We start from the raw sequence: 72,089 nt of genomic DNA, 5'->3' as shown, positions 1-72,089 counted from the left end.
AACTACGTGCGGGGATGTGACGGTCTGTCTCATGTTAAGTCTGGCATTAACTAAAGGCCAAGCCTCATGCAGTTCCAGATAAAGGCTATAAATGTACACAACTGTGTTGCAGATGAAGGCTGTTTTGATTCTCTCCGTGGCTGCCGTGGCGACGGCAGGGTATTATAGACCCTATGGATATGGCACTGGTGCGTTGGCTGGGAGACTTGGAGGAGGACTTCTCGGAGGAGGACATCTTGGAGGAGGTGGTCTAGTCGGAGGACCAGCTCATGGTGTCGGTGTTGTTCATGGTGGTGTTGGGTACGCAAAGGTGAGTTGCTTTTTTTATCAAATTTGAGTGATTATGCTTGAATCTTGCTAATGTATAAACGATATCTATTTCAAATTTCCGACAAATAAAACTAAGAAGTCAGTAAACATATTTGTCGAATGAAATTAAAACATGTTTCCACCAACGTGTAGACCAAATGTGTTTTCCAGGTGGACCTGAGTGTGGGTGGCAGCGACTATCACTTCTCGTGGCGTCACGATGGTGGCAAGAACTATGACGGGCACAGTGCCAACTATTACTGCTCCAGCCTGGGCAAGGGATGGCAGGGCGTCAGCATCGAGACTCCTGAAGAGGACAAGATTATCTCAGACATCATCTACAAAGGTTGGGTTGCGCAGTGTTAACAGGAATACAACCATTTCACAATAGCACAACAAAATATGCTTATCCAGTAAAGTTTCTATCGCGATAAAGAATCTTTCCAATCATTATGTGAACTTATGTGACTTGTCAATCCAGTGACATTAATATCATAGTTAACTACGTATTTCCGCAGACAATGTGAAGTACATCTGGACGAGCGGTTATCGTAGCGGTTATGGCTTCCTCTGGGGCTCCGGTGCTCCCTTCTACGGCATCAACTGGTCTTACACCGGCAGGTAAGTCTTGCCCTTGCGGGCTTCCTGCCTTCTGGTCCTATGCAATGGTAAATGCAGTTGACAAGTTGGCCAAAGTCCTACTTTAAATTTATATAACAGTAAATGAATCAAAAACTTATAAAGTAAAGTAAAAATCAGCACTGTTAACCGTTATTAATATAAACTGAAAAGATCATCCAATAAATGAAAAAAACGTTGTAAACAATAAAATTTAAAATATTTAAAATAAATAACTAGTTATAATATTATCTTAACTCTTCCTCAGCGAGGGGCTTCCCCAGCCAGACAACGCTGAGGGCGGGAAGGAGTTCTGTCTGGCAGTGCTCAACAACTTCTACAATGACGGCATCAGATGGCACGACGTCGCCTGCCACCACGAGAAGCCCATCATCTGTGAGCGCCGTGGGGTTTACTATGGCTGAGCAGCCCATCACTGACTGCACTCCAAGATGACCTGGGATCATAATGATAAATTCTCTATAATCTGGAGATATTCATTCGGTTAATAAATGTTGCAGAGAAGGAAATTTGTTCTTTTTATTCTGAAATGTGGAGAGGTTTTATAGATTTGCATTGTTTTGTACGCAGGTTTATCTGGAAGGCTACGCAATCCTTTCTGCCTTAAATTAGGTTTTTACTCCTCTAAAATAATTTGGCAGTTTTATGTATAAAATTTTTCAACTTCCTTTTGAAGTTAAAAATATTTGAAATACAGATCAAATTCGTGCTCAAATAATTGATGGAACTTATTCTTTCATAGTAGCATATGTCTACATGAAAGAGGTCAGATTATTGCAATTTTCCTCTAGCAACGTCCCATGGTGAATTGTGATTGTATGGCGAGGGTCAAAGGGGGTGTTGGGGTCAACTCCAATGCCTCGACTTTAAGTAGGATTTGAACTTTTTCCGACAAGCAATAAGTGCTATGAACTCTGAAATATGGGTTTGATTGACAATACAGCGTTTTCCAACTTATTTATCGGCTGTTATCGACATTGAATCAACGTCGATAATGTTGATTGAAGGTTGGTTCAACATTACCCCGAGTATGTTTTGCTCACTGGATGAAAGAAAGGAGGAACAGGGATAGGGAGGGAGGAGAATGAGAAGGAAAATTGGAGAGGGAAGAGAGGGACTTATCAAGGGAAAACGCTAAGCCATTACGACTATGTAGCACTTGGAAGGGGTCAGGATAAGGATTTTGGATGGGACCCGGGGGGGGGGATGAATTGTGCGCAACCACTTGGACGGTCGGGGATTGAACGCCGACCTGCATGAAGCGAGGCCGTGGCTCTATCGTCCAGCACAGGTGGTTAGGCGGAGAAATAGCGGAAAAAAGGGAGGAGAATATGAGAAATAAGGAGAAAGTGAGAATGAATGGGAGAATGGGAATGGGAGAAGGGAGAAGAGAAAGTAAGAAGGTCAGAGGCCCGGGCACCGCCGGGATCAAATCTTCTCATTATCTATGGGAGAGAAAATCTGTTTGTTCAAGGTAGAAGGCCAGACGCTTGGGGCTAGCCTCATCCAGCTTTCTAGGGTGAATGGTCTTGGGTGCGTGATGGACATAGGCTTGTCGGCGTCAGTTCTATTTGCCCTGTTATGAGAGAGTCCGGCAAAACATTGACCCCCCTCATATTCTGTGAAAGATGGATGGCTGAGAGAGAGAGAGAGAGAGAGAGAGAGAGAGAGAGAGAGAGAGAGAGAGAGAGAGAGAGAGAGAGAGAGAGAGAGAGAGAGAGAGAGAGAGAGAGAGAGAGAGAGAGAGAGAGAGAGAGAGAGGATGAATGAGATGTTTGAAGAAAGGAAAGGAGAGAGGGGGGAGACAAGTACAGAGGCGGGAAGAGGGAAGGAAAAGGGAGAGAGTGTGAGAGAGAGAGAGTGGAGAGGCGGAGGGGATAAATTTGATAGGGGAAGGGAAAGTAGAGGTATGTAAAGGGAATGATGAATTTTGGTGGAGAGATTAAGAGAAGAGAGAACTGGAGAGATGGAGGGAAAGAAGAGAGGAGAGGAAGGAGAAAGGAAGAGAAGTGGGATAAGGAAAAAAGATGAAAGCTAGGGAGAACTGTGAGGGAGGGAGGGGTGGAGGAGAAGAGAGACCCGGGAACAGCCAGCTATGCACCAACGCTAGTATATAGAAATCAATTGTTGTAATAGAGAAATGGAATATAATGAAGGCAAAGGGAAATACTGGAAAGGAGAGAGAGAGAGACTGAGGTGTCGGCCAGTTGAACACTTCCTCCAGCTCCGGCTTCCAAGCCGTCCACATTGTTCCATGTGCAGTTTTCTCGCATTGTGTAATACAAAAGAGTACTTCCTCAAATATTAATCAGAATGTTATACATCAATATTTTTATTTAGATCTAATTTAGGTAACTTAGTTCTAGGTCCAATTATTTCAAACAATACTCAGACTGTGCTCGCACAAAAGGTGTAATCGTCATTTTTAACTCAATGTGAAAAACAAATTTCATTTTCATGAATGTAGATAACATAATTGTACATTAAAATTTTGTCTACAGTTAAGTTCTGGACAGATAATGTTAGGTATTTTGGTGTTTTTGGTAATTATTTGAATATGCAGTACGTAGGTGAAACATTTAGTTGGTGAAATTCGAACAAAGAATGCACGCAAAACATAGTTCCAGAAAGTCTCGAACATAATCAGCTGGGAATCCAATGTAAAGTGTGTTTCATTCATTATCAGGGGTTTAGTTTCTGGATTAATGAGCGGCTGGCTGACCAGCACAGGGTCTGGGTGTGCGCAGTGGCTTGCTCCCAGTCTTGCCCCAGCTGTCAGCGTGTCCAGATCAGGGAGGGGGGGGGGGCTCCGGTCGTTTTGTTTGGCGACATTAAGCACCCTTTTCCGCCGTTCTGAGGCAATTGGTCTGGAATTTTCTGACAGGGCGTCGTACCTGGCTATTGAGGTGGTGATGTTGGATATGTTCCGTGTCAACGTTGTGGATGTGTGTGGCGTCCAGCTCCTTACAAACTACTGGGCGCTCGTCAAGTTCAGCTCTCCACTAGGACGTAGTGGGCCATTATGATGGTCGTTCGTTCTCCCTTACTGCGGACGGTGGTACCGTATTTATCTCCGATCGCTGCTGCTCCCTCACTTAAGTGGCGCTGCATGTGGTCCCTTTTGAGTTCTATGAAGCTTTACTTCGAAGTTACTTTGATAAATATAAGACCATGGTGTCCCTCCGGATGAATGCTATCTCTTCCGGTAGGTGGGAGTCTCGAGCGGTACCAGACCATCGCCGTGTCTCTCAAGTCTCCGGTTCCGTCGACTGTGACGTTGATGGGGTACACCACACGCGCCTTCTACGCTGGACAGCCCCGGACAAGTTTTCGGTGTGGCCGGCCTTGAGAGGCACCAGGAGGCAGCCTGCTGTGGTGTGGCGGCAGCTCCTGTAAATCTGTTTAGGGAGGACTTTCCCCCGTTGGTGGCTACGGACGTGTCGCCTTGTGGTGTGGTGGGGAAAGGCTTCCCTGTCGTCTGCTGCCTCAATGGTGTTACCAGGTTCCTTGGCCGTTGTACCTGTGAGTGCGGTTGGTGTTGTGGGTGTCAGGGTGGTGGTGGGTGAGGGACCGCCCCCACAGCCGGCTCCCTCATCTCCGCAGGCTCCTTTACCTCTGCCGACTCTCTCGCCTCTGCCTGCCCTGTCTCTGGTTCCTGTGTCGCCTGTGGGGTGTGGGCTTGTACCCCTGTTGATGAGGATGCTGTGCTTCAGGCTCGTGCTTTGCATTGTGTGGTGCAGCCGGCCGTGGGCTCTCCTCGAGTGCCTCCTGCTTGTGGCGACAGTTCGGATGCTCAGCGACCTAGCTGTGTCAAAGCGTTCTAGGACGGATAGGAGTGTCACCCCCTCGTGAGTGGGCTGCCGAGTGTGACGTTGTGGTTTGTGCTGTGGTGGTGGTGGTGGTTGGGGGGGGGGGGTGTTGTGCGGTCCTCCTGTGTCGATCCCTGTGCCACCTGCTGTTGGCTTCCCACCATGGGAGGTTACCCCCAGTGATCGGGACCTCGTCATGGTACTGAGGAAGGATGTGCACAGGGGGCCTCGCCACCTGTGCCCGATGGTGGGGGCCCTGGCGCGCCTGCCTCCCCTGTGGTCTCCCCCCCCCCCCCAGTGCAGAACTCGGTGTGTGGAACCCAGTAAGAAACCTAGTGGTAAACCTCCTTGTGCAGAACCCGTCTGTGGTCACGGCCTATGGGGTAGTGGTCCGGGAGTCGCAGTCGTTAGAACTCACTTTGGATGAGTTTGCGTCCGATCCCGTGGTGCTCTTCTACTATTTGGGTGCCGCGGCCAAAGGGGTTTATTTATGGGTTGCAAGATCTAATGTCTCAGCCTTGTGTGTCTCCTGGTCGACAGGTCCCCGATGACGCCATGCTGATTTGGGAGGGTTACTGCTTGCGCTTTCCAGCGCAGGAGTTCCCGGATAAATATGCATAATGCTTGTGCTTGACTTGTGTATTCCCTGTAATTATTGCATTGTCTGCTATTTGTATGTTTTGTGTCCATGCTTTTGTCTCGTCCCGTTTTTGCCTTGTGTTTTGTTTATTGTACTGTGCTATGGTTTTGTTTTATATTTGGTTTCTCTGGCGAGGTTGCTATTGGCCATACATGCTTAACTCACGGTCACTTAATGAAGCACAGTCCTGCTCCTAATTGTCCAAATTGCATTGTCCCTTTTACGGTTAAGCATATCTTTGTTGAATGACCTGACTTTCAGGATGAGTGTCTTGCTTTCCGACCGTCCCTCGCGGTTGCTTGTCCCTCGATAAAATTCTTTGTGAATCGGATACTTTTGATATCGTTCGCCTTATGCGTTTGTTCTCGTATTGGCATCCTTGGTGATATTTAGCGCCCTCTCATTATTCCGCACATTTGATGGTGCTACGTAGCCTTCCCGGTGTGGTGCTTTCCTTTGATAATTACTTACTACTTTCATGTGTGTTCGGGGGTGAGGTTGTAGCATTCTTTCCCGGCTCCTGTGCGTTCCCGTGTTCTTGTTTGTTTGTGTGGGTATCATTTCATTAGGTGTTCCCGGTTCCTGTGTGTTTAGGTCATGCGTTACTTGTTTGCATTGTGGTGTGCCGCATGTTCCATATGTTGTGTATTTGCATTTTGATTTTTTACTATAGTTTTCTTGTTTTCTTTTGTGCAATTTTATAGTTTAATGTCCATACTTGGCACGCCCCGTCTGGGTGGCCTAATTTCTTAATGCGAGTTCCTATTTTATTTTTTTTTTCTGTTTTTCACTCTTATGTTCTTTGCTCTATGCACCTTGTCTTTATGTATTCCTTGTTCTGTATTTTTCAGTAAAGTTTATTCTGTATGTTTAATGTTGCGTTTTTTATTTCTGGTGTTTTTGGCGGTGTGGAGCTGATGCGCTGTTGTCTTTTGGTGCCTCGGTACCAAAAGCTTGTACAACCCATCCTCAGAGCACAACTCCATAGTCTCCTGAGACTGATGGATGCCTACTACTACTACCCTTATATTGTATGTATTGTTTTACAAATAAAGAAAAAAAATATCAATGTCCAACAAAACCTGAACACCTAACCTAACCTCTACCTAAATATTCTAGTATATAACCATAAAACTTTGTAACCGAGAAAATTCCTATTTCGAATGAATAGCATGTTTAAATTGATGTATATTAAGATCTTTAATATGCCTTTAAGATCGGCCGCATGATGGCATAAACATAACGTGATGATGGGTTGCTAAATTCTTCACCTATGTGCTGCAAAATAAATTATTACTAGTAGGACCTAACACTTAATCTAATATAATTTAGGCTTAACTATATACGACATTCAAATAAATATAAATGAGAAAATATGGATTTTAAATATTCAATAATTAAAATTTACGAATACGTCGTTTGGTTTGGATCGCTTGGACGAGCAACACAGTAGTTGAATAATACAAGTATAATGCATAAGTAATATTCAAACAAAATATTGTATGCAATAAAATAAACTAATTTGATAAATTAAGATTAATGGATATGGCTATTAAATGTATGATGAGTTATACTAAAGAATTGTATACACAAGATATAGATATTCAGATTTATATTAATAATCATCAATAAGAGGTTCAGTTACTGAAGAAGGTAAATTAACTCATTAATTGGTGAAGTGTTGCCTCGCTGTCTAATGACTCTCAATTTATCTATGGATACATATTAATGTCTTCGCATGTAATTGGGTAATCTACGCTCTAAAACAATAACTTATCCTGCAGCTAAGAACCGGAGCCTAATCTGGCAAGTTGTCATACTGTATGACCTCTCAGGAGATAGGCTCAGTATTTTTTATGAAGATAAGGCAGCATGATGTTGATTAAGTTCCTAGTAGCGGTTGCTGTAGGATGGATCCTGTAGCAGTGTTAAGGATTAAATGATGGTGGAAACGTGGTAAGTCTCTGGGTACATGAGTTCACTCTCACTATTCTTAATGAGTTCTTATGGACGAATTTTAGCTTAGATTATAGATCAGGGACTCCCCGAGTATCTAGGGAATGATTACTGGTAATTTAACAAGTAGCTTGTGCAGTAGTGTCCACTGAAACTGTCCTCAAACACTGCACTGTTTTCCATGTCAACAAAGGTTGATCAGGTACTCGACGCTTTCTGCCCCACCTGCGTCGTCCCCCTCCCCAGTGAAGGTGTGGAGTGCCGACAATGGTTATAAAATGATTATTTTCAATGTCTTGACTGATCATTGTGATAAGGTTTAGTTGCAAGCTAAACACTTAATGGATTTAACGATTATTGACAGTACTTAGTAGTACAATTTGTCCTTCAATAAGGATTTGGAAAATGTCACCGGAACCCATTGTTTCGGTTCCAACAATATTTTTTTGATTATCAGTTCCTCCTGGAAGCTTCTAGATTCTTGTAATCACATGTACAATGTTATATAGGCGACTCCTGGGTCAACCTTGACGACAAGCGGACGTCTGGACACCACCTCTGCCTGGGAGCCGCCTAATCACGTTCTGTTTTCGCGTTTTGGCTTTGCTCCTTCCGTTTGGCATCCCTATTCAACGGTCTGGTTGTACGACGCCTGGCGCACATATCGCCTTGGGTCACGGGATTGTTGATAGATTTTTTTTGACGTGTTCTGGCTGGTTCTCCCGGCGGGGTGACGGTGTCCGGCGCCGGCTTGGCCGAGAGGTGCTGGTGGTTGGTGGGTCTTGGTGGGCTCCTGGTGTGCCCTCAGTCGTGGTGGGCGGCCGGCTTCTGTTCTGCTTGGGACACTGGATGACTATTGCGTTTTAGATGGGGTTCGAGTTTTTGGTTTTGCTACCCAGTGTTCTCTGTGTGGGGCGGAGCCGGTGCTTGTCACACTGAGGGACTCCTGGGGCTCCCCAATCATCTGCCTGTCTGCGTTTCTTTGCCACATGGCATGTTAGTTTCCTGTGATTGGCGTCACTTGTTTCGCGATTTGGCTTGACGTTTCACCTTTCCGGGCTTCGGGATAACCCTTACCGGGTATGCCGGAGCGCATCCGATCCCACGATCGTCGTCGCCCCTAAATCAACAACAACAACAATGTTATATAGGCACGGAGCCTATATAACACGGATGGTGTACTCGACCAAATGGTCATGCATGATGTAGATATTGATGATTTTTAAATCATCGGTAGAGATATGATTATTATGTAAATTATAAATATGGTATGGAAATATTCCATTCCTTATATAATAATATGGATATGGTGAGTGAAATTTTTCACACCTTGTGATGTTGTAACCTTTAAATCAACATTAACAAAGTCTACGATATTCGTCAAATTTAAAGACGCCGTTTACTGCTACTTTGGAAATCTGGTCTCGAGAGGAAGGCCACGCCCCGCTCTCAACATTGGCCAGACAAGGGACTGCGTGAGTAATTGCTAAATGGGAAACTGCTAAATATATGCCGAAACGTGTACTCGCTTCTCAGTATACATATACTGAGAGTTGTCCTATAGTTATACACTTAACAACCCTCCCGCCGTTGATGGGACTTAAGCACAAATCAAAACCACTGTTGATTAAAATTATCAACCAGGAAATGTTACTCACGACAGCCTGAGGCGTTGACGGTGACCATGAAGAAATAGTGGCGTCGTGATATATAAGGGGCGAGACCTGGTGGTGGCTACACTCCCTGGCTGCTCACGGTAGGTGTATAGTTCACCTGGCGGGTGGCACAGTGTTCTTCAGGCGGTGTGTGATAGTGTTTTATGGGCGATGGAACAGTTTTCCCTTGGGGGATGTGGAAGTATTTTTCTGCAGGAATAAAACTTCTCTTTCAGTGGTTTGATGGTATTCTCACCAGTAGGCATGACAGATTTCTTTAGGTGGGGGGAGGGAGGGGGCAAAGTTTTAATTTTAGGGTGATTAGACAAAATGAGAAAATCAGTAGTAGCCATGAGGAAGATTCGAACCCGCACACTTGGTACTCCCCAAGCACACGCCCTAGACCACTATAAAACGACATGGTCTTCAGGACCCCAGGAGGATTCATCTGAATCCCAGGTTGCATTGCTTTTGAGCATTTCGTGGTGTAGTGATCTTGGGTTGGTCTTGAGAGTGTGCGGGTTCAAATCCTCCTCATGGATCTTGCTGATTTTCTCATCGATGCATCACGCTAATATGATTTAATTTGTGCATTCTAAGGAATGCTGTGGTATTATTCTCTTGTTGAGAGTTGATCTGATCAGAAAAGAATTGCCACACTCTTTAGTTTGGAACTTTAGTGTAGACTAAAGCGAATATAACGATGCAGATGAAGCTAAGAAGTACGTGCTGGGATGTGACGGTCTGTCTCATGTTAAGTCTGGCATTAACTAAAAGCCAGGCATCATGCAGTTCCAGATAAAGGCTATAAATGTACACAACTGTGTTGCAGATGAAGGCTGTGTTGATTCTCTCCGTGGCTGCCGTGGCGACGGCAGGGTATTATAGACCCTATGGATATGGCACTGGTGCGTTGGCTGGGAGACTTGGAGGAGGACTTCTCGGAGGAGGACATCTTGGAGGAGGTGGTCTAGTCGGAGGACCAGCTCATGGTGTCGGTGTTGTTCATAGTGGTGTTGGGTACGCAAAGGTGAGTTGCTATTTTTATCAAATTTGAGTGATTGTGCTTGAATCTTGCTAATGTATAAACGATATCTATTTCAAATTTCCGACAAATAAAACTAAGAAGTCCGTAAATATATTTCCCGAATGAAATTAAAACATGTTTCCACCAACGTGTAAACCAAATGTGTTTTCCAGGTGGACCTGAGTGTGGGTGGCAGCGACTATCACTTCTCGTGGCGTCACGACGGTGGCAAGAACTATGACGGGCACAGTGCCAACTATTACTGCTCCAGCCTGGGCAAGGGATGGCAGGGCGTCAGCATCGAGACTCCTGAAGAGGACAAGATTATCTCAGACATCATCTACAAAGGTTGGGTTGCGCAGTGTTAACAGGAATACAACCATTTCACAATAGCACAACAAAATATGCTTATCCAGTAAAGTTTCTATCGCGATAAAGAATCTTTCCAATCATTATGTGAACTTATGTGACTTGTCAATCCAGTGACATTAATATCATAGTTAACTACGTATTTCCGCAGACAATGTGAAGTACATCTGGACGAGCGGTTATCGTAGCGGTTATGGCTTCCTCTGGGGCTCCGGTGCTCCCTTCTACGGCATCAACTGGTCTTACACCGGCAGGTAAGTCTTGCCCTTGCGGGCTTCCTGCCTTCTGGTCCTATGCAATGGTAAATGCAGTTGACAAGTTGGCCAAAGTCCTACTTTAAATTTATATAACAGTAAATGAATCAAAAACTTAAAAGTAAAGTGAAAATCAGCACTGTTAACCGTTATTAATATAAACTGAAGAGATCATTCAATAAATGAAAAAAACGTTGTAAACAATAAAATTTAAAATATTTAAAATAAATAACTAGTTATAATATTATGTTAACTCTTCCTCAGCGAGGGGCTTCCCCAGCCAGACAACGCTGAGGGCGGGAAGGAGTTATGTCTGGCAGTGCTCAACAACTTCTACAATGACGGCATCAGATGGCACGACGTCGCCTGCCACCACGAGAAGCCCATCATCTGTGAGCGCCGTGGGGTTTACTATGGCTGAGCAGCCCATCACTGCCTGCACTCCAAGATGACCTGGGATCATAATGATAAATTCTCTATAATCTGGAGATATTCATTCGCTTAATAAATGTTGCAGAGAAGGAAATTTGTTCTTTTTATCCTAAAACGAGGATAGGTTTTATAGATTTGCATTCTTTTGAACGAAGCTTATCTGGAGGCTACGAAACCCTTCCTGCCTGGAATGAGGTTTTTACTGCTCTAAAGTATTTGCATTTTGACAAGTAATAAGAATAATATTATTTATTGTATACACTGTTGCCAAACATAAATTGTTTCTAATTCATGTATAATCCCAAAGAGGTTTCTGCAAATGAGAAGTTAAATCCTAATACAGAATAATAATAATAATAATAATAATTATTATAATAATAATAATAATAATAATAATAATAATAATAATAATAATAATAAATGCACTGGCTAGTATTTATTACAATTAGTAACCTGAAAATATGATATTTAGAACTGTGATCCACGTTTGCAATTATTCTGTGTTTTCTTTTTTCAAAATGGACACACGAGCAATTGGAGTCTCAAATGCTTAGAAAAAAACAGACTTGATATCGCTGTATTGTTTCAAGCATAAGTTTTACACACACATGATTTATAAGAAAACTCACACATATGAGTTTTTTATAAATTCTATAAATCGGAGCGTTCCTTGTGCTATATTTGTGTTCTCTTATTCTCTCATCTAGAATACAGTAACGCACACAATACTTTTCCCATTTCATTAAAACTTAAATTGAATTCGTAAATTAATAAAACAATATAATATTAATATAGCATATTGATATATTTATATATATGACATATTTGTATTTTTTACATAAAAAACTGACTAGAAACTCGCCTATAAATAGAAATGTTTTTTTTTTCAAATTCCTAGTAAAATTTGAGTCTAGGCCGACCCAACTTCGCACGATGTTTACTGAGGTGAAGGTGACCAATATCGATGTAGTTGTGTTGGCATCTAAGCGCATGTTTTTATATTCCTACTGTACAGATGCCACACTTGTTACAGGTAAAAACATTTCTTTTTTAAGAAACAGCGCCATTTGTTGTATGTAAGAGAAACACACGCTATATTAAATATGTTTCGATTCCATTTCAATGTTTCCGATTGCAGTGACAAATGGAATTTTTATAGATTTCGATTGATTTTCATTTTGATTTAATTATTTAGTGAGACATTGCGTTGGGCTGTGAGCTGTGTTGTTTACAATACAGTTCATTTCGTGAGTACAGTTTATTTTTTATTTTTTTGTTTTATTTTGTTTTTAATTTTTTTTTATATATTTCCGTGATGGGAACATCATATCATATAAGTTCCTAATTTTCTGATGGGATCATCAGACCATTTGGGAATGCATTGGACGAGGGAGTGGGGAATGGTGGGGCGGACGAGGGGATGTGAGTGGAAAAGGGTGGGAAGGGCGATGGGGACTGGAGAGGGGGGTAATAATGGGGAGGACGAGGGGACGGGGGAATTGGGGATGGCGAGGACGAGGGGACAGGGAATGGAGAATGGAGGGGAAAGAAAGGGAACAGGGGAGTCAGGGATGGTGAGGAGGACGAGGGGGCGGGGGAGGTGGGAATGGAAGAGAGGACGAGGGGACGGTGGAGTGGGGAATGGGTAGGTCGACGAGGGGCGCTGGAGTGGGGAATGGTGGGGAGGACAAAGGGACGTGGGAGGGGAGGAATGGTGGGGAAGATGAGGGGACAGGGGAGTGGGGACAGGTTAGGAGGACGACGGGAAGGGAGAGTAAGGAATGGATTGGAGGATGAAGGGACGGGGAAGGGGGGGGGGGGGGAATGGTGAGGAGGATTGAGAGACAAGGGAAGGTTGCTTTGGCTTAGCAACGGACATGCCTGGCTGAGCCACAGCAACGCGTGGCCGGGTACAGCTAGATATGAATAAACAATTAATTAAAATTGTCTAAAATTTTCTGGTAACCCCATTTGGGGTTACCATATAACCCCATTTGGGGTTACCATATAACCCCACTTGGGGTTACCATACAATCCTCCAAGCGGCGGTAACCCTGGGGTTACCGCCGCTTGGAGGAGCATAGCCTGGGGCAGGGTGGTTAGGACGGGCCTCGGAAAACACGATACTTGGGAGCATATAACGGGGAAGAAAAATTACGTCATTATCGCATTCAGATCCTACAACATGAGGCTGCAGGAGACGGTCCAAGGTTGATTTTTGAAGATACGTGATGGGCTCCTGTGGCCTTGTACTTAACAGCTCTTAAAACAACAAATAACAACGTCTGTAATGCCGATGAAGTTCAATGGGGTCGTTACTTGCTAGATCTGAAACATTAGTCGCAAGATCAGTTTATTTTGGTAGCTCTTTTCATTGGCCAGAAAAGTGATTGAACGTGTCGCTGGCATCTGAGGTGAGCTCCATTTCTCATGGTATATACTCTGAGAGTTAGTTTAGTAATAGATTATGTTCAAGGGTATCGCATGCGGCCTGGTTAGTCAGTGAGCTATTGTGTGGCGCTAATAACTTCAATAATGTCCTTCTAACCAAACTATCACCTGACCTCTGGGTAAGAAGAGCATGCGCCAACAGCCTTGGAGGCACGACCAAACACACAGTAAGACGGAAAGGACTACAATAATGATCATTACGCGCTTGCACGACGACTAAGACCTTGACCAGATGACAGTCACTGGGCGGGGTCCCTTCTGACGCCTCATTACGCAAGATGATGGCCACGTGTTCTCATCATCAAGACAACTTGCTCTCATTCCTGGCACTCATGAGCATTTTTTGAAGGGGGCTTTTATTCAAACACAATATGTTGCTTAATCATGTAAGGTACTGATGCTAACTGCCGAGAAATAAAAATTTAAATTATTGAACGCCATATATATAACCTACATATAAAAATTCCTTTACGATAAACAAACTTATTTTCCACAGTGGTAAGGAATATTGTACGAGATACGCATTTATTGTACAGATGTCTAGATGACAAAAATTGATAATGAAGACTAAAGTTATTTTATATTAAAAATTTTTCTCTCAAAGCAATCTTTATGGACAATAATGTGTCCAGCAGTTGAGGGTTCCCGGTGTTTGGCTTTAAAGACGGCTCATCGACGGCCACATTTATGTCTCCTCGCTTAGATGGTGCTTTCGAAAATATTGATGCAAGTCTGCCACGCATTGTCTTGCCTCCTAATTCAAGTAACATGAGCAGACAACTCTGGGCGATCCTGCAGGATTCAGTTATTTCCGTTTTCAGGCCTTCATTGTTTTTTCTTTCTGCAGCAAAGTTGTATATTACACTTTGTTTTATAACTTGTTAAGTCTTCACTTCCTGAAACACCAGCAACATGAATATACGTTCCAGCCCCCACCCTAGCTGTTGTAGTTACGTATTGAATTGTCCATTTTTTTTAACATGGTTTATTATTAAAACACCACGATGAAGAATCTCAGAATTGAGTTTTAATTCAAGGGTTAAACCACAAATCGGAGTAGTCAAGGAATTTTTAACGCTACATGAGATGGTTGAAAGCTCTCATTTTTGGTGTTAAATTATCCAGCTAGTCAGATAGGGGACTTACAACAGACGTCGTGTACATGGACTTCACTAAATCCCTTAAAAAGCTACAACCATACAAACGGAAGATAATAACAGGCACGTGTAATAAATGATAAAGTACTAGATTTGATCAATTCAGTGCATAAAACAAAGCAAAGGGTCATCCGAAACTTAAATTAATCTTGCTAGAAATTGTAGTGGCGAGTTGGATACCCTAAGTTTGCACTTTGGGGCCAACCCTTTGTTATATGCATGAATGAAGGGTGATAAATAATACAAGCTACATTATCAAATTTGCCAACGACACTAAGAACTATGGAAAATTAAGAAGTCAAAATGATAAATGCCTTACAAGGGGATCTGCTTGAAATACAAAGACCTGCAAATGTTTTTAAATTGTGAAAAATGTGCGACCTTACATATAGGGCATAACATTGCGTATCTTATTTATCAAATATACAACATTACCATGTAGCAGATTTATTGATGCAAGTACCTAGGAGTCAGTTTTCACTAGTCATTTAAGATGCACAAAAGGTGAGCTGCAGTAGAATAAATCCAATATCCGGAACAAGCTAGTGAACATTAATCCTGATCATTTTAAGTCTAACCAGCTTCATGTCACATTGTAGGACAGGCAGCAGGAGATACAGTTTCACCATTAAAGTTAAACTGTAAACCCCAGGAAACCGCTTACCTGCCGAAGCTCTAAATGCCAAGACGTTACTGCAGTTCAAAATCCATTTGGAAAAACTCCTCTGGAGAAAACGTGGGAAGGGAGACCTTTGACAAGCCGCTAACTTCCTGTCTAGGAGACTAGATAGAGGATGGCCCCTCATGTAAATTCACTGTACAGATGATATTATTTCCTTCGTGGAAAAGTTACAGAATTAATGTGACTGTAAACGTCATTTTTATACAGACAACATGAATTCCAATTGGCTAAAGAATTCAGCAGCAACAGTTCCCTCTTAGATTTTAATTGGCTGGTCGTCAACAAGGGTCCAAGATGCTAGTTACACTTGCCGCTACAACCCAAACATTCAAGTTGCCACTCGCCGCTGGCAGAAGCACCCTTTAATAATGTCAACAACACAGGTGAAGGTTGTGATTACAAGCACTAACCAAACATTACTCAACCACTGTCAATGCATTATGGACTATTTACTTATTGATATATAGCTTTATTTATTATTTATTGTAATTTACATAATTATTAATTGCAACTTGAGAATGAGAAGAGTGGGATGAGATGGAAACTGGGATCTCGACTCTTAAGAGAGATAACATGTATTTAGTAAAATTTTATAACTCTCCACTTGTTCAAAAATACTTACAAGAAAAGTTCACATATGCAGGATAAGTAATAATTTTACAGTTGTAGTTGTAAAGTTCTTAATACGATGATTAAATTGTAGTAATAAAAGCTTAATTCCTAATATTATATTATATAACCGGGAATCCTACTGCTACATCCATCACAGTTCCCTGTACCCAGATGCGACTTTCGGCATTGATGCCTCTATTGCCTGTGTGTGTCCACAATTAAGAGTGATGGATGCTGGTGTACTCTGCGAGAGAGAGGGATGATGGTGTACTCTTGGATAGTGAGGGATGCTGGTATACTCTACAAGAGTGATGGATTGTGGTGTACTCTGGGAGAATGATGGATGATGGTGTACTCTACAAGAGTGAGAGATGACGGTGTACTCTGGGAGAGTGAGGGATGATGGTGTACTCTGGGAGAGAGACGAGCGACGAGGTACCCCGGGACATTGAAGCATGACGGTGTGCCTAGAGAGAGTGAGGGATGCAGGTGTACCCTGGAGGGGAGAGAGAGAGAGAGAGAGAGAGAGAGAGAGAGAGAGAGAGAGAGAGAGAGAGAGAGAGAGAGAGAGAGAGAGAGAGAGAGAGAGAGAGAGAGAGAGAGAGAGAGGGAGAGAGAGAGAGAGAGAGAGAGAGAGAGAGAGAGAGAGAGAGAGAGAGAGAGAGAGAGAGAGAGAGAGAGAGAGAGAGAGAGAGAGAGAGAGAGAGAGAGAGAGAGAGAGAGACAGACAGACAGACAGACAGACAGACAGACGGGGGGGGGGGAGAGTCACTCGAGTTATTCCCTGTTATTCTGACTTAGTCATATTTTGTACATTTTCAGTACATCAGTCACGATGTTTTTTGTCTCTCAAACACCCAATAATTTTGTTATCTCTCTCTTGCATACCCCTTTGTGTCTTTAGCGTCTCTCACACCAACACTCTGCAGTTGCTATGGCTCGATTTAAAAAAGTGACTTGTTCTCAGCTTATAAAAAAAAGTGAGTCACTGCTTCCCCTTACAGAAAACGGTTTCATCTTCGTTTTAACAGAGGAGACTATATTACTTGATAGAATAGCTCTATTAGCTCGTATTATAAAATGTTGTCATTGCACAATATTATGTATTATATATACAAAATATTATACATATATATATATATATATGTAAGATATACATGGGTTGATACAAAAATAATACAAACAGTGTTTAAAGGTTATGGATCTCTTGAAAAACACGACAATGGGAAAAATTGATGAATGTCACAGACGGGTTCGATCATTGTTGGAAGTCAAGCACTTCTTCGAATTCCTCTGACGTTGGACTAGTGCCCAAGACGCAACAGGCATTTCCCCTCTGAATCGCAACACTGAGGCCCTGGAACAAGAAACCTTTTGCTCTCTGGTCTTTTGTAGCGCTGATCAATTAGTCTCCCAATTCTTTCAGGAACTTCAATGCACATTTTCCCCACGAACCGAGGGTCTCCGAGCTGATCGGAACAAAGCTGTAGCAGTGTGCCAGACCTCTGTATTTAATCATTTTCTGCGATATCCTAAAAGAAGCTGCACTACCGCTTTCACGTGCGTTGTCCGTAATATATATATATATACATATATATATATATATATATATATATATATATATATATATATATATATATATATATATATATATATATATATATATATATATATATATATATATATATATATATATATATATATATATATATATATATATATATATATATATATATATATGACAATGTCAGACCACGGAGGAAAAATGAAACAGGAATTTCCTTAAGTACTTTCGTATATTAATACATCTTCAGAAGGAGTGAATTATTAATAAACGAAAGTACTTAAGGAAATTCCTGTTTCATTTTTCCTCCGTGGTCTGACATTGTCACATTTTTAATCACGTGTTTATTTTCGTGATATACACACACACACACACACATATATATATATATATATATATATATATATATATATATATATATATATATATATATATATATATATGCCGTACCTAGTAGCCAGAACTCACTTCTCAGCCTACTATGCAAGGCCCGATTTGCCTAATAAGCCAAGTTTTCCTGAATTAATATATTTACTATAATTTTTTTCTTATGAAATGATAAAGCTACCCTTTTCACTATGTATGAGGTCAATTTTTTTTTATTGGAGTTAAAATTAACGTAGATATATGACCGAACCTAACCAACCCTACCTAACCTAACCTAACCTATATATATAGGTAAGGTTAGGTTAGGTAGCCAAAAAAAGCTAGGTTAGGTTAGGTTAGGTAGGTTAGGCAGACGAAAAAGCCTTAATTCATGAAAACTTGGCTTATTAGGCAAATCGGGCCTTGCATAGTAGGCTGAGAAGTGAGTTCTGGCTACTAGGTACGACATATATATATATATATATATATATATATATATATATATATATATATATATATATATATATATATATATATATATATATATGTCGTACCTAGTAGCCAGAATGCACTTCTCAGCCTACTATGCAAGGCCCAATTTGCCTAATAAGCCAAGTTTTCATGAATTAATTTTTTTTCGACTACCTAACCTACCTAACCTAACCTAACCTAACTTTTTCGGCTACCTAACCTAACCTATAAAGATAGGTTAGGTTAAGTTAGGTAGGGTTGGTTAGGTTTGGTCAAATATCTAATTTAATTTTAACTCCAATAAAAAAAAATTGACCTCTTTCTGAAGAGAAAGTTTCGCTTCATAACCTATTCCTCCTATTTTCTTTTCAGCAGAAAATTCTTTTCACCGATCTAGAAGACGGAGGAATGACTCATGAATGATATAATCGAAAGAAGCATGACTCCCTATTAACACTGACCGGAATATACAGCTCCCCATACAAAAGTAAGAAGACCGCCAACTTAGTCATGAAGAACTCTTTCGACACGAAACGGAGAGCCAGAAATATATTAATGTAGTCAATGCTTTTGTCGGCCCACATGGGTACTGTCAACCTGAACGACCCCTATATTTAGCTAAGACAACAATAAATCCTCTGTGGCTCCTAAAAATGCACTAGCAACAACACTCAGCAAAATGCCCCATGATTTCTACTCACAATCAGATCATCACAAGAGATATTTTGGCCACTAAGATAATCGACAAATAAAACGACAATAGTAGATTAGACATAGCCGAAACATTATATACAAAACACTCGTAGCCAACTATCAACAGCCAGCTTACACCTAGGTATGCACTACCATCTACAAGACCAAGACAGAATTATCATCTCACTTTAAACGAATGCACTTTTGTCCCGTACGATCTGAGACCTTGGATTCGCAAGGAAAAAATGCCAAGAGTTTCATCAAGGTTTTTGGTTCCAGGCTTATGAAAACTACAAGAGATCCAAGCATTCTTTTCCAGCACCATAGTGTGGCAATCATGTAGAAGACTTCTACCACATTCATGGTTGCAGGCGATGAGTCACAATAACGTGGCTAAAGTATGTTGACCAGACCAAACATTCCTGGTTCCTGCCAGCAAATCAGATGATCTTTAGGAACTCTACAGTTTGTAATACATCTTACTATGGGAAAACATTTTAACGCTGAGTTGATTTAACTCGCATTTCTGGACTCATAAAGAGTAGCTATAATTGGCCTGCCATTCATAGTGCATAAGTATTGGAAGATCGTGAGACCTACATCCAGTCAATACCCTTTTACATGAAAGCAAAAAAAAAAAATCTTGATTGATATTGTGCACTTAAACTATTTTTTAAAAGTAGTAATGTTGATCTGAATGTCACCACTTATTCATGTGACAATGTTGGAAAGTTGAGGTAGAAACCTAAGGCGAGGTATTGCAACAGTCACAATAATAGCTAGTCAGGTCGACCTGGCTTTCTTGCTTATATGAACACTTGCAAAGATGCGCGGTTAAATAACACATTTCTGGAGTTGCGCTGGAAATTTTCTTATATTTTGTGGTTGTTCTTATGTCACACGAATGATAACGTGAGTCTGCACGTTACCCATGTGTTCTTTTTTTATAACATAAATATTTCTAAGAACATAATTTATTTATCAGCTACTTACCGTAAGTAGTAACTTATTTCTTATTACTGATCCATCACCTTAGCTGGGTATGACAAGTTGCAATTGAACAGCCTGAGTTCCTCCAGAAATACGTTTTTCCAAGTGACTATAAATATTCGTTTGTCAAATATTATGAGATGAGATCTTTCCTTGAAAAAATTTATCAATTCTTTTTATTGCTATAACCGAGCGAATCTACAACGAAACTGTCACTAGTAATGACAACATAAAAAGCAATATAAACACAGATCAAACAAAATAAGAAACGCACATCATTGACATTATCAACGTGGTCCCTTCATGGACAGACTAATAACAAAGAAGTAGTTGCCACAGATGACCGCGAAATACATACGTATTAGTGAATCGTCCTTGATTATGTTAGTAATGTTACAGCATTTAAACACCAAAGATGCTTAAGTTATTCACATATACTAAAAGAAACACCATTTGTATCTAAAATATAACAAACTAATCACCAAAGAAAGAAAATATATTATATATTAAACTACAGTTTACAAAATATGCAGCCTTCGGACACTCAAGCACCATCAAGGAGAATGAAGGAAATTTCAGCATTGCAACCCATTCGCTAAATTATTAATGCAAAATATATAAATCGTGAGAAGTCCTGACCTCTGAGCGCTCACCCCAACAACATGTTCCATCACCGATTCCCTTTATAAACCCGACCATCGTGTGCTTCTTTCAGATATGATCTCACTGGCTAAACATTATATATATATAAAGTCAGCTTTCTACGCGGTGTTTTCTAGCATTGTTATTGTCTTGTGTTCTCATCAGGGCAGCTCCTTTCTTCCTTTAGACCTTCCTCTTACACCGCCTTCCCATCTACCCTACTCCCTTACTCTCATCCCTAATACCTTCCTCCCTTCCACTCATCCCTAATACCTTCCTTCCTTCCTTCCTTCCTTCCTTCCTTCCTTCCTTCCTTCCTTCCTTCCTTCCTTCCTTCCTTCCTTCCTTCCTTCCTTCCTTCCTTCCTTCCTACCTTCCTTCCTTCCTTCCTTCCTTCCTTCCTTCCTTCCTTCCTTCCTTCCTTCCTTCCTTCCTTTCTTCCTTCCTTCCTTCCTTCCTTCCTTCCTTCCTTCCTTCCTTCCTTCCTTCCTTCCTTCCTTCCTTCCTTCCTTCCTTCCTTCCTTCCTTCCTTCCTTCCTTCCTTAGCGCCTTTCATACAAACGAATCACTTTTTACATCCACATCAAGCACACTTGCAAACATCATTGACAGCAAGCAGCCAGCGTGAGCTGAACCAACACGCTAAGCCCACAATGACGCAGCTCCAAACTGTAACCAATACAACCATGTCATCGCCGCGCCCCCAACCAGCTCTCTCATAACATTCACTCTCGGTTGTGAGACACGGCTGAACATGCACTTTATCAGTGACCTGGAGTGAGGAGTGTGACCTTGGCGGTAGCATCGAGGGGAGTATATATATAGCGGCAACACACTGAGGCCCGCTGAATCATTCCTTCTTCAGGCACGGTGGGTGGTGCATCGTTGTAACCAGCTATTGGGGATATGTGTTTGTAGCGATGGTGGTGGCGGCGGTGGTGGTAGACGGTAGTGGTAGCGGGTGGCGGCAATAGTAACTGGGGATTGCAGGCTCTAGCGGAATGACGTTCGAGATCAAAAGGGAGCGACAGCAAGTGGGTGCTATGAATGGACTGTTGTAGTTGGCGGCCGCATCGGGCTCCTGTAGTGAGCGAGGACATCGGGCTGTGTATGGAAGGGAATTAACGGACTGTTTTAGTCTGTTAACAGTTGGCGGTGTTAACTTTTTTCTTTTTTTCTACGCAAGTGGGTAATGGGGCAAACACCTTCTGACTCCTGTTAGCAGGCTGAGAGTTTCCCTGTCCATAGCTAATGCTGCTAGTTTTCCCCGGTCATTAACTCCTGCTGAGTGAACAGATTCGAAGTTATGGCTTATTTCCCAGTCAATCCTCCCCGGGGTATAGTTATGGGGCGAGTGTGTGAATCTTGTACTCACCTAATTGTGCTTGTGGGGGTTGAGCTCTGGCTCTTAGATCCCGCCTCTCAACCGTCAATCAACAGGTGTACAGGTTCCTGAGCCTATTGGGCTCTATCATATCTACACTTGCAACTGTGTATGGAGTCAGCCTCCACCACATCACTTCCTAATGCATTCCATTTATCAACCAATTCTGGCACTAAAAAAATTCTTTATAATATCTTTGTGGCTCATTTGGGCACTCAGTTTCCACCTGAGTCCCTTAGTGCGTGTGCCCCTTGTGTTAAATAGCCTATTTTTGTCTACTTTATCAATTCCCTTGAGAATCTTGAATATGGTGATCATGTCCCCCCTAACTCTTTTGTCTTCCAGCGAAGACAGAAGTGTGCAGTTCAGAATGTGTGCAGTTCTGTGTGCGTGTGTGTACCTCTAACTACTAAGCCAACTACTGACCAACCCAGTATGCACCTCACAGACGTTGTCTAACTCCTAGGTACCAGTTTAATGCTAGGTGAACAAAAGCAAAAGGTGAAAGGAAATGCTACCAAAATGTTTCTGCTCCTGTTATTCTGTAGGACTAGACGTGTTTAGAAGTGGGCGGCGGTGACAAGGCTCCATGATAATTAAGAGTGAGATGACAATTAAGAGTGAGAGTGGGTGAGGTGAGTAGGTCAGGTATGCCGGCCCGAGGGAGAGGTGCACTGAGCGGTACCATCAACCAGTGTGTTGAGTCAGTGGTCGTGGGTTAAGTGAAAGGAATGATTGCCTCAAGACGATGCAGTGTGGATGAGTGGGTTATTGTCTCAAGTGTGTCTTCGTGGGTCAAGTGAGAGGCTTCACTCTCTCAAGACGGTGCAGCGGGTCAGGTAAGAGAGGGAAGTGTGCTAATTCAGACGTCGCAGGTCAGGTGAAAGGGATGAGAGTCACCGGACGGTACAACGGGTCAGGTGAGACACACGTGGTGAGTTGCTTACAGGTTGGGCAGTGACAAATGGAGCTGTGAATATGCATCAGAAAAGGTGGCGAATGAGTGACAGGCCTGGTGGTGAGTGAGTGACAGGTGTGGTGGTGAATGAGTGACAGGTGTGGTGGTGAATGAGTGACAGGTGTGGTGGTGAATGAGTGACAGATGTGGGGATGAATGAGTGACAGGTGTGGTGGTGAATGAGTGACAGGTGTGGTGGTGAATGAGTGACATGTGTGATGGTGAGTGAGTGACAGGTGTGGTGGTGAATGAATGACATGTGTGGTGGTGAATGAGTGACAGGCGTGGTGTTGAATGAGTGACAGGCGTGGTGGTGAATGAGTGACAGGTGTAGTGGTGAATGAATGACATGTGTGGTGGTGAATGAGTGACAGGCGTGGTGGTGAATGAGTGACAGGCGTGGTGGTGAATGAGTGACAGGCGTGGTGGTGAATGAGTGACAGGCGTGGTGGTGAATGAGTGACTGACGTGATTTAGTGGCAAGTGAATGACATACTCGGTGAGTAAGTGAGAGGTGTGCAGCAAATAGATGGTGAATGTCAGATGTGGCGGGAAGTGACCAAGAGGTATTCTTGTGAGTGAGTAGGAGAGGTGATGAGTCAGTTAGCGAGTGTGTGAGTAACAGTGGTGATGATTGTGAGTGACCACCTGATGTAACACTTACCAAACACTACAATATAAGCACATGACCACACAACAGTAATACAACTGTATCGGTGAATACAGTAATATACACATATTACATATGGTCACTATAATTTATTTTTAGTTGTATTGCATAAAACTTTGAGTATAAAAAGGTAAATGTGACGGCGTTTCAGTCATTAAGTCTTCAAATAAACTTACTCAAAAGTTGCCGCACTGGAGTTAAAAAATAACATAATCTCGACATTTTTATTTTTTCATGTTTATCTTTTTGCTTTCAAATGAACGAATGAGGAAGCGTCGAGTCATGGAGTCAAGACAGACGTTAAGGAAAAAAAAAGAAAAAAGATGAAAAGCATTTCACGAAGCCTTTCTAAATTTCGCAATTGAGAATTTACCTTAAAATTCACAACATCAGGCGCCTTTCACCACGGTCAGCGTTATGTGAGGGAACTCTGCACGGTTTTGATATTTCATTGATTCTAGCCGACCCTACTTGACAACGAGAGTGGAAATATCGCACTCGTTTAACTTCACTCGTGGCTCCACAAACAGTAGTGCTGGGTCAGATGGTTCCGTCTAACAGTCGAACGAAAGCTTATGCATTTGAAAACACTATTCAGTGTCGATAGTCTAATGTAATGCATTCCGACTTACTAGATTTCAATCATATTTACATTTATACTTGCGGATGGTAATCAACAACGTGTACTCTATTTCATTTCATTGACTTGTTACACAAAGGTCTAAGATTGATTTTCGTGCATCACAGTGGCCATACAGAATTTGTCTGTAATGCATTCCATGTTATCTCGTTCTGGCGGCGCCCTTGCTGGACATCTTTTTTCTTCCTTCACTTCTCTGAAGGTATCCCGTAGGATCTTATGCGTAGCAATCATATCTCATTTTTCCGTGTCTCATCTAGCATACTTGGGATTTTATCCGGTCTATAAATATATATATATATATATATATATATATATATATATATATATGGGTCCCCCTTCTTCCAGCTAGAGTATATATATATATATATATATATATATATATATATATATATATATATATATATATATATATATATATTTTATTATTTTTGTATCAACCCATGTATATCTTGTAACCATCAAATGCATAATAAAGCACAAAAAATATTTAAGGAAGGGGGTGGTAGGAGAAAAGCACACAGAAACTGTATGGGAGGGGATCTAAACATTCCCTCTAATGCGTTATGCGTGGTTTCCTCCGAGGCTATGGGTCCCCCTTCTTCCAGCTAGAGGTGGTACTCCCTTCCTTATATATATATATATATATATATATATATATATATATATATATATATATATATATATATATATATATATATATATATATATATATATTTATATATTTATATATGTATATATATATATATATATATATATATATATATATATATATATATATATATTTATATATTTATATATGTATATATATATATATATATATATATATATATATATATATTTATATATATATATATATATATATATATATATATATATATATATATATATATATATATATATATATATATATATCTAACACGAATCTTCTCAATATTTCTTACGTTCTTCTTCACTATTGAAGGTAATTGATAAATTAACTCTCCAAAATTCATTCTCTATTTCTAGTCTGACTCCTGAACGCGTTTCGTAATGCATTTTACATTTTCAAAGACTTAGTTTACACATAAAATACATTCATACTTATCTTCGTTTTGGGTGAGGTGATATGGCACAAAAGTTTTGGGTGAGGTGACAAAGCTATGACAGAACCCGAATCATTGGGTATAAACTGGGTATGAGAACATAAGAATGGAAGTAACTGCAGAAGGCCTATTGGCCCATACTTCCTCTTGATGCTTCTATGTTGTTTCGGGGTCTTGAAGTGGGTAGAATATAGTTGTGCATTAATTGGCTGTTGATTGCTGGTGTTAACTATTTGATGTGTAGTGCCTCGCTGATGTCGATTCTCCGGCTATCGCTGTATTTATCTATGATTTCTGTGTTGCTTGTTAAAATTTCTCAGGTGATGGTCTGGTTGTGAGAAGAGATTATATGTTCCTTGATGGAGCCCTGTTGTTTGTGCATAGTTAATGGCTTAGAAAGAGACGCTGTTGTCTTGCCTATATACTGAGCTCTTTAGGTCTTACAGTCTCCAAGCGAGCATGTTAAGGCATAGACAACGTTGGTTTCCTTCAGGGCGTTCTGTTTGGTATCTGGAGAGTTTTTCATGAGTAGATTGGCCGTTTTCTTTGTTTTTGTAGTAAATTGTCAATTGGATTTTCTGTTTTTTGTCTTCATGGATAACGTTCCTATCAATAATATTGACAATTTACTATCCATGGATACTAGCTACCTAGTATCCAAGGTGAGATTCTGTCAGTCCCAACAGCCTTTGTGACATTCAGCTTCAACAGAATCCTTTTGACCTCATCACCGGTAAGCTCAAATTCCTCAAATGTTCCTTGGTTTATGCTTGTGTATGCATAAGTGAGTGTGTTTGAGTGTAATGTGTTCTAATGCAGTAAAACTTTCGCATTCTCATGTCAATTAATCAATATTGTTTTCTTCAGATGAAGGCTGTATTGCTCATTGCCCTGTCGGCTGCTGTGGCTGTTCATGGCGGCTACGGTGGTGGTGGTGGATTCGGCGGCTTTGGCGGTGGTCATGGAGGCGGCGGCTTTGGTGGGGGACACGGAGGTGGCGGCTTTGGTGGTACCGGACTGTATGGTGGTGGTGGATTTGGTGGTGGTGGTGGCGGCTACGGTGGTGGCGGCGGCGGCTACGGTGGTGGCGGCGGCGGCCACGGTGGTGGCGGCGGCGGCTACGGATTGGTAAGGACTTTAAGCAATAAACTGTATTAAGTGCTATACTTCTACTACTACTATTATTACTACTACTTGTATTACTAATAATGATGGAAACAATCGGTATAATGAAAAATAACAATAATAATACACGTATTTGTTATTGTCATTTATCATTCAATTTCTTAAGCCGTAGAGAAACACGAGTACTGTTACAGAGATAATTAAGTTAAGTATATAGCTAAAGTTTACATAATATTTATATGGAGATAAACGTTCATATTTTTCTTGTAAATAAACACACACACACACACACACACACACACACACACACACACAAAGGGGGCCTGGTAGCCTGGTGGATAGCGCGCAGGTCTCGTAATTCTGTGGCGCGGGTTCGATTTCCGCACCAGGCAGAAACAAATGGGCAAATTTTCTTTCACCCTGAATGTCCCTGTTACCAAGCAGTATATAGGTACCTGAGAGTTAATCAGCTGTCACGGGCTGCTTCCTGGGTGGTGGGGGTGGGGGTGGAAAAAAGTAGTTAGTAAACAATTGATTGACAGTTGAGAGGCGGGCCGAAAGAGCAAAGCTCAACCCCTGCAAAACACAACTAGGTGAATACAGGTGTGTGTGGCAGTTGTGGCACCTCTCCTGCCACAGGAGAGGTGGCAGTAAACTAGGCGACCTTGGAAGGGTTGGAAATTACGAGAGACGAGGTCAAGAGACACCTGTTTGATCTGGATGTGAAAAAAGCTGTTGGCCCAGACGGGAATCTCATCATGGGGCCTCCGTCTCAATCGACCAGGAGGCCTGGTCGACGACCTTGCCGCGGGGACGCTAAGCCCCGGTAGCACCTCAAGGTTACCTCAAGGTAAGGTATGGGTATTGAAAAAGTGTGCAGACGTAATTTGCTTGCCACTCTCCATAGTGTATAGTAGGTCACTGGAGACGGGAGACCTACCTGAAATATGGAAGAGGGCTAATGCAGTCCCAATATACAAAAAAGGGTGACAGACAAGAGGCACTGAACGACAGGACAGTGTCCTTAACTTGTATACCATGCAAGGTGATGGAGAAGATAGTGAGAAAAAACTAGTAAGAAATCTGGAGAGAAGGGACTTCGTGACAACCCATCAACATGGATTCAGGGAGGGTAAATCTTGCCTCACAGGCTTAATAGAATTCTACGATCATGTGACAAAGATTAAACAAGAAAAAGAAGGATGGGTGAACTGAATTTTCTTGGACTGTCGGAAAGCCTTTGACACAGTACCCCATAAGAGGCTAATGCATCAGCTGGAGAAACAGGCAGGAGTAGCTGGTAGGGCGTTCCAGTGGATAAGGGGAGTACCTAAGCAATATGAAGCAGAGAGTTACAGTGAGGGGTGAGACCACAGATTGGAGTGAAGTCACCAGTGGGGTTCCACAGGGCTCTGTACTTGGACCTATCCTGTTTCTGATATCGTAATTGATCTACAAGTGGGTATAAACTCCTTCCTCTCAATGTTTCCTGACGACGCCAAAATTATGAGAAGGATTAAGACAGAGGAGAACTGTTTGATGATTCAAGACTACTGTACAAACTAAAGGAATGGTCGAACAAAACGTTGTTAGAGTTTAACCCAAGCAAATGTAATGTAATAAAGATAGGTGTAGGGAGCAGGAGGCCAGATACAAGGTATCACTTGGGAGATGAAATTCTTCATGAGTCAGAGAGAAAGAAAGACCTGGGGGTTGATATCACACAAGATCTGTCTCATGAAGCCCATATCAAGTGGATAACATCAGCGGCATATGCCAGGTGGGCCACCAAAAGAAAGGTCTTTAGAAACTTGTGTAATGAATCATTCAGAGCTTTGTATACCACCTATGTCAGACCAATCCTGGAGTATGCAGCTCCAGCATGGAGTCCACATCTAGTCAAGCATAAGACTAAACTAGAAATGATTCAAAGACTTGCCACCAGACTAGTACCCGAACTGAGAGGTATGAGCTACAAGGAGTGACCACGGGAATGGAACCTCACGTCGCTGGAAGACAGAAGAGTTAGGGGGGACATGATCACCAGATACAAGATTCTCAAAGGAATTGATAGGGCAGATAAAGACAGGCTATTTAACACAAGGAGTACAAACACTAGGGGACACAGGTGGATATTGTGTGCCCAAATGAGCCACAGAGATATATATAGAGAGAACGTTTTTTTTAGTGTCAGAGTAGTTTACAATTGAAATGCATTAGGAAGTGATGTAGTAGAGGCAGACTCCATTCACAGTTTCTAGTGTAGATATGATAGAGCCCAATAGGCTAAGGAACCTGTACATCAGTTGATTGAAAGTTAGGAGCCGGGACCAAAGAGCCAGAGCTTAACCCCGACAAGTACAACTTGGTGAGTACACACACACAAACCACTGAGAGGTCCCGGGTTCAATCCCAGCGCAATAAGGAGACGGTTCGGGACGCTTCTGCATCATGTGGTATGGCAGACCAGCCGTTGGCCTTTGAGTACCGCGGTAATCCTTTCAGGCTTCGTGTCACCGACAGTGGTAAAGCGTATATATCTATAAAGGGACACACGAAGCATTAGGGAGGATTTTTAGCTCCCGACCAATGCAGGTTCCATTTATACTAATGATTTTGTTAAACCCACCAGAACCCTCAGATCCTATAAAAGTAAGGAAAGCTGAAGCTATCAGAAGCTTAGATGTGCAACAGGCAATAATAACTTGCAATTAGGTGTGCACAGAAGTAAAGCAATAGAGCATAACGGCTTGCTCTTGAATGTCTTTCAGCCATCCTAAGTATATCATACAGTACCTTGCACTAGCGTAGCCACGTAACCATTTTATATATTTAATATAAAATGAATTTTATTGTATTAATAATACATACAATAAACCTGTGTGTATTAACAATACACACAGGTTTACCTCTGAAAAAGGAATTGAACTTTGTTTGAATATACTCTTTATAAATTATATTACCGTATATTTATATGAAGCAGAAATATGATTAAATATGAAGAAATATTATATACATTCACATCCAGAAATCGTGTGAATTTTTCAGTGATGTGTAACTTTGGATACTTTTCTTTTAAATGTAATTTTCTAACAGAAAAAACGATATATCCTCCTTCTAGAATCAAGCTTCTGTAAAATTAATTCTAGTATCTCTTGTTTTGGAGGTTTACATTATATCCAGCAATATTAACTTGGTGTAAAGGTTGTCGCCGGCATAAAGCTCAGCGTACATCTCTCCACTGTACCAGGTGGACCTGAGCTTGGAGTATACCGACTACCACTTCTCATGGCGGCATGATGGAGGCAGGAAGTATGACTGGCATACTGCTAACTACTACTGTTCCAGTTTGGGCTATGGCTGGCAGGGTGTTAGTATTGAGACTTACGAAGAAGACAAAATTATATCCAATATCATCTATCAAGGTTAGTAAGATATCACCCTCAACTCATTGACTGTTAAGTTATATCTGTCAATATACTCCACAATGTGCAATATTTTAGGAGATATCAATAATATACTTGTTCCTACTATGTAATAGGTTCGAGGTGAGTCTGTTCAATGGGAAAGGAACAATATACTAACAGAGTGTACTGAAATATTCCTGTTTAAAAAGAAAAATATATATAGTTGCTCCGACTGTCCAAGTGGTTGGTCACCATTACTTTCCCCCGTCCCATCCCAAATCCTTATCCTGACCAAGTGCTATATATAGATGTAATGGCTTGGCGCTTTCCCCTGATTATTCCTTCCTTACTTCGTCAGAAGTTGTTATAAAAATGATAGAGATTATGACAAAATGATGAGAAAAGTCTAGTTGCCATACTTAAAGTGTGGAGAAATGAAAAGTGCGATATTACTCGAATTTGTCTAACAGAAAGATTACCATTCAAACGAAAATCACATACAAATAATATGTAGATTATGGAAACAATATCTTACAAGTTTATGTTTGCCATCCTTCGCTGGTAGCGAGGGAGCGCATGCGAACTTGCTCTCTTAATCCTCCATTTAAAGAACTAGAAATATATATTGTACAGTTTGACAAAAATATTGTAAATTAGAGGAAACTTATGTATACAAAATCTAAACTAATGTAATTTGGTTGCAAGCAGATGACAAAAGCTGTGAACATACGAAGTAATCGAACTTTTGTGTTCTTTCTAATAAATAGGTATAAACTATTAGTGAATATAATGGAAGATATTATATAAAAACAGTCAAACGACCGCAGTGATGAGTTTTATTCTGTTTTCAATTTATACAAGTCGAAAGTGTACTTGACTGAAAAGATAATGAATGGGACGAATTAAAAAAATACAGTTCATTAATATTTAATATCTAATTCACTGAACTAATTTTCCAACTAGTTTTATCTGTCAGGCGCATGACAGGCACTATCATGCGTCTGTGATATTATGCATGATTTCTGTGCTTGTCAAAGGGTTTATGATTTGTTTCATTTATGTTAACAAGTCAATAGCATATCCATACAGTTGTTTGTTAGTGCGAACAACAGCATTGCCTTTTTAAGTAATCCCCAGTTTTAAAAGTTTTTTATACAATTTATAATAAAGTGTTTTATGTAAATTATTAAATTTTATGTGCTAATTACTAATATTTTGTAAACTTATTTTCATCTATTTTTAACTGGCAATATATGTTTCCACAGACAAGCTGAAGTACATCTGGACTGGTGGATACCGCGATGGGTACGAGTTCGCCTGGCCCTCTGGCTACCCCTTCTACGGCCTCAACTGGTCCCTCACGGGCGGGTGAGTCGCCCATCTTATTGTTTGGAAAATGTGGCTTTGATTCTGGTTAAGAATCTTTTATCACTATTTCTTGTATCACATTATATCTGTTAATTGCCATATTACGCTCTCTTTCTTTGGACAAATTTAAATAAAAAAAATATTTTGATGAAAGAATCATATATCAACTCATTCATTTAGAAAGCATTATGTCTCTAATCTCTCTGTAAGTGATCAGAAATATAATATATACATTATAAAACCCGCATTCGTAATGCAGGGAAAGGGATGGGTTGGCAAATTAACATTATGTAGATATGAGACATACTTTCTTAGTACGCATATATAGACTTCACGAGCAGCGTTGTTTCTCAGGAGCACTAGGAGATGTAAAGTACCTCCTCTCTTTTTGCTAGCTGGGGAGAAAATACTCTAGATGTGTGGACTCGTACCAATGTGCTGAGAACGGACGACAGCACGCAACTGTATTATATTTTTACTGCAAATTATATTTTTCATCCATCCTGAACGGTGTAAATTTATCTGACCATAAACTCTGCTTCCTTCCTTAGCCTCGGACTTCCCCAGCCTGACAACCGCGAGGACGGGAAGGAGTTCTGTCTGGCAGTGCTCAACAACTTCTATAAAGACGGCATTACATGGCACGACGTCGCCTGCCACCACGAGAAGCCCATCATCTGTGAGCGCCGCCGCGGGGGCCACTATGGCTGAGCCGCGGCGCTCTCGCTGTTAACTACAGCTCTCTAGAAATACATTTTTTATTTAGTTTTATGAACTTGTACAATAACATTTTGTAATTTAATATATAAGTAATATATACATAATAATATATATTACATACTTAAAGCACTTTATTTACCCCTCTGATATTAGGATGTTAAAGGACCCGAATTAATAATATTTGGTAAAAATATAATTAGCATTGTCTGGAGCTGATTGGCTGACATGTCAATTCACATTGATTGGTTTATTCAATGTTTGAAAGATTTGATCCACACTTTGTTATACAGGGTTCTAATCCTTTATTAATTGTCCAGCTGTTAGTCTCTGAGTGTGAATCTGTAGCATTGAGCCTCCAGCTGTGAATCTGCAGCTGTGAGTCTCTAACTTTGAGTCTCCAGCTAGGAGCCTCTACCAGTTGGTAATTTGGATACAGCTGGTCTCTTTAAATGTTTCTCTGTAGCCAGGATTGTCTTATATTAATCAGTTATTCCTGCCAATGTAAACCTTTCATCTTACAGTTCTCTCATCGTTGCCACCGTAAACATTAAGCTGCGTCTGGACATCTGACTAGCAAGGTCGAATTCCTCTTGACTGCTACCAAAATTTGGAGTACTAACAATTCTAGCCGGGTATAAATATTCCCGAAAGCTGGGCCCAATTGTGGAACTTAAGAAAACTGTGGAAGTAAATGTGAGGTATATTTTAGCCCCTCCCAACTTACCTTCTCGGATTTGTTCATTATTTTAGTTCTTAATACTCACAAAATAAATTTCTATGCGAAATGTGAGACTAGACCCTAAGACGAACGAAGGTCACACGTTGCCACATGACAAGTTCAGCCAAAGTGTCCCCAAACGAAGTTTTGTAATTAAAAATCAATGCAGTTACACGTTGCCTAATTTTCTCTTTATTTTTTCGTGTGATTTACATCGACATACTTTGTCCTGTAATATATGGATTCAAAGTAAAATGTAAAAAATAATTGTTTTAAGCATGGTGAGAATAACCTATATTATAGTCATACATTAATTCCGCGCGCCCGGCGGATGAGGGAGTGTCAGAAACATGACAAGGACAACAGCTAACCAATTGAATCTATTTTGGTGGAAATAAATACACAAGTCCACAAAGGCAGTCAACAGCAACAGCCTTAAGCCAATTGAGACTCAACGACTGTGAGTACGCCACAGATGGTCGTAATATACTGAAAATATAAGTGAAAACATGGAATTTTAATCCATATATTACGGATGTTGGGTGAAAGTTTATTCCGTGTTTTTTTTTTTAATTATTTATGATGATTTTCGATTTATGACTGGTTTTTTGTACCGGGAGAATCCGGTCACCCAACACTTGAACTGCGCTAATTTTGAGGTCGATTCGGTCCCTGAGACGAGTTGGGGAACTACCGACTACCCCATCTGGTGTACATATAAAAGAGAATGTGTGTTTGTTTGAATGTCTAAGGGTGAAGGTCAGTCGTGTGAAATTAGCATCACCCAACTTTGCAGGGGGACGTGGATGTAATCAGGCGCTCATAGGAGGATCGGGGTCACTCCAATTTATAATGTCGGTGAAGAAGCTATTCTTCCGGAACAAGTACATACAGTTTATTTCATTTGTTTATTAACTGTTCAAGGGCTCCAAACACTTATATGGAACAACTTTTTGGGGTCGATCTAAATACTTATGTATTTATAGATACCTTAAATCTACAGCATCCACTATCCAAACATGGTATTTCGGGATATACATATACACGTATATACTGTATGACATATATATTTCAATAGTACACTAAAACAGAAAAAGAAAGTTGTGCATGAGTGTCATTGACGACATGAACACACATTGTAAGTCACGTCAAGACTTGATTAGTACGTTGGTAGGAAGTAATTTTTTTGCAGTTTGGGGTCGAGTCACCAACACCTGTGTATTCCTTCAGTTAAATCAATATTTAAAAAATAAAGTAATTTGAGGTACAATTACTTAAGGAATTTAAATTACACTATATCTTCATCTATAAAATAGAATGTCTGTCCAGAGTAGGAGGCCAAAAGTTTGGGGCTGTCCTCGTCCAACTTCTAACATGAAACATGTTGAGGTAATGGATGTCACAGGCCATGATAAGCCAAAGTGCCAGGCTTTACAAAATATCTGCATCTATAGCGATCCCCCTGCGATTTTTAAGAAGGATGAAATATAATGGCAGATGTGCTTTCCGTGGAGTTTTATGCTTCTTCCCGCCGTTTACCAGTGCATTTTCAGGATTTAGTCGAAAACAACGAAAATGAAGCGGAAAGAATTCCTTCCTCCCACCCTCAGTCTGGTGAGTGTGGGCAGCGCATTGAACTGTTAGCCGGCCACATCTCTCCACACTCCACTCGTTCCAAGAGGTTGTCCTCTATAACAACTAAAACAGACACAGTATGATAGAAATTCGTTGACAATTTTGCAGATCTCAGTGCAAATTGTTTTACAACGCAGAATGAAGAAATCAAAATAAAAGATAAATATAATTAAAATAATTCCAACCTTAATTATTATAATATTTTGTTTTGTACCAGGAGAATACTGGACTGAATCTGAACGAGAATCCCAGAGTGACAAAATTAGTCTGGCAGAGGCAAGAACACTTGACACTATTTCAAGAGGCACTCATTCAATTTATGCCAACTCCTACCTGACCTTACTGGGTGCGTACCCATCACCAATTACTGGCAAATTTGGGTGAGACAAGACCCTAGGGTCTGGCCTCCAACCCCGGACAGGCAAACATTCTTATTTATAAACATACATATATATACCACATATATGAGTATCACATGAATCTTCACAATATTTCTTATTCACTTTGGGAAAGAAGTAAACAAAAATTACTCCTCAAGGTTCATTTTGAAATATATTTGGTCTTATATGTATTTCTAAATGATTTTTTCATGAAACTCTTAGCATCATCGGAAGCAAGGGGAAAGTGAATACAAATTGGTTGAAATAGGAGGATATATGCCATGTACACTGGTGTGAGGTGTAACCCTGTTGATATCGACTGGGGCAGAAGGTGTACTGTTAGTTGACAATATTTCTTGGCCTTGAGGATGGTATAACACATGAAAGTGTAAGCTGGCCTTTGATAGTTGGTTGAGAGTTCAATATGTAGTCCTTCTACCATGTCTAAACTTCTATTTTTGTTGTGACTGGTATTTATTTTGCTGTTGCCAGTCAGAATATTTCTGGCGTTTGAATAGTTTGTGTACATATAAAGTGATCGTTGAGAAAGCCTAATTATTTGTTATTTTTTTGGCATCTTAATTGAGGTTTTGTTGTCTTACCTATTCATTAATATTGACGAGACTGACAGTCCCAACTAGGCATGTAAAGGCATAGATAACATTCGTATTTTTCAAGTCGTTCCGTTGGGTTTCAATAGAGTTCTTCATGATCAAGTTAGTAGTCTTCATGCTTTTGTAGTATATATTGAGTTGTATCTTCTGTTTACTGTTGGTAGTGCTGATAATCTCTGATAAATAATAATCATAATCTCTGTCGATTATGATTTTCAGAAGATTTTCTTTTGAAATGTGAGCTGATGAATAAAAATTTCCCCGCAAAGGTAAATAGATGGAACAGGTTCAGTCGGTATACCTTCCTTTTTAATGACCTTTTCCACAAAACCGTCGGAGTATCCGTTGTTACAAGAACCTTCTTCACTCTTTTGAGTTCCTGTTGCTTCCATCTGGAAGTGTGTAGGAGCAAAGTTCATGTTGACGTCAAAAACACTTCTCTTATACAGGTCTGGTCACTCACTACTGGCATTAAGGCTCATTCCAATGTTAGTTTCCGTTGTATATTCTGAAGATTGGAAGCCACTATTGTATAGCATTATCCAAGCTATGATATATGTGTCCACAAGGGCTGTGATGAGCATTCGTACCTACGTCTGAGATCATCCCAGACACTGCCTTAATCGAATGAGCTACGACATGGTCAAAAGAGTTGAAACCAGAAGTTGTACCTAAATTACTTGGATCCTGTAACCTCTCCGAGACACAAACCAGGGTTTTACACAACTTCCCCATGCACTCGAGCTATGTCAATAGGCCGTTCTACCTCTATCGTGGGTATCTGGCTGATGATTGGCCGAAGTGGGTTTCCAGGCTTGTGGGTCTTGACATTTCCATACGCATACCCATGTTTGTATTCCCCAATAACCTTTGGCAGGTGGAGTCCGGATTTCTTGGCGTTCATAGTTTCAATCAATCTGTTTACCTTTGTTTTCAATTCGGCTGTAGCGTCGTTCGTTACCCTTTGGAATTTAGTTTGGTCAGAGAGTATGAGGTTCATTTTCGCCAGATATTCGTCTTTTTTAAGAATGACGTATATTGGCGACTTGACACCTCTCCTGGCGACTATCTCCTTGTTTTCACGAAGGCTCTTAGCTGCCGCTTTGGGCTCGGGGGACAGTATGGTGTTTCTGTAGTTACCTCGAATCTTTCCTCCTTCTGCAATAAGTTCTGCTTGCAAGGTGTCTTTAGTGGTAACCTTCGTTTGTGTCTCGAGGTCGAATTTGTCGTCCAATAGGATCTCCAACTCCACTTTCCGGGCCATCTCACTTGGTCAGGACATAACGTGACAGTTTATACCCAGATTTAAGAGAGTGATTTGGCCCTCAGTGAGATTGATTCCAGCAAGGATCAAGAAGCTATCTCTGGGTCGTGGAATCGCCATAGGTCTTCCATATAATGAATTTCCTGAATTCCTGAATATATATATTTTTCAATATTTTATTCTTATGAAATGATAAAGCTATCCATTTTATTATGTATGAGTGATTTTTTTTTTAAATTTGAGTTAAAACTAACGTAGATATATGACCGAACCTAACCAACTCTACCTAACCTAACCTAACCTAACCTAACCTATCTTAACCTAACCTAAACTAACACAATTAAGTCAATATTTTATGTTATTAATATAATATAATAATAATAATAATTCAAATAAACTAATTGGAAACAATTTATTGAAAAGAAAGAAAATCACTCTGCCTATTAGGCAATACATATATATATATATATATATATATATATATATATATATATATATATATATATATATATATATATATATATATATATATATATATATATATATATATATATATATGTATATATATATGTATATATATATATATATATATATATATATATATATATATATATATATATATTTATATATATATATATATATATATATATATATATATATATATATATATATATATATATATATATATATATATATATATATCCATAAATATCCATAAATAGATGGAACAGGTTCAGTCGGTATACCTTCCTTTTTAATGACCTTTTCCACACAACCGTTGGAGTATCCGTTATTGCAAGAACCTTCTTCACTCTGCTGAGTTCCTGTTGCTTCCATCTGGAAGTGTGTAGGAGCAAAGTTCATGTTGACGTCAAAAACACTTCTCTTATACAGGTCTGGTCACTCACTACTGGCATTAAGGCTCATTCCAATGTTAGTTTCCGTTGTATATTCTGAAGATTGGAAGCCACTATTGTATAGCAATATCCAAGCTATGATATATGTGTCCACAAGGGCTGTGAGGAGGATTCGTACCTATGTCCGAGATTTTCTGAGTACTTTCTGAGTACTGAGTACTGATACTTTCTGAGATGTTCTCCATCCTACAGCAGCCCTAAGTTAAATGTGTATGACTTCCTTCTGAAGTCCATGCTGGTGAAAGTCCTGAACCTGCTATTGGACGACTCTCAGTGGGAGCAAGCAACCCTTCCTGTAAGACTCGGCGGCCTTGGTGTCCGCACAGCCTCCCAAATTGCTCTACCAGCCTTCCTTTCCTCCTCCCATGCATCGCACGACCTCGTCAGAGATATTTTACCTGCAACCCTGAGAGATTCAGCAGGAATACACGATCCTGCTTTCACTGAATGTTCAAATCAGTGGGATGTTCTTGCAGCCCCAGCATCCATTATAGAGCCAACAAAACAATACAAACAGTCCGGCTGGGACCACCCTCTAGTGGAAAAAGTAGCTGATGCCATGCTCAGCGTCGCAACATCAGACAAGGAGAAAGCCCGCCTCAGAGCAGTGCGTGCCCCCCATGCAGGAGACTTCCTCCTTGCAGTACCCATGTCAGCAATGGGCACGCGCCTAGATCCAGAATCCCTTCGTGTAGCAGTGGCCCTCCGCCTTGGTGCCCCAATTCACACTGAATACAAGTGTATTTGCAACAGGGTGGAAGCAGACCAATACGGACTGCATGGGTTGCATTGCGGAAGCACAAAGGGCTGGCATGCAAGACACAACGAGGTCAATGATATCATCAAGAGAAGCCTCGTCTCAGCTAGGTGCCCAGCGGAGAGAGAACCTCGCATCCTAGGGGTCCAAAACCCGGATTTCCCCGCACTTCGCCCTGATGGCATCACCATATACTCATGGAAGGAGGGTAGACAGTTGGTGTGGGACTACACATGTGTATCTACCCTGGCTGACACCTATGTACACTTCGGAGCTGATCAAGCAGGTGGGGCGGCAAACCACAGGGAAACAGCTAAATCACTCAAGTACAGGCGACTGGAAGGTCAATACCTCTTTGTTCCCATAGCGTCTGAGACGCATGGCTCCTGGGGCAAGAGTGCCTTGGGATTTCTCAAGGAATTGGGTTCCAAGCTCATTGACGTCACCAGAGACCCAAGGGCTTCCAGTTTTTTGTTTCAGCGTCTCAGTGTGGCGATTCAGAGGGGAAATGCTTGCTGCGTCCTCGGTTCCTGTCCAGAAGCGGAGGAGCTTCAAGAGATCCATAACCTTTAGGCATTTGTCTTGTATGTTTTGTAACCTTTAAATACACAATAAAGGAAAACAAAAAAAAAAAAACGGGAAGGGGGTGGTAGGAGAAAAGCACACAGAAACTGTATTGGAGGGGACCTACATTCCCTCCAATGCGCTATGTGTGGTTTCCTCCGAGGCTATGGGTCCCCCTTCTTCCAGCCAGAGGTGGTACTCCCTTCCCTTTTGAATATATATATATATATATATATTTATATATATATATATATATATATATATATATATATATATATATGTATATATATATGTATATATATATATATATATATATATATATATATATATATATATATATATATATATATATATATATATATATATATATATATATATATATATATATATATATATATTTGCATTATTATTTTTGTATCAACCCATGTATATCTTGTAACCATCAAATGCATAATAAAGCACAAAAAATATTCAAGGAAGGGGGTGGTAGGAGAAAAGCACACAGAAACTGTATTGGAGGGGATCTAAACATTCCCTCTAATGCGTTATGCGTGGTTTCCTCCGAGGCTATGGGTCCCCCTTCTTCCAGCTAGAGGTGGTACTCTTTTCTTTTATATATATATATATATATATATATATATATATATATATATATATATATATATATATATATATATATATATATATATATATATATATATATATATATATATATATATATATATATATATATATATATATATATATATATATATGCAATGTTTCATGTTTATTGTTCAAAGTGCTACGATCGTCCAGCTAGTTGCAAGTGCTAGCTACAGTAACCAAGTGTTTCATTACATGGCAACAGATGTCTGGCATCCCCATTTATTATTACTCTCGGAGGAATGAACAGAGCAAATCCTATTTAAGTTGCCCTCATTATTTTGATTTAGTAATTGCTATTTAGACGGGGTGATCATTCCAAGGTGTCTAGTCGAGTTTTTATGGCAGTGTGCCAAGTTGGTATATGGAGCCGAGAGTCTCGGTGGGTGAGTGGGAGTCGCTGAGTCACGGGGAGCTGCTGCTCAAGGTCACTGGTCGCTCCACTTTAACTCACTACTATTTACCGATATAGTTACGGTCAGGAGACACTGCAGCCCCTCTCACCTTCATCCAACAACGCTCTACTGAACAGGCATGATGCTCTCAGGCTTATGATTTAATACATTCACATACACATGCACACACACACACACACGCACACAATCACATCATTCAGAATCTTGTATACCACATATGTATGACCAATCCTGGAGTATGCAGCCCCAGCATGGAGCCCGTACTTAGTCAAGCACAAGACGAAGCTGGAAAAAGTTCAGACGTATGACACTAGACTAGTCCCAGAAATGAGAGGCATGAGTTACGAGGAAAGACTGCGGGAAATGCACCTTACGACAATGGAAGACAGAAGAATAAGGGGAGACATGATCACTACCTACACAATCCTCAGGGGTATTGAAAAATTAACTAATTGTAAACAATTTATTGCAAATAAAAAAAAATCATTCGGCCTAATAGGCAAATCGGGCCTTGCATAGTATGCCAAGAAGTGCGTTCTGACTTCTGGGTACGACATATATATATATATATGTCGCCATATATATATATGTCGTACCTAGTAGCCAGAACGCACTTCTCGGGCTTCTATGCAAGACCCGATTTGCCTAATAGGCCGAATGATTTTCTTTATTTTCAATAAATTGTTTCCAATTTGTCTATTTGAATTATTAGTATTATATTATATTAGGAACATAAATTATTGACTTAGTTGTGTTAGTTTCGGTTAGGTTTAGATAGGTTAGGTTAGGTTAGGTAAGGTTTTGATTTATCATTTCATAAGAAAAAATGAGAAAAATATATAAATTCAGGGAAAACTTAGTTTATTAGGCAAATCGGGCCTTGCATATTAGGCCGAGTACGACGTTCTGACTACTAGGTACAACATATGCATTTGTATATAAAGGGGACGCGAGAAGACCAATTTGCCTATGCGAGGCCGCTCTTATTTACAAGAAACCAGACTCATTAACAAACATCTATATCCAACCTAAGCTTCAAACAATTCATCGATTGCACATCCACAAAATTATCCGACAATTGGTTCCATATATCTAAAGCCCAGTTCCCAAACCATTATTTACCAAGGACATTTCTGAATGTAAACTTGTTGGTAGATGAGTTGCAGTAAATATCAGACACCCCAAATCCGTAGATGGGTGGCGGCCAGGGACATTGACGTGATCAAACACCGCAGCACCTTTATAACAAATTACATTTTCCCAGATCTCACTTTAATTTCACTGATTATTGTCCTTTGAATTATTCTGTCTCTCGTATGAATTGTTTTTGCTGAATCATCATCTGCCTGGCTTAAATATATGTATATATATATATATATATATATATATATATATATATATATATATATATATATATATATATATATATATATATATATATATATATATATATTATATATATATATATATATATATATATATATATATATATATATATATATATATATATATATATATATATATATATATACTAGCAGGGGCACTATATATATATACTAGCAGGGGCACCCGGTCCTGCCCTGGTTTGCCTGTCTACCCTCGTCATCTTTATCTATATCTCTATAGCTATCTAGCTATCTCTCTATATAGCTTTGTATCTAACTGTCTCTTCGTCCATCTCCTACTCCTCCCTCCGTTACTCCTTCACGAAGCACTGAAACAAATGTATGGGTCTCTGATGCTTGGCTTTCGTTGCTCCTCACTTACGTTTCAATTTTTATTTTCAGAAACAACTCCATTAATCACACGCCATATTTGGCATTTAATTCCGTTAAGAACTCTTAAGTAGGTACGATTATATTTGCTAATATTTATTAAAGCATTTAACTTAGGCCAACCCCAACCAGCTTATGTCTTTCTCGTGCCCTTAGTCCATTCTTCTGCAAATTTGGGTGAGGCTAGCCCTAAGCGTCTGGCACCAAATTTTGGACAGATAAAACAGACAGACAGACAGACAGACAGACAGACAGACAGACAGACAGACAGACAGACAGACAGACAGACAGACAGACAGACAGACAGACAGACAGACAGACAGACAGACAGACAAACTCACACATGCATATATCAAAACTGAATTTGGACATTTTTGTAAGGAATCCTTTAGTATACCATATATGCCAAATAAATTCTGGAGTATGCGGCCCCATCGTAGACTAGAACCCTAGTCAAGCACAAGACGAAGTTAGAGAAAGTTCAGGGGCTCCTATATAGCCCCAACACGACGAGGTATGAGTTGCTAGGAAAGACTCCATAAATTGAACTCCACTTTGCTGGAAGACAAAAGAGTTAAGGGAAGACATGATTATAATGTGCAAAATTCTCTCGGGGAATTAATAGGGTAAATAAAGAAAGACTATTTAACATGTGTGGCACTCGCACAAATGGGCACAGGTGGAAACCGAGTGCACAAATGAGCAATAGAGAAAGTAGATAAAACAATTTCTGTGTCAGAATAATTAACACGTGGAAGTAATTAGGAAGTGATGTAGTGGAGGCAGACTCCATACACAAGTTCAAATGCAGATATAATAAAGCCCAATAGTCTCAGGAACCTGTACATCAATAGATTGACAGTTGAGAGGCGGGACCAAAGAGCCGCAGCTCAACCTCTGCAAGCACAACTAAGTGGGTACATACACTGATCGTTATTTTATTGTCTTACGGTTTCATGATTACATCCGTTATACAAGGCTTTCGTTTCCACAATCGATTTCCGGAGTAAACTTTTGTTTTCAGTATATTCGCTTTTCGTCAGTTCTCTCGCACTTGACATCCTTTAGGATCTCTCAGACCTGAAGCTCAACACTCCAATTTTTTATTTCATTATCTCACGACATTATCTGTTTGTCTCCCCACCGCTCTCCACGCTGTTTGCTCTCCGCATTGTTTGCTCTCCGCACTGTTTGTTCTCAGCACTGTTTGCTCTCAGCACTGTTTGCTCTCTGCACTGTTTGTTCTCAGCACTGTTTGCTCTCAGCACTGTTTGCTCTCTGCACTGTTTGCTCTCCGCACTGTTTGCTCTCCGCACTGTTTGCTCTCCGCACTGTTTGTTCTCAGCACTGTTTGTTCTTAGCACTGTTTGCTCTCAGCACTGTTTGCTCTCAGCACTGTTTGCTCTCAGCACTGTTTGCTCTCAGCACTGTTTGCTCTCAGCACTGTTTGCTCTCAGCACTGTTTGCTCTCAGCACTGTTTGCTCTCAGCACTGTTTGCTCTCAGCACTGTTTGCTCTCCGCACTGTTTGCTCTCCCGAACAGGATGGATTCGAGGAGGGTTAGTCAAACCTGACAAACCTGTTAAGCGACCGTGCCAGGGCGGCGGAGATGGAGCAAGAGAGACAAGGCTAAACTCTTCCAACAATAGACACATCAAGCACATATTTCCTAAATAATGACAATCATTATTCAAATGTCGCGAACGTCTCTTCTAAGTCTTCAAATACTTTATCAAGCCAACTTTAGGGGCGTAATATATAACATTCACGAAAACTGTCTTTGTATATGAGGCCTCCAGACTTAAGCAGTCGACGAAATATGAAGAAGTGAAAGATCCATTCACTGGGCTGTAGAAGTCTCGAACCGTGGACCCCACGTATGTGAGACTGGGTTCCTGCAACCCAGGTGAATGGAATGTTTATTTCCACGGAAGTGAATGTATTTGAGAAATGACTCGTCAGTATGCTACAGGGCCGGACCTGTGATGAACAGTTCAGTGAGAAGCAGCTCACCACTCCGGAGGAAATAAAAAGGATGAGGGGCACGATAGAGAGGTATCAAACTCCGAGGAAGATCGAAATATTCGCCATCGCCAGGAGCTGATGCAAGATCCTTCATGGAATTAAAGACTAAATCAATCGCATGTCATATTAAAATATATATGCAGATGGTAGCTTATGGAGAGACTATTTAAACAAATTAAAGATATAGATTATTGTCTATAGTCATCACCCTCCACAGCCACACCTGCCTGTTCATCACCTCACAGCCACACCTGCCTAGTCATCAACCCCACAGCCACACCTGCCTGGTCATCACCCCACAGCCACACCTGCCTGGTCATCACCCTCCACAGCCACACCTGCCTGGTCATCACCCCACAGCCATACCTGCCTGGTTATCACCCTCCACAACCACACCTGCCCGGTCATCATTCCCACAGCCACACCTGCCTGGTCATCACCCCACAGCCACACCTGCCTGGTTATCACCCTCCACAACCACACCTGCCCGGTCATCACCCCACAGCCACACCTGCTCTACATACCCCGCTGGGTTGCACACATAAGGTTGCGTAACTGGTTGTAAAACGTCTCTCCTATTTTTTCCTCTGTTCATTGACCTTTTGAAAGTTCGAAAGGTAGCTTATAACCGGTTCCTGTGTGTCTGAATGCCTGGAATTCGTGCGTGCGTGTATGTGTGTGTGCGTGTATTTACTATTTGTGTCTGCAGAATCAAGCTATTAGCTCTTGGACCCCGCCTTTCTAACCAATCTATATTTCCCCAATTACGACTACTACATTTATTGTTCTCTAACACACACATGCCCAAGAAGCAGTCCTTAGAAACTGCCTAATTCGGAGGTACCTATTTACTATTAGGTGAACATGGGCATCAGGGTGAAAGACACTATGTGTGTGTGTGTGTGTGTGTGTGTGTGTGTGTGTGTGTGTGTGTGTGTGTGTGAGTGAGAATATTACAAACACTATTCTGTCATAGTCAGTAGTACAGTTGTGACCATTCACACTAGGGAATCCCGGGCGGGACAGAAATGGATGGACAAGTTTCCTTTCACCTGATGGGTCTATTCACCTAGCAAAAAATAGGTACCCGGGAATTAGTCTACTGCTGTTGGGATGCTTTCTGCGGAGGATCAGTATAAAATACAGTCTGCCTGTCACCGACGAAATACATTATTATTATTATTATTATTATTATTATTATTATTATTATTATTATTATTATTATTATTATTAATATATTGTTTCATCCACCTGGGCTCTAGGAGACTCGAACCACGAACCACAAGCGTGTGAATTCGAATTTTTATTATTATTATTATTATTATATACGCCCACGCCAATGTCGTTGTCATTCTCGTGAGTTCATATACTAACTTATATATATGTATATATAAATATATATATATATATATATATATATATATATATATATATATATATATATATATATATATATATATATATATATATATATATATATATATATATATAATCATTTTAAGCCCAGAAACTTCTCCCCTCGCTCCCCGGGTGATCTATTTTCTGAACAGCTTGACTGGCTTGATCAGCCCACCATACCTAATTTACATATTGGGGTAAGGTAGCTGAAAATGTAGTGGTGAAGGCTTCCTCCTAAAGACTTTTCGTATGTCATAACAATATACCGTTATATATTTTTGTCATTCAATCAGCTAGTTAATAATTTTTCAAATAACTGATGTTCCTCCTGGCGATATTCGTCTCTACATTCACTCACAACACAAATCAGAAGATATTCTTAAAAAAAAAATAATAATTATTGCAAGAGTTTGTTTGTATTTTTTATCTCTCTACCAGAGATTTTCTGTCGCTCTCAGGTTAGTGGAATATTTTTTAGTAAAATATTCGTCACATTAGTTTTACTTGTTGTCTATATATGAATGTTTCGTTTTTGTGATACATAAAAATATAATTTTCAGGTAAAATATGCCTGTTTACATGACGTTCATGTCATATATCTGTTCAGACACTTAGCTTTGGTAAAATCACATTTCAAACAATACCTTCCCGACATAAACGTACATTGTGTTGAGAGTCAATAAATCACTAAAAATATGCAGTAGAAATCCCAGTCCCCGTCCACCAAGGTAACAACCCCAGAACCGACACCAAACATTTTATGATAATATGAGTCATGTGTCTGCCTTCAGTTCAAGCACAAGTGTCAGTTGCCTTAAGCCTTGGACAAGGCCTTCCGTAGCCTTACTACACCCCAGAAGTCTTCGAATAAACATTCCCACTCAGCAACGGTACAGATCACTCTAGACATTCAGACTTCACAAAGTTTCGAGGAGTCATTCAGCATCCCATATGTCAATTGTGTGATAGGATATGATGTCTCTGTGGTGACAGTTGTGTTTACATCCGTAACAACACCCTAAGCAGGTGCTTGGGTTCTCAAAATTTGCTTAAATAGAAACTCTTTAAGCTCCACGTGACAACAGTGTTCCACCAGTTAATGCCACCAGGACGGAGCCCCTGTATTGATGAATTTGTGGTTCACAAAACAGTGTTATATTTTCTAAGTGAATCAGTAGGTCTTTCATGGGTCTAAGATTTAATCATAGTAAACAAATGTTCAACTCTGCACTTAGCGACATTGAACGCATGGCATATTGGTCAACTTTTTAATATTAAGCACACGTGCATAGTATATTTAATGTTCGTAATGAATAAAATATATTTTTTTCTATTCAGTAGAACTCATTTTGTTTAGCTTGACGTAAATAACACGGTTGTGTTCGCTATATATTCATAATGTTAGCCGACCGCCCAAAGAAATAATAAATTTGACCCATCGTTCAAAAAGCACCGTAAACAGATGTAAGGAGAGATATATCTCCTCTTAAGTGTACTTTGGTATGTGTATTCGTATGTAGGTAATTCGGTTCAGACTCATATAACCTCCTGCATATGTGTCAAACACACAACAAAACTACGACGTTGCTACATTATTAGAACATGGTTTAATACCTTATAAAATTTATAACAACCAATATTGCAAGTTGTAACAACGTTCTAATACATCATAAAAACGATATAACAAGAAGTAACAACTTTATTACAAGTTGTAACAAGGGAATCATAGGGACCGCTTCGTTGTGTGTTTGCAGGGATAAACACACTCAGCACAAGTGGAGACCCTAGCACAGGTTCACCGGGAGAAACACAAAAATTGCGAAGGTACCGGAGGGAAGCAGTGTCTGAAGTTCTCGTGGCGCTTCTAATTAAGGGTTACCTCCCCTCTGGCCTTCCCGTTAACCTAAGTCTGCGACCGTTAGAGGACGCTTAAGGGCTCTCAGCCTCGCATTAAAACTATTTACAATTACCGTTGAACGCAGAAACTTGGACGTTTGTTGATGGCCTTCGTATATAATTACAACGACGCACCCATAGTCCCTGACTTTTCATGTTGTGACATTGTTTGTTTGTTGTCGACTGCAGAATATTTGTCAGTTATCATCGTTAAAAAAAAAAAAAACGAATGTGACGACTCTAATAGCTGTGGGTTTCCCTTCATAAATATTCTTGTTGAATAAGAAGTTTCTGCAGGTAATAAATAAATACTTTCAAAATAATATTTATATTTTATTAAATTCACCACTTAATCACACTTTTACCAACTTGGTATTCTCGCTAAATGGGGGATAAGTCCCGCTGTTGCTGTACATGGTTCCGTAGACCCATGTCCCATTGTACCCCGACACGGAAACTAAACCCGTGTCCCACTACAGCACTAGTGGTAGCCATAGACCCGTGGACGCTCACAGATGATAGCCTTCTCGTGGTGGCAGCCTATGTCATGCCAGGTGATGCCGTCGTTGTAGAAATAGTTGAGAACGGCCAGACACCTCTCATTATAGTCCTCACGGTTGTCAGGCTGGGGCAGGCCAGTCCTGTAGAGAGGGAAGAGTTAAAGTCTTATTAGTGACTTAGTTCACGTATAGATAAGGAAGCATAATAACTGTAGAGGCAGGAGTTATATGAAGGCGTACTGGAGGTTGTATAGTGGAGTTATATGAAGAAGTACTGGAGGTTGTATAGTGGCGTTATATGAAGAAGTACTGGAGGTTGTATAGTGGAGTTATATGAAGAAGTACTGGAGGTTATATAGTGGAGTTATATGAAGAAGTACTGGAGGTTGTATAGTGGAGTTATATGAAGACGTACTGGAGGTTGTATAGTGGAGTTATATGAAGAAGTACTGGAGGCTGTATAGTGGAGTTATATGAAGAAGTACTGGAGGTTGTATAGTGGAGTTATATGAAGAAGTACTGGAGGATGTATAGTGGAGTTATATGAAGAAGTACTGGAGGTTGTATAGTGGAGTTATATAAAGAAGTACTGGAGGTTGTATAGCCATATGGTATTGTATCAAGAAGAGGAGCAAGGTAAGTACAAGGGTTACTTGAAGATGAGAAGGTAGGTACAGGCAGTAGATCAAATAGTGCCAATGAGACTAAATGGTAAAACGGTAGTAGAAGATGGAGTATGAGATATAACATGATAATAATTAGTAGACAGTGTTATGTGAATTGAAGTGAAATTCAGATGGAGACGTGATTATATAAATAACGGGATACAATACTCTTTGCAGACGGCAGTTCATAAAATACTGAAGGTAGAAACTGCTAGTAAACGGTGTTTTGTAAATTAGAAAAGATAGAGGTAGAGGTTGTAGATTTAAGTAAAGACCTTTAAATGAATTTCCAATAGTTATTACGCCTTCAAAAAAAAAAGTCTTTTCCAGGATTTATTTAAATATTCTAATGTCTGATATTTTTGCATTGGAAAAGCAGAGATAATGTTCTTGTTTGTTTTGTATGTCGTTGTTCGAAATTGTACGTTTTTCCTTGATTCACGTTTGTAAGATCAGCATCATTGAATTTTTATTTTGTAGACTTAATATTACTATAATGTCGTTTTATATAGATAAGGAATGCAAAGAGTAACCTGGGGAAAAGAACCAATAAAAGAGGAAAGTTTCGTTTGCTAAGATAATCTGACTCAATTATACATAATTTAATCAACACTTAATAATCATAATTTAATAACAAGTCTATATAGAGACATGCTAAGTATAGCTAAACACAGGATGGACGACAATCGAAAAAGTTGTTGATGCTTATTTTTTTTCTACCAAAAAGATCTTAGAAAAGGTGAATTCTGTAGGAGGAGGGAGGGGGGGGGGGAAGACTACTGATGCTTTCGCGTTACGAGCATGACATTTGGTTAAAAAACAGCAGAAAATGCAATCGTCTGATCTTAGCATATTTCGAAGTAATGATTACTTTCTTGTGGGAGAGGATGACTTGTAACATGTTACATCATACTTTTAAACCAGTCTTACAAAAAAAGACAGATTCTTTTGCTACGACATTATACAGCATTGTAAATCTAGGTTTTGACCCAAAAATCTATATTCTGAAGCTTGCAAAAGCAATAGACGATTAACATTATTTAATGAAAGAACGAACGAATCCTTCCTGACCAGAGTTAGTAACAACGTTCATTTATGACAAAAACATATTCATTTATAATTCATTGTGTCGGAGGAAAGGAAGCCAGAATGTATTCATACACTCAGCTAGGTGAACAGATACATTAGGTGAAAGAAAATGTGCCCAACCATTTCTGTCCCGCCCTAGATTCGAACCCGGAATTCGCGATAGTGCGTCGAGAACGAATCCGACTGTACTACCGGACCCTCCTATCCCGATAGTATTGATCTAAGATCTACAATTAAGATATTATCAACATAAAAAGATAATAATCGGCTTAAGAACAAGTTGGAAGATTGAAACTTACAGTCCGGTCAGAGACCAGTTGAGACCAATGAATGGTTTTCCAGAGGGCCAAGTCCAGCCATAGTTGCTGCGGTAACCGCCGGTCCAGATGTACCTCAGTTTGTCTGACGGGGAAATAAACACATGAATTAATACGAGTTATTTGTTTGCGCAAATAGTGAATAATATAATATTTATTTCACAAGGATTAACATTTTTAATTCGGTAGATATGCTCCGTTACTCAGATTTTCAAAGTCTTCTACAATAAAGTAAATTATTTACATTTCAATTACGATATATTATAGAAAATAGCATTTATACCAATTATCAGATGTTGTATTGTTGAGAAAATAATACTTTTAATATATTTTAATAATAGCAAATCTTTATTCTCCCTTATCTTTTAAAGCACACACTAACTTTATTTTTTATTATAGATCTTCTGACGGACAAATGATGGTAGTTTTTCTCTTATCCTTCGATATTAAATGCGTTTCTACTCAATAAGGCCGTAACAATGTTTAATTATGCTTTAATTGGTACTTGGGTGTTAAAGAGCTGCTACTGGCTGGGTATGTGTGTGTGTAAGTGTGTGTATTCACCTAGTTGTGCTTGCGGGGGTTGAGCTCTCCTCTTTCGGCCCGCCTCTAAACTGTCAATCAACAATTAATAACTACTAACTATTTTTTCACACACACACACACACACACACACACACACACACACACACACACACACACACACACACACACACACACACACACACACACACACACACACACACACACACACACACACTGCATTGCATTGCAGAAAATGCACCTTAAGGCACTGGAAGACAGAAGAGTAAGGGAACAAGATCACTTCCTACAAAATCCTCAGGGGAATTGACAGGGTAGACAAGGATAAACTATTCAACACTGGTGGTACGCGAACAAGGAGACACAGGTGGAGACTGAGTCCTGAAATGAGCCACAGGGACGTTAGAAAGAGCTTTTTCAGTGTCAGAATAGTTAACAGGTGGAATGCATTAGGCAGTGATGTGGTGGTGGAGGCTGACTCCATACACAGTTTTAAATGTAGATATGATAGAGCCCAGTAGGTTCAGGAATCTGTGCACCAGTTGACTGACGGTTGAGAGGCGGGACCAAAGAACCAAAGCTCAACCACCGTAAGCACAACTAGGTAAGTACAACTAGTTGAGTACACTAGGCGGGACCAAAGAGCCAAAGTTCAACCCTCGCAAACTCAACTAGGTGAGTGTACTGCTCTACACGACACAGTATAACCACACACAACACAGAATCCCATACGACCCCACATGACACGAAACCAAAATCTTATACAACACACAACATAGATGATACAACACAATCATTCACAACCATACACACCACACACAGCCCTATATACAACCACTCCCAACCCCATACTCAATCAACAATACCCTTATGCACTTAACAAAATACAAAACCACACACACACACTTAAGTCATGTGTTGATGCATGTAATGGCTTGTTAACAAGCAGTATTTGTGGCGATGGTCAGCCACAGGATGGCAATCGACTTCGCTGGGTATTAAATTAAGGCCACCACTAACTTACTAACCAGCAAGAATACTTTAATTCTGGACGCAGATCTCGACTAAGGTTACATCTCAAGGTCCAGCAAACCTGCGGGCTCCTCCAAGATGATGTACTCCATCTCTTGTACACTGGAAACTTTCACCAATGAATGTGTTTGTGAAAAATGTTGTATTATCTTTTAGTACTTTTACAGCGGGAAAGTGATATCAACTCGCTTATCTTCAACTCGGAAACACGGCAAACCTCTACACATAATCAGAATCCATCCTATATGTGTAATAATTTGTAATGCTTCTCTAATCTTGCGTATTAACTTCTCGTTCCTAGCCTTGTCAAAATCCATTCCCCCTTACCTATCAAAGAAATAATTGGTTTGTTTCCATTCCAAAACAAATTACTGGCAATCCTGTCAACTGTGCCTTTAAACACCATTAGCAACAGTACCTCTTCATACTGCTAATCCAATTCTACTCTCACGTTAACAATAGATAGTCCAAAAGCACTCGCGCCTCCCAACTGTCTCTAACGCTTCACGTGATGTTATAAAATTAATGAAGCTTTGTCGCCAAATAATGTACAGCCAAAATGGTGCTTTTATGATATTAACATGTGCAATGTAATATCAAGAAGGTACAAGATATATTTACACTTTCAAAAACGTGGGTTGACAAGCAAAATGTAAGGAAACAATTACTCGACCAAATCATTCTTCCATCTTAGAAGCGTCGGTTTAGATACGTGTAACTGCGGTAGCCTGTAGAAGGCTGCGAACGTTTTGTCTTGCACCAACAAAAGAAAAAGTTTCAATTCCAAGTCGCTTGGAGATGCTTAGCGTGTTTCCTTACCGTAGGCGATGACGTTGTTGATGATCTTGCTCTCAAAGATGGTCTCTATGCTGACACCTTGCCAGCCTGGCCCCAAGCTCGTGCAGTAATAGATGGCTTGCTCCCATGGGTATTCCTTACCTCCGTCGTGGCGCCAGGAGAAGTGATAGTCACTGTATTGACTCGACAAATCAACCTGATTGATGAAGTAAATTGAACTTGAGTGTTTATAACATGTTTTGCTGTTGACATGGGTTAGAAGGGATTGGAGCGGGATAAGTAATATCTCGGTAGAATTCTGAGATGGAGAAAGATGTGGTGGAACGTGGTATCTTAAATATTATGGTTGGGATAAATCCGAAGCGGATTATTAATAAATAAAGAATGAGTATGAGTGTGGCATCAGTGTTGTACGAAGCGACTGTTGGAGAAAAACACTGAAAGGTCGACAATGGAACTGAGCAACTTTCAGGCGTACCTGCTGTAACACTTGCGGCGCCACACACCTCAATGTTTATTATGATAGATTATATGATAAGCTCCATGGAGGAAGAGAGTCACTGCTTTAACCATTTGATAGCTGGAAAGGTGGGACTTATGAATTAACGTTCCACACACACACACACACACACACACACACACACACACACACACACACACACACACACACACACACACACACACACACACACACACACACACACACACACACACACACACACACACACACACACATACATCACACACACACACACATACACACACACACACACACACACACACACACACACACACACACACACACACACACACACACACACATACATCACACACACACACACATACACACACACACACATACACACACACCCCGACCTGAAGAAACACATAAGGAAACTGGAGAAAGTTCAGAGGTTTGCGACGAGGCTTGTCCCAGAGTTACGAGGGATGGGATATGAAGAGCGTCTGAAGGAACTGAACCTTATGTCACTAGAAAAAAAGGGAGATGGGGGGTATGATAAGAACTTATAAAATACTCAGGGGAGTTGACAAAGGGGAAATAGAAGAAATGTTCGCACGGAATACTAACAGAACGAGGGGACATGGGTGGCAGGTAGAAACTCAGATGAGTCACGGACATGTTAGAAAGTTTTTTTTAGCGTGAGAGTAGTGGAAAAATGGAATGCACTTGGGGAACCGGTTGTGGAAGCAAACTCTATTCATAATTTTAAAACTAGGTATGATAGGCAAATACGACAGGAGTCATTACTGTAAACAACCTATCGCTCGATAGGCAGGGTCCAAGAGTCAATGCTCGATTCTGGAGGCACAAATAGGTGAGTACAAATGAGTACATACATGGATGGGGCTTCGCGGCTGAGAGGATAGCGCTAGGGAAGTCGTAGTCCTAATGGCTCGGGTTCGATTCCCGGCGGAAGCGGAAACAAATGGGCAGAGTTTCTTTCACCTTGATGCACCTGTTCACCTAGCAGTAAATAGGTACCTGAGAGTTAGACCACTGCTGCTGGCTGCTTCCTGGGGATGTGTGTGCGTGCGTGTGTTAGAGAAATATATGTGGTAGATATAAAAAAAGAAAATCGATTAGTTAGAAAGGCGGGGTCAATAAGCTAATAGCTCGATTCTGTAAACACAAATAGTAAAACACGAAATAGTAAATACGATATAAAGGAAATTAATGAAGATCATTGCTGTGAATGGGAAGCTTCTAAAAAGGCTATTCATAATCCTCTTTGGCGCTAGAGGGAAAGATGTTTTAGGAAGACGGATTAATGTAATTAGATTGGTAAATTATTGACCTTGTTGCATATTATTGACGCATTGGTAATTAAGAGATAGTCAGCAAGGCGGACAGCCCGCCTGCTTTCAAAACTCTCACTGTATTTCCCACTTCTAAACTTCCCTTCACCTATGCCTCTCCTTCCTCTTTACTCCCCCCTCCCAAAAAAGTAATTAAGAAAAGAAAAAAATAGACCCCTTAAGATAATACTTGGAGGAATAAAGACAGATACTAAAATAGGCAAAGTTACTACTGAAAGATATCGAGAAGGGCAAGCAGTGCTGCTGAGACAGATATATCCAGTCTTACCAACCGTTGGAGGGTTATGAAGGCCACCAGTGTAGCTTAATGGCCAGATGCAAGTTGACTTTAGTCCTGAATATATAGTGTACGACTGAATATAAACCGATAACAACATTGCAACATTCGCATATCAAATATTTTCAGACTCCGAAAATGTTCACAAATAAAATATTTATTTTATAGGCATACATAAAAATAGTGAGACATTAGACAACATTCATGCAAAAAACATTTACACATATCAGTAAGTGTTCGCCAAGAATACATATGCAGACTTGAGAATACAGACGATACATATATGAAAACAGAACAAAGACTTACCAGGGCTCCTTGGTAGCTGTATTGCAGCGCCGACCCAATACCTTGCACTCCTACACCACCAAGTCCTACACCACCAAGTCCTACACCACCAAGTCCAACACCACCAAGTCCTATACCACCAAGTCTTCTACCGTAATATCCCACACCACCAAGTCCTACACCACCAAGTCCTACACCACCAAGTCCTCCACCACCAAGTCCTACACCACCAAGTCCTCCACCACCAAGTCCTACACCACCAAGTCCTACACCACCAAGTCCTACACCACCAAGTCCTACACCACCAAGTCCTACACCACCAAGTCCTACACCACCAAGTCTTCTACCATAATATCCCACACCACCCCCCAGTGTTCCGTGCGGGGAGGCGACCACAGCCACCAAGGACAGCACAAGCAGCACCTTCATCTGAAATACAAAAATTCAGAATGAGTAGCCAGTGGTAATTATTTAATAAAAAGTCACAAAGGCGATATAGAAAATGTGTAATAATGTTCAAGAGACGATGGCGATGAATTCAACAAATAAAACAATATAAATGCAAAATTAAGTAAAATTTAACTTGCTATACGAGATATTTATATTTAGTGTTTTCAATTAGTTTTTCAACATATTCGATAGTTTTTGAGACGGTGTTTGTTTAAACATGCATTAAAACAAAGGTAAAAAAAATGAAATAACAAATTACAACTCAATACTAATATCGAGAGTAACATAAGATAAAAACCCACTCTTGTGTATTTATGAAATTTATGTAAATAATTTACACCAAGTCTTTTACACTCTCCTGAGTGCTTTATCGAGGTTTGAGTGTGTGGTTAGGACGAGACTTCAATGTTGAGATACAAGTCTCGTCCTCACCACACACTCAGACCTTAACAAAGCACTCAGGAGAGTGCGAAAGACTTGGTGTAAATTCTTTACATAAATTTCACAAATACACAAGTGTGGGTTTTTATCCTAAATCAAATGAAATGATGGCAATCTAAATATACGTTTTCGGATTTATCGCCAGATAACAAGTAGCAACAACTATAGCAATTATAAAATTAAATCGAATATTTACTGAACAAATTAATTTCAAATATTTATCCAACAATCTCTGCCATGAACTAAGCACTGAGCAGTCTTTTCTCTAGTGTCCTTAAGTGTACGTTCTATAGTGATTGTCAGTACACTCTATAGAATTTTTTATTGCACGCCCTCTAGTGTTCTTTGGCGAGCGTTCTGTAATGTTCTCCACCTTGTTCTCCACTGCTCACCGTGTCAAATACCAGAGTGCCACAAACCCCATGAGCGTGTAGCCTTTTATATGATATATTGAGTTCAAGGTATGTTTTTGTCCTATGACATTAACCTGTATCAGGAGGAGAGCGGAGCGGAGAGAGCAAGACGAGTATTGAAGTACTCAAGCAGTTTAAGAGGCAGGTGACCTAAGTTGAAAGGTAAAGAGATACAAATGAGAGAGAGGTTCATCTATGAGTAGAGCAGCAGTGACAGGTGAAGATGGATAGTGTTAGTAAACAACTTCAATCGTGTAAAGAAGAGGGTTAGGTAATAGGAAACCGGTAGCAGGAGACCTGGTCAGAGAACGAGCCGCGAGGGACGTTAATCCTTTGAATCATCATAAGGTAAGGTAGGTAGATAGGTAAGGTAGGAAGGAGAGGAAGTTTCGTCGTTGTTGGGGTGTGGCCCACATGGACCGGTGGGTAAGATAACGAGGGCGTGAAGGTTACAGTAGCCTGTAGTGACCGGTTAGGATGTGGGCGAGGAAGTTGATGCTACGTGAAAGTGTAGCATCAGGTTGTCTCACCAACAACTGGTTGACCTACCTGGGCGGGACCAAAGACCCTCCACCACCCACCAACCATTACCCATCGTTTTAGTAATTTTATTTCTTTATTATTTTAATAGTAAAATTAATATTATTACTCCAAATTATCACATATAAATATATATATATATATAAATATATATATATATATATATATATATATATATATATATATATATATATATATATATATATATATATATATATATATATATATATATATATGTATGTATATATATATATATATGTATATATATATATATATATATATATATATATATATATATATATATATATATATATATATATATATATATATATTAGTATATTTTGGTAGCAGTCTTTCTTGTAAGCATATGTTGTTGAATATGACCGAAAAGGTAAGATTAATAATTCTAACACGAATTTTCTCAATATTTCTTATGTTTTTCATCGCTGTCGGTGGTAATGAAAATATCAATTCTCCAATATTTATTTTTTAATTGTCTGACGCCTAAACGCGTTTCGTAATGCTTATTACATTTTCAAAGACTAAATTTACACACAGATTCATCGAACTTATACTCATTTTGGGTGAGGTGATATGATAAAAAAGTTTTAGGTGAGGTGAACAAACTTATGACAAACACAAGACAGAACACGAAATAATGAGTATAAATTGGATGTGAGAACTGAAGAAGGCCTATTGGCCCATACATCCTCTTGTTGCTTCCATATTGGTTCGGGGCCTTGCAGTGGGTAGAATATAGTTGTGCATTAATTGGCTGTAGATTGCTGGTGTTGACTTTTTGATGTGTAGTGCCTCACTGATGTCGAGCCGCCTGCTATTACTGTACACATCGATGATTTCTGTGTTGTTTGTTAAGATTTCTCTGGTGAAGGCCCTGGTTGTAAAAAGAGATTATATGTTCCTTGATGGCGCCCTGTTGCTTATGCATTGTTAATCGCATGGAAAAAGACGTTGTTGTCTTGCCTATATACTGAGTTCTTTGGGGCTTACAGTCCCCAAGTGGCCATTTAAAGGCATAGACGACGTTGGTCTCCTTTAAGGTGTTCTGCTTGGTATCTGGAGAGTTTTTCATGAGTAGATTGGCCGTTTTTTTGGTTTAATAATAAATTGTCAATTGTATTTTCTGATTTTTGTCTGTAGGGATAACGTTACTATCAACAATATCTTTCAAGACCCTTTCCTCTGTTTTATGAGCCGTCGAAAAGAAGTTCTGTAAAATAGTTTAATTCGGGGTACAAGTGTTGTGTTGGTTGACTCTTCAGAGGTTGCATGGCGTTTCACCTTTCTATTTATGATGTCTTCAACGAGACCGTTAGAGAAGCCGTTGTTGACTAGAACTTGCCTTACTCTACTGAGTTCTTCATCGACTTGCTTTCAATCTAAGCTGTGGCTGAGAGCACGGGCGACGTAAGCGTTGACAACACTCCTCTTGTACCTGTCTGGGCAGTCACTATTGGCATTGATGCACATTCCTATGTTGGTTTCCTTAGTGTAGACTGCAGTGTGGAAGCCTTCGCTCCTTTCCGTGACTGTTACATCCAGAAAGGGCAGCTTCCCATTGTTCTCCATCTCGTAAGTGAAGCTCAACATAGAATTCCGCTCAAATGCCTCCTTCAGCTGCTGCATACATCTGGCATCAGGTACCTGCGTAAAAATGTTGTCAACATATCTGCAGTATATGGCAGGTTTCAAGCCCATGTCAACTAAGACCCTCTGCTCGATGGTACCCATGTAGAAGTTCGCAAACAGGACACCTAGGGGGGAACCCATGGCGACCCCATCTACTTGCTTATGCATGTGCCCATCTTGGCTCACGATGGGTGCCTCTTTAGTGCAGGCTTGGAGTAGTTTCCTCAGTGTGTTTTCTGGCATGTCAAGAGGAGTGCAAGCTGGGTCACGATACACTCTGTCTGCTATCATCCCGATTGTTTTGTCTACCGGCATGTTGGAAATAGTGACTCTACATCCAACGAGGCTCTTTTCCCCGTGGCCTGAGCTCCCCACAGTAGATTCAACAAATTCCTTGGGAGACTTCAGGCTGAAAGCACAAGGTACGTAAGGAGTCAGCAACCCGTTGAATCGTTTAACCAGTCTGTATGTGGGTGTGGGTATCTGGCTGATGATTGGCCGTAGTGGGTTTCCAGGTTTGCGGGTCTTAACATATCCATAGGCATACCCAGGTTTGTATTCCCCAACAATTTTTGGCAGGTGGAGTCCGGATTTCTTGGCATTCACAGTTTCGATCAATCTGTTTGCCTTCGTTTTCAATTCGGCAGTAGTGTCGTTCGTTACCCTTTGGAATTTCGGTTTGGTCGGAGAGTATGAGGTTCATTTTTGCCAGACATTCGTCTTTTCTAAGAATAACGTATATTGGCTACTTGTCACCTCTCCTGACGACTATCTCCTTGTTCTCAAAGCTGCTGCTTTGAGTTCGGAGGACAGTATGGTGCTTCTGTAGTTACCTCGAATCTTTCCTCCTTCTGCAATTAGTTCTGCTTGTAAGGTGTCTTTAGTGGTAACCTTCTTTTGCTTCTCGAGGTCGAATATGTCATCAATAGAATCTCCAACTCCACTTTCCGGGCCATCTCACTTGGTCTGGACATAACGTGACAGTTTATGCCCAGATTTAAGAGAGTGATTTGGTCCTCAGTGAGCATGATTCCATCAAGGTTTAAGAAGCTATCTCTGGGTCGTGGAATCGCCATGGGTCCTCCAAATAGTGTTGTCAGTTTCTTCTACTCCACGCTACAAACCAATGGAGGAACAGCAGCCTCGACGAAGACCTTCGTACTTGCATGGAACAACACCTCGACATCCTCACAGATCGACATCACCACAGCACCGAAACCAGGATCATCAAGTCAGAAATGATCAGATCTATTTGAATTATATGTTTTCTATTCCAGTTTCTGTCTGCCTCTCTCTCTCACTCTCACTCTCACTCTCACTCTCACTCTCACTCTCACTCTCACTCTCACTCTCTCTCTCTCTCTCTCTCTCTCTCTCTCTCTCTCTCTCTCTCTCTCTCTCTCTCTCTCTCTCTCTCTCTCTCTCTCTCTCTCTCTCTCTCTCTCCCGCTCTCCTTCTTTCTTACGTTCGATCTACTTTCACTCTCAGTCCGATACTTTTTAGTGTTTGCCTTAGACAACATTTTGCACCTTACGTAACCAAACCTGTTTTAGTTTATGCACAAAACCTAGCCTGGTTTGGTCTTGACTTTTCCAACAAACATGATTTGCAGAAACATGAAGATTGGCCAATATTGAAGAAGCAGTAATAATGTAGATTATAATTAAATACAGTAGAATGAGGTGGATTTAAATAAGGATTAATTTTAAAAATATATAACTATTTAAGCACGCTTGTTTATTATGACGGAAACCTGCTTTTATTAGGAATAAGGCAGAAATCCATAAGGCAAATAAAATTTCTAAAAATTATTGCTTAAATCAAGCAATTGAGAGTGCAATAAATTATATTAATTTATATACTTGAGATAGTCGCCAATAACCGGTCGAAGCCAGAAAAATTTTGAGTTTGTAAAATAAATGTGTTATAAATTACCTTTATTTACTGATAGCATAAAATACAAATTACAGGTAATAAATGTAAAAAAATAAATCTGCAGCAACACGTTACTTGAGACCTGTGTGTTGTTGGAGCGTGTGTGTTGCCAAGGGTGTGTTGGGAAGTGTGTGTTACCAAGAGTGTGTGTTGCTATGAGTGTGTCTCTAAGTGAGTGATACAATAATGTGATACTAGTGATGGTGTTGCCAAGGATTTATTACCAAGGGTGTACTGTTGCTAAGGGTGTACTACCAAGGGTGTGTTGCTAAGGGCGTATTGCAAAGGGTGTGTTGCTAAGGGCGTGTTGCTAAGGGTTTACTACCAAGGGTTTGTTGCTACGGGCGTGCTGCTAAGGGGTGTGCTGCTAAGAGTGTGTTGCTACGAGTGTGTTGGGTACTGGAACAACTGCCATAAAATCCTGTGAGACCACTATGAATGAAAGTGTCTAACGTGAGAATAAACAGCACAAGGGAAAGAGTAGCTGTCTGCGAGAACCAAGTTCAGTTGGGTCCTGTAACCGGGGATGTCCTGGGCTGAGGTAATCAAAGTAATACAAATAAAGAGAAGGAAATGTTACACTTGTATGGGCACAAGAACAGATCGCCTCTCACTCTTGTTAGCACGCTTAGAGCGCCCCATTCCCATAGCTCATGTTTAGCCTTACCTAACTAGTTTCCCTAAACATAACCCACTAATCAGAGTACAGCCAGATCTAAAATTACTGCTAGGTGAACCGGGGCAAACATTTATGATCTGAAGCGCAGATAATCATCCGTGGCCAGGGGTTGCAAGGTGCAGGGAGAGGGGGCAATCACTCCACGATACTTGCGTGCTGTATCCTGGGTACGCACCCAACCTCCGAGGAGCTGCACGAGGTCTTCGAATGCTGATTGTTTAATTGTTATATATTTGTGTGTGTGTGTGTGTGTGTGTGTGTGTGTGTGTGTTCTCTGTAAACTGTAGCATTGCAATTAAATAAAACAAAACATTCAAAAAAATAATAGGGGTGGTAGGAGAAGAAAAGAATAAAGTATTCAGTGAGAATCCACAAAATTTTCTCTGAATGCTCTTTGTTTTCTTCTTCGAGGATGTGGGTCCCTGCAATTGCACCAGAGGTGGTACCCCTATTATATATATATATATATATATATATATATATATATATATATATATATATATATATATATATATATATATATATATATATATATATATATATATATATATATATATATATATACATATATATATATATATATATATATATATATATATATATATATATATATATATATATATATATATATATATATGTCGTACCTAGTAGCCAGAACGCACTTTTCAGCCTACTATGCAAGGCCCGATTTGCCTAATAAGCCAAGTTTTCCTGAATTAATATATTTTCTCTAATTTTTTTCTTATGAAAAGATAAAGCTACCCATTTCATTATGTATGGGGTCAATTTTTTTTTATTTGAGGTAAAATTAACGTAGATATATGACCGAACCTAACCAACCCTACCTAACCTAACCTAACCTATCTTTATAGGTTAGGTTAGGTTAGGTAGCCGAAAAAGTTAGGTTAGGTTAGGTTAGGTAGGTTAGGTAGTCGAAAAACAATTAATTCATGAAAACTTGGCTTATTAGGCAAATCAGGCCTTGCATAGTAGGCTGAAAAGTGAGTTCTGGCTATTAGGTACGACATATATATATATATATATATGTCGTACCTAGTAGCCAGAACGCACTTCTCGGTCTACTATGTAAGGGCCGATCTGCCTAATAAGTCAGGTTTTCCTGAATTTATAGATTTTTCTAATATTTTTTTCTTAAGAAATTATAAATCTATTCATTTTATTATGAATGAGTTGATTATTTGTTAATTTGAGTTAAAACTAAGGTAGATATATGACCGAACCTACCCAACCATACCTAACCTAACCTAACCTATCTAAACCTAACCTAACAAACCATACCTAACCTAACCTAACCTATCTAAACCTAACCTAAACTAAGACAACTAAGTCAAAAACTTATGTTCCTAATATTATATAATAATAATAATTCAAATAAACTAATTGGAAACAATTTATTGAAAATATTCAAAATTATTCGGCCTATTAGGCATATCAGGCTTTGCATGGTAGGCAGAACGCACTTCTCGGCCTACTATGCAAGGCCCAATTTGCCTAATAGGCCGAGTGATTTTCATTTTTTTCAAAAAAAAACAATCCAATTGGTTTATTTGAAATATTATTATTATATTATATTAGGCACATAAATTATTGACATAGTTATGTTAGTTTTGGTTAGGTTGAGATAGGTTAGGTTATGTTAGGTAGGGTTGGTTAAGTTCTGTCATATATCTACGTTAGTTTTTACTCAAATTACAATAAATTAACTCATACATAATGAAATGGATAGCTTTATCATTTCATAAGAATTTTTTTTAGAAAAATATATATATTCAGGAAAACTTTGTTTATTAGGCAAATCGACTCCTGCATAGTAGGCCAAGAAGTGCATTCTGGCTGTATATATATATATATATATATATATATATATATATATATATATATATATATATATATATATATATATATATATATATATATATATATATATATATATATATATATATATATATGTATATATATATATATATATATATATGTATATAAATATATATATATATATATATATATATATATATATATATATATATATATATATTTATATATATATATATATATATATATATATATATATATATATATATATATATATATATGTCGTACCTAATAGCCAGAACGCACTTCTCAGCCTACTATGCAAGGCCCGATTTGCCTAATAAGCTAAGTTTTCATGAACTAATTGTTTTTCGACGACCTAACCTACCTAACCTAACCTAACCTACCTTTTTCGGCAACCTAACCCAACCTAACCTATGAAGATAGGTTAGGTTAGGTTAGGTAGGGTTGGTTAGGTTCGGTCATATATCTACGTTAATTTTAACTACAATAAAAAAAATTGACCTCATACATAATGAAATGGGTAGCTTTATCATTTCATAAGAAAAAAATTAGAAAAAATATATTAATTCAGGAAAACTTGGCTTATTAGGCAAATCGGGCCTTGAATCGTAGGCCAAAAAGTGAGTTCTGGCTACTAGGTACGACATATATATATATATATATATATATATATATATATATATATATATATATATATATATATATATATATATATATGCAATTAATAATTGTAAACAAAGCCGCCAAAGATTGAGTTCGTAAGTGCTTGCGTAACTGCTTCTTGAATCTGGCCCCAGCAGGCATAACATTGTTCAGAGTGTTCACTTTTACATTAGTGCATTGTTAGTGTTGGATGCCTTTAACAGTTTATTTCTGAGCCCGTTCTGATCACTTGGCTCACGAGCCAAGTGATCCACCGTTAAGAGTTGTATATGTTTTTATTAAGGCCTGTCGGCCGTCTATCACTCCATCATAGGAGGACGTAATGTATGGGGGGTTTCAGTTGCATATGTCCTGGGGACCATTCAGGCTTGTTCGCATATATATATATATATATATATATATATATATATATATATATATATATATATATATATATATATATATACATTCGATGGATAAAAGTCAATAATGAACTTCATTGTGTCTATTATTATCAGTACGAGATGGAACAGAATCACTGCATTCACTACCAATAACTCGAAGGCTTGGTGTTGGAGCTGAAGCTCAACGCTTCAAGCACATCTAGGCTAGTGCGTTATACTGATTTATCAACAAACAGATGATGGCTTTTCTCTCAGGATATAAAATATCCCACTATTTTGGGCCGAGGAAATCCCTGAGTCTTAGTCAAGAAGGATTGTCTGTTATTGTATATCTCTAAGTCTTTCACATCCGATTATCTCACCTTGGAAAAGCTCCTTTCCGAAAACGAGATTTGTAGTGTAGAGGAAACCCAGAGAGTGGATATTGGATTTTTCGTAGTGTACTCAGTTTACATTATTTTTTGTTTATTTATGGGGCTATTTCACCTCAACATTATGAAAATAAGACTAACGTATTATGTTAACACTACTGATAAAAACAATGCTGAGAGGAATTAAAATTTAAATAGCAAAAATAAAATGTAGAAAAATAGTATAAATAATTGAATATTCAAACGTGGCTGAATATTCAACTAATTTTATAAGTGAAAAATTATATATTAATTTTTGATATCATTCATGATAAGGGAAGGTCTCGTATTGATCATGGAAGGGAAAGATATAGTATCAATCACGGGAGAGGAAGATATAGCTTTGATTATATAATTTGAATATAAATAATATGTATTTTCAATATACCTCACTCGCAAAGTTGCTCTCTCCGGTGATGACAAAGTTCATAATCCTATAACATATGTAGACCGAAAGCAAGTCACTCATGCTGACCAGTATAAATGTGCAGGCTTGCTTAACACAGAACGTGATGACATTCAGGTGAATTAACTGAAATGGAAGAGAATTCCTAATTCAAGATCTACTTTCTCACTCAACCCGCTCAATTGAGTTGCTACAGCGGTCTAAATACGGCTGTCACAGATTAGATAAAGGCCAATGGCTCAATATCATCCAGCAAATATAGAGATTATGCAAGATGTAAATAATTGTTAAATTTAATGATGCTGAAACCATTAGAAAACCAAGTTTCGTGTTTTTTTAGAGTGAAATTCAGAAATGGTAAAAATCACCGAGACTTTCTTGCGGGTCGTCATAAATGGGCCTATGGGCCTCTTAATGTATTTAGCGTTTTCAATGATAAATATTTAACACTGTTCAACACTGTTCAATATGTACATTTCAGATGGAATTTAAACATGCTTACTAAAGCTGTGACCTGTATTCACCTCAGCCCTTCTGTTAAACATTTATACGTTCAATTTCCTCTACTGTTTGATAAGGGTGTAAGAAAATAGTTCCTCTAACATATAATCCGGTAAAATTCAACATGGAACGCTGTAAATGTATACTTATTTATCTATGTGTATTTGGGGGATTACTTTTCCAGAGTAAATCACTGTCAATAATAACTATCTCTGTTCTTGCGTTCATTTACAAAAACTGGTAAAGACAGTGGATTCTTTTGATAACTACAGAACTATCACACTCAATACGTCTAAACAACGTTTTTGACTACTGATCCAGTGCTACGATCTTACGTAACAGCCCCTTTGAGAAAGAATTTTGAAGAGAGGTTTAGGTCATTTAGGAAATGACATAAAAAGAGTTTTCTCGTAGATCAGTTACTGTTCTGTCTCCAAGATGTTCTGGAGTTTTGAACACATTGGTTTCAGTACTGGTAATTTCAGTGCTGTTCCCTATTGCAGTTGCATGGGTGTCTGGAGGTGGGAGAATTGGGAAGGTTCATGGGTGTTTTAAGGGTGTTGGAGTGTGTTCTGTGTTGCGACCATTTAGTTGTTTAAGAAATATAAAAATAAAATTTTAGTGACCTCATATTGCTAAATCTAACACATCAGCCCTTTGCGCAAGACTGTCTAATATTTTGAAATATCGAGTCCTGTAATCCATGTATTCGCTCCACAATCGATACTTGTTATATTTTGTCGCCGTCTGTATTAAGTTTGTACTTGAATTATCCTTTAAACAAAATTGATTTTTATTTAGTAGCAGCTATTCATCAAGGGTTTTTTCTATTAATAAATAAAGAATAGTTAATGTTAATTTAAATAAACGAGAGAAGGCATATAGGTTATATGTTCTGAGCTGATGTTTTACTTTTAGTGGATAGACACGGCTCTGCCCCTGGTTCCAAATAGTGAACAAATTTGCTTATCAATTCAAAGCTTTCGTGAGGTCTGAAAGAAGGGACTCCAGAAGTGCACAAATTTCAAAAAGGTAGTGACTTAATACAGTCTGTTCCTAGAGCCCTACCACCGTTTGTGTTGATGAGCTTTTACGTTTTACTTTGTAATGCTACAAATAAACAAATGGGAAATGGTAAGAGAGTACATTGAGGAAGAGAAAGCGGTTGGATTCCCGACCTAATATACTTACACTACTGCTCTTTGACTTTAACATATAGCGTCCAACGATTAGCTCAGCTTAATTAAGAATGTAATCCTATGTTACGTCCCTCCAGTACCACAACCACATTCCTTTGTTATCAGAATTCCCTCCCGCCTCTCTGTCACCTTTCCCTGTCATACGTACTCCCTCCAGCACCTCTGTCACCTTTCCCTGCCACCAATTCTCCCTCCAGAACCTCTGTCACCTTCTCCTGCCCCCAGTACTCCCTCTAGCACGTCTATCACCTTCCCCTGACACCAGCGTTCCCCCCAGCACCTCTGTCACTTTCCTGTGCCAATAGTATTCCTTCTAGTACCTCTATCACCTTCCCTTGCCCCCAGTACTCCCTTCAGCACCTCACTCTCCCCTGCCACCAGTACTTCCAACCAATCACTTAGCCACATCCTCCTGCCGTGGGAAGGGATATGCAACTCATTAAGGTGTAAACATCTTCACAGTGTATTTGCTGAGATTGTTTTCATGGTTGCCACCCGGGACCCTAGTTGTGAGTTACTTTCTCCCGGACTCTGTTCAGCACTTTACTTGCAGGTTGGTCAGGAAGGCGTTATGGTGCCCATAATAACCGTTTAGAGGCTGCTTGGCCTTAAGTCCTTCACCAAGCAAACCAAGTGAGTACTCATCTTGGGCTTTCTATAAATTGTTCGATTAATTCTTTACCGTTTATCTTTTCTAAATTCATCTGTATTTCCCCAATGTCATATACCATGATCTACTTCCTCTGAATACTTGCCAGCGTATTCTCATCCCCCACACTTCCTGCTCCCCGTAATAAAATCTTCTCTTCCTTGTCTCTCACAGTTGTCTCGTCTTTGCTCTTTATTAATCCCATTCCATTTATTTGTTCTTTTTATCGTCCTCTTCACTATATTCACTTTTTTCCCTGCTTCAATTTGATTTCCCTGTTCTGCTCTCTTCACTATATTTTCTTCTTTCCTCCTTGTTCCCTCCTCATCTACTTTCTTCTTCTTCTCCAACTACAATTTTTTTTATATAAGTGGATACAGGAACAAACGACTTCTGGATCCTGTTAGCAGGCTGAGAACTTTTCCTATAGCTCACAGCACGACGTTAATTTTCCTTGGAAGACGACTTGGATTAGCGAATACGCTAATCAGTTAACCATCAGGTTCCGAAGACAGGCGAACAGTTAATGATAACAGGGCAGGCGTCCCGCCCTGGACCTGAACCCAGACCAAGTCACTAGCGAGGCGGTGGGCGGGTGTGCTAGCACTGTTATTTCCTCCTTCCAATAATTGTTCATTTTCCTGCTTTGTCTCTCTCACACATTCATCTTCCGTTCTCCTACTTTCGTCTACTACTTCTACTTAACTACTCTCGCCTTGCTCTATCTTAGTGGTCAAGCCACTTATCTTTCCTAGCCCCTTACTTTCATCAACACTACACCTGACCTTCCACCCCATCGCTGACACTTCGCTTATTCCTCACAGAGGGGTAAGCGCCTATCACCTAGGTAGGGGGTAACACCAAAGCAATACGAAGCAGAGAGTTACAGTGCGGGATGAGACCTCAAACTGGCGTGAAGTCACCAGTAGAGCCCTAGGGCTCTGTACTCGGTCCTATCCTGTTTCTGATATACGTAAATGATCTCTCAGAGGATATAGACTCATTCCTCTTAATGTTTGCTGACGATGCCAAAATTATGAGAAGGGTTAAGACAGAGGAGGACTGCTTGAGGCTTCAAGAAGACCTAGACAAACTGAAGGAATGGTCCAACAAATAGTTGTTAGAGTTTAACTCAAGCAAATGTAATGTAATGAAGATTGGTGTAGGGAGCAGGAGGACAGATACAACTTTTGATTTGGGAGATTAATTTCTTCAAGAATCAGAGAGAGAACGAGTTGGGGTGGATATCACGCCAGACCGGCTCGCGAAGCCCATATCAAGAGAATAACATCAGCGGCATATGCCAGGTTGGCCAACATAAGTACGGCCTTTAGAAACTTGTGTAAGGAGTCATTCAGAGCTTTGTATACCACATATGTTAGATAAATCCTGGAGTATGCAACTAACAGCCTGGAATCCAGATCTAGTCAAGCATAAGACTAAACTGGAAAAGGTCCAAAGGTTTGCCACCAGAATAGCACCCGAGCTGAGAGGTTTGAGCTACGAGGAGAGACTACAGAAATTAAACCTCACGTCGCTGGAAGACAGAAGAATTAGAGGGGGACAAGATTACCACATACAAGATTCTCAAAGGAATTGATAGGGACTAAAGACAGACTGTTTACTTCAAGGGGCACACGCACTAGGGACACAGGTGGAAATTGAGTGCCCAAATGAGCCATAGAGACATTATAATTTTTTTTAGTGTCAGATTAGTTGACGAGTGGAATGCATTAGGGAGTGATGTGGTGGAGGCAGATTCCTTTCACAGTTTCAAGTGTAGATATGATAGAGCCCAGTAGGTTCAGGAATCTGTACATCAATAGATTGACAGTTGAGAGGCGGGACCAAAGAGTCAGAGCTCAACCCCATGCAAGCACAACTAGATAAGTACAGACATCACCCCATCACTCACCCCTCACGAAGATCACCCCCTCCCTCTCGCTTACATCTTACAGGTCACCCCAACCTTATTGCACTACTGCACCAGCTCTCGCCCCCCCCCCATTGCACCTTTCACACACTTCTGTACACCTACGTCCCAGTACTAGCCCAATGGTCAAGGTCCTGATTTGTTCGCTAGTCATGTATTTTTAACCTAAATTCTGGTGGACACCTTCCCCCTTTACCTCTCCTCCCTCCACCCCGCCCCCCTCTCCCACTCCCTCCATCTCTCTCTCTCTCTCTCTCTCTCTCTCTCTCTCTCTCTCTCTCTCTCTCTCTCTCTCTCTCTCTCTCTCTCTCTCTCTCTCTCTCTCTCTCTCTCTCTCTCTCTCTCTCTCTCTCTCTCTCCCCTTCATTGACCACATTCATGCATATGACATCATCAGGACAGTGACTGACAACCATAAGAATAGCATTTGAATGCCTTGGCAATAAGAACCATTCAGGAGTACGTAGCTCCCGCATGGAACTCATCCAGAGAAACAGTCCATGTAGCGCAGTGGTAACACACTCGACCCGCGCTTTTCGAACGATTTCCCCTTGCCATAACCGAGTCAATCCTCCTGGCTGAAGAGGATTGACTCGGTGCCAATCTTTATCTGTACGCCTCTGTTACCCCAGCAGCGATTGGGTACCTGGTTGTTAAATGATTGGAGGGTTATATTCCAGAGGAACCTAATGGATGAGACTTACCATGAACTAGGGGAATGGAGAGCGTTCAGCCTTTCAACAGTAGTCAGCTGTCGCCTGTCGCCCAAACATCCCGTGTTTGTAAAAAAAAATATTAAAATCTAGTTGTTTGGAACGAGGCTTTTTCCAGAATTGTGAGGAATGAACTATGAGAACGTTTTAGTGAGTTGAACTGCAAACTCTAGAACGAGACGGATTTGAAGAGATATGATAATGAACATGCGGATCTCAGGGGATCTTACCTGGTAGATAAAGAGGGACTCGTTAAGAATAAGACAAAGTAGATCATTAATGGGGACCTTGAGATACAGGAAAGTTACCAGGAACGGTTGTTGCGTAATGGTAGCAAGCAACTCAAATGGAATAGAAGAGATACTAGAAGACAATGGAGTGTAGTGTTTCAGGCACAGATATGACAAATAACAAGTGAAAGCCAGTGCATTAAGTGACTGAAGCTTAACATGGCATGGTTTAGATGCTAGTGCATGATCCTGCAAACACATGTAGGTGAGTACTGTTAGGTAAGTAGTAAGATCTCCTCCAATATTTCTCGCGAGTTCATAATGGAGTCAAGACTTTTACCCAAGAAAAAGGAAAAAGGTAAACTTCCTTACTCAGCGCCAGAGAGAAAGTGGACAACAACAAAGACTGTGTAGTGCATTTTCCCCTTTCTTTCTTTTAAACCATTCAAAAGGACAAGAGAGAGAGAGAGAGAGAGAGAGGGAAAGGGAATTCGAGAGAAAGACAAATAAAGTCAGAGAGAAATACAAATAGGCTTTTAGAAGGAACTCGCAGGAGGATGCAGACTCAGTAAGGCTATAATATATATATTGATCGGATAGAACTGGATGGATTTGAACCATTTTAAGGGACCGGGACAGAAAAGAAAGTGCTTCAGGAAGAACAAGGTGCAATGAGAAACATTTAAGTAGCTTGAAGATGGCAGGGATGAAAGTTTTCATTCTCGTTGAAGTCTTCGTTTGTCCGTGTGTGTGCTTGTTTCCACGTGTGTTTGTTCTGTGTTTTGTGGATCAGTTTTCGAGTTCCGCTTCTCGGCCTTCAATCGACGAGTGTGCTGCATCCCGACCACTCTGGGTTCCGTTACGCCCGCATCTCCTGAAACCAGAGTAAAGTCTTCTTCAGCTACTCAATTCCAGGTTAATTTCTTTACTAGTATGACACTGAAGTTTTTTGTTATTATCCATGAAGCCCCTATGGGCACTTAATTTCCGCCTGTGTACCCTCGTTCATGCCACATTCAAAGGTACATTATTCGTTATTGTTTTTCTTGTTAACTTTCCTTTAAAGTTTGTATGTCGTAATCATGTCTACAGATTTTTTATCACCCAGAACTGGGAATTTAGTTTTTTAATTTATTGAAATAAATTACGTATTTCCCTCTGCGACTGGTCTGGTGGCATATTGATGAGTTAAAGAAGGTAATGGACTCCTTCATGTCGATGTTTGCTCATGTTTTGAAACTGATTAAATTAAGCTAATGAGGACCAAAGAGGTTTACAGGATGACAAGAAGGTTTAAAATAAATACAGAAAAAGTTGAATGAGAGCCAGCTCTATTTCACTCCAAGGTGATCATGATAGGAGAAGGGTAAACGAGGGTAGAGGAACAGCTCAGCTCAAAACTCCGTTCGCTGAGTTGGAGAGGAAAAAAATTTAACACAAAAGGAGCATAAAAACAGGATAACATTGGAAGCATTCACAAAGCTTTGTATAACATCCATGAAACTAATATTTATTTATTTATTTATTTATTTATTTATTTACAAGAAGGTACATTGGGTTTGCGAGAACACATAGCATAGTATTTACAATCTTGTAAAGCCACTAGTATGCGCAGCGTTTCGGGCTGGTCCTTAATCAAACAGATAATTTTAAGTAGGTAAATTCTAGCAGAATTAATAAAATGATAACAGATACATTGCAAGAAAAAAAATGAGAGTAGAAAGATTAATAAGTATATTAAAGCACATTGCTATATTAAAGCTCTGATTGATTACATTGACAGCTTGATTGGTAATTTAAACATGATTAATAGGCACCAAAGGGTGCCTTTGGTGCACTTTGGTGCACTTTGGTGCCTTTGGTGCAATATTAGAGTGCAAAGTAATAGGCTGAATCACCCATCCAACAGAGCACAAGATACTTAGATGCTAACTCAAAGAGTAGAGAAACTGGACAAAGGAGCACTGTTTACAATGTATGGGAGCAGAAGAAGAAGGCACAAATGTTAATTAAAATCTCATGTTTGTTTGAAGAACGTAAGTATTTTATCAGTTCACAGATGTGGAGAAATTAAATGAATTTGAGACAGCAAAAACATATGAAAGTCGCATATAAAATAACTGACTATAAAGCATAACACATGAGTCACAGTTCTGTTCCAGCAGACAACTAGATATGTATCACACACACACACACACACACACACACACACACACACACACACACACACACACACACACACACACACACACACACACACACACACACACACACATTTGTTTGACAGTTGATAGGCGGGACCAAAGAGCCAAAGCTCCACCCCCGCAAGCACTACTAGGTGAATACAACATAGTAAGTACACCTAAGGGTGTACATACAACAAACCTATAGACAAAGACTCACTTAAACAGCACAATGTCAGTGGCATGTGCAACGGTGGAAAAATATGACCAAAATTCATTAATCCAAACAAAGACTAATTCAGCAATATTACCGTGTCCTTCTTCTGTTGTTATTAATGTCACTACTACTACTATAGATATTAAAGATTATTATAGCGAGTAATGCTCGTCGCTGCAACCCATATCAATTAGCAAGCAAAGATGTGGGATA

The 72,089-nt window shown here is 39.9% G+C and overlaps 4 protein-coding genes across 4 annotated transcripts in view; 3 read left to right on the top strand and 1 right to left on the bottom strand.

The window, feature by feature from the left end:
• Nucleotides 1-1,457, top strand: part of LOC138349484 (uncharacterized) — a 1,778-nt gene extending 321 nt beyond the window's left edge. Inside the window, exons 1-4 of the mRNA XM_045749206.2 lie at nucleotides 1-310; nucleotides 481-655; nucleotides 828-930; nucleotides 1,196-1,457. The exon at nucleotides 1-310 is cut by the window's left edge and continues 321 nt beyond it. Coding sequence (XP_045605162.1) covers nucleotides 92-310; nucleotides 481-655; nucleotides 828-930; nucleotides 1,196-1,352 — 654 coding nt within the window. The 5' untranslated portion in view covers nucleotides 1-91 and the 3' untranslated portion in view covers nucleotides 1,353-1,457. The remainder of the gene's footprint in view (nucleotides 311-480; nucleotides 656-827; nucleotides 931-1,195) is intronic.
• A 7,564-nt stretch (nucleotides 1,458-9,021) lies between these two features.
• Nucleotides 9,022-11,184, top strand: LOC123762602 (uncharacterized). The gene is made up of 5 exons (XM_045749207.2): nucleotides 9,022-9,109; nucleotides 9,841-10,038; nucleotides 10,209-10,383; nucleotides 10,556-10,658; nucleotides 10,923-11,184. The coding sequence occupies exons 2-5, from the start codon at nucleotides 9,841-9,843 to the stop codon at nucleotides 11,077-11,079; spliced, it is 633 nt and encodes a 210-aa protein (XP_045605163.2). The 5' UTR covers nucleotides 9,022-9,109; the 3' UTR covers nucleotides 11,080-11,184.
• Nucleotides 11,185-26,322: 15,138 nt separating this feature from the next.
• Nucleotides 26,323-32,184, top strand: LOC123762821 (lectin). Its single transcript, XM_045749581.2, has 5 exons — nucleotides 26,323-26,389; nucleotides 27,220-27,224; nucleotides 29,831-30,005; nucleotides 31,253-31,355; nucleotides 31,907-32,184. The coding sequence occupies exons 1-5, from the start codon at nucleotides 26,323-26,325 to the stop codon at nucleotides 32,064-32,066; spliced, it is 510 nt and encodes a 169-aa protein (XP_045605537.1). The 3' UTR covers nucleotides 32,067-32,184.
• Nucleotides 32,185-47,399: 15,215 nt separating this feature from the next.
• Nucleotides 47,400-54,853, bottom strand: LOC123762526 (uncharacterized). Its single transcript, XM_045749023.2, has 4 exons — nucleotides 54,446-54,853; nucleotides 52,045-52,219; nucleotides 49,633-49,735; nucleotides 47,400-47,720 (listed from the first exon to the last, which is right to left on the bottom strand). Exons 1-4 carry the CDS (start codon nucleotides 54,851-54,853, stop codon nucleotides 47,561-47,563), a joined length of 846 nt encoding a protein of 281 aa, XP_045604979.2. The 3' UTR covers nucleotides 47,400-47,560.
• Nucleotides 54,854-72,089: the final 17,236 nt, after the last annotated feature.

This window comes from Procambarus clarkii, chromosome 27 (genome assembly GCF_040958095.1).
Source record: "Procambarus clarkii isolate CNS0578487 chromosome 27, FALCON_Pclarkii_2.0, whole genome shotgun sequence".
NCBI lineage: Eukaryota > Metazoa > Arthropoda > Malacostraca > Decapoda > Cambaridae > Procambarus > Procambarus clarkii.
The sequence above is the reverse complement of the archived record's forward strand: the minus strand, read 5'-3'. Positions and strand labels throughout refer to the sequence as shown.

Excerpts from the sequence above, each read along its gene's own strand:
- LOC123762602 (XM_045749207.2), top strand. The coding sequence starts at position 9,841 with ATGAAGGCTGTGTTGATTCTCTCCGTGGCTGCCGTGGCGACGGCAGGG. Across the intron at positions 10,384-10,555 it reads CTCAGACATCATCTACAAAG|ACAATGTGAAGTACATCTGG; the intron begins GTTGGGTTGCGC and ends GTATTTCCGCAG. Across the intron at positions 10,659-10,922 it reads AACTGGTCTTACACCGGCAG|CGAGGGGCTTCCCCAGCCAG; the intron begins GTAAGTCTTGCC and ends ACTCTTCCTCAG.
- LOC123762821 (XM_045749581.2), top strand. The coding sequence starts at position 26,323 with ATGAAGGCTGTATTGCTCATTGCCCTGTCGGCTGCTGTGGCTGTTCAT. Across the intron at positions 30,006-31,252 it reads ATCCAATATCATCTATCAAG|ACAAGCTGAAGTACATCTGG; the intron begins GTTAGTAAGATA and ends ATGTTTCCACAG. Across the intron at positions 31,356-31,906 it reads AACTGGTCCCTCACGGGCGG|CCTCGGACTTCCCCAGCCTG; the intron begins GTGAGTCGCCCA and ends TTCCTTCCTTAG.
- LOC123762526 (XM_045749023.2), bottom strand. The coding sequence starts at position 54,853 with ATGAAGGTGCTGCTTGTGCTGTCCTTGGTGGCTGTGGTCGCCTCCCCG. Across the intron at positions 52,220-54,445 it reads ACAGCTACCAAGGAGCCCTG|GTTGATTTGTCGAGTCAATA; the intron begins GTAAGTCTTTGT and ends TTCATCAATCAG. Across the intron at positions 49,736-52,044 it reads CAACAACGTCATCGCCTACG|ACAAACTGAGGTACATCTGG; the intron begins GTAAGGAAACAC and ends TTTCCCCGTCAG.